The sequence below is a fragment of the Coptis chinensis genome, chromosome 8 (assembly GCF_015680905.1).
Source record: "Coptis chinensis isolate HL-2020 chromosome 8, ASM1568090v1, whole genome shotgun sequence".
In the NCBI taxonomy this organism is placed as follows: Eukaryota; Viridiplantae; Streptophyta; class Magnoliopsida; order Ranunculales; family Ranunculaceae; genus Coptis; species Coptis chinensis.
This window is the reverse complement of record NC_141463.1, coordinates 48,561,388-48,633,476: the sequence shown is the minus strand read 5'-3', so window position 1 is coordinate 48,633,476 and position 72,089 is coordinate 48,561,388. Positions and strand designations below refer to the sequence as shown.

Below are 72,089 nucleotides of genomic sequence, written 5' to 3'. Positions count from 1 at the left end.
CTAAAAGGCTGTTGTAGTAGTTTCCAGCAGAGAAACCCTTTTTGGACTTAAATAATTAAGTTTTGTAGCCCAAAACACAGCTCCAAAGCCCATGCACAAAGTTGTAAACCTAGACCTCTCCTATATAAAGAGGACTAAGGAAAAACTCTAACTCTCTCACCCCATATTAATTAGAATAATTTAGATCTCTCCTCTCCTACCTATTGTCTCTTAACTTTTATCTTTAGTTAAAACCTTGTTTATGTTTTATTAGCCTAGCCACCATTAATTCAATTCAAGTTATTTTTAATAAAGTAGTTCTTTCATTATGTCTTCCTCTTATTATTATTCATTCCATGATAGTCTAATGATCCATAGCTAAACCTCCATTAGAGAGGTTTGATTGAAGCTTTGATGAAGACTTGATGTGTTAGTATAAATTAGTTATTTTTAAGAGTTTCAATTCTAGAGGGTAGTTCATTCACCATGAGAATGGGTTTCAACTTCTTCTCATGCTAATTATTTGTTAGTTAGAGATGCCATGAATAATTAGGGATAAAAATACCTAACCTTTATGTTGAACCTTGTGTGAAAACATAAAGATTAGAATTGCAACAAATCTATACTAGCATGTTAGGGATTAATCAAGGTGGATTTCAAATCTCCCTAATTCGTTCTTCATATTCACATCTTTATTTAATTGTCATAGTTCAATTTAGAATACACCAATTCATAGTTTTCATCATATTAGTTATATTTAGAATAATTACTCTCAAGTTGTTGAATTGTTAATCACTAGTAGAATTAGTTATGTTCTAAGCAATTAGGAGTGGAACGAATTCTGACTCCAGTTTTATTATATGATAATCGAGAGTAGAAATTTGATATGAAAGAGTATAAATTATCGTTTACTTCTTCCTAGCATAATTAGTTAAGTAGGAGTAAATGATTGTTAATATTAGATTTATCAAATGGCTTCGCTACCATCTTAGTTGTGTTTAGAATTAAATTCTCTTAGTTTTCAATTCTATAATAGCCTAATTCACCCACCCACCCTTTGGTTCGAATCTAACTGTGTGTTCTGTTTCTTGAAAAAATAGAATTTTGCTCCTTGAAGTCTACTGGAAATTTTCAAAGTTGTAACTCAGAGCGCGCCCGCACCCTTCCTTCTAGTAAGCTAATTTCATATTTTCTTTCTAATTTTCAGGTCTAGCCCATTAAGAAACCGTGCGCAGGTCTGTTTCTAAAAAAATTTGACAGAGCGCACCTGCGCCCCTTTGAAAAAAGCTTGATATAAACAGGTTAGTTACATGTCCTCTTTTTGTTGGGAATTCTTGTTTCTTCAGTGTTCCAAGCATCCACAGGACAAGTAGGTCATATTAAAGACGTTATTCATAGGCATAGCAAGGAGGCATCCAGGTTCTCCTTCCTTCACTCCTTGTTTCTTATGTCAGAGGAGTTTTAATTCTAGTATATCAAATTATTTTTTGACTGCTATTCTGTTTCTTTCATATTGGACTTAGCCTTGCATGAGATTAGGGTTTGGTAAGAGAAAACCATATAATGTTATCTATCGTAAACGTCAATGCACACGCCTATCTAGAATATCACATACTACACTTGCATCAATGGCTGAAGAAGCTGAGACTCCTCTCTCTAATTTTTACAAAGCCCTAAATGATGGCCCTAAGTCATGCATCGTTTTTGCAGACCCATTGGGGGATTTTCAAATTCCCCCGAATATTTTTAATTTGTTACCCATTTTTCATGGTTTAGACCACGAAAAACCTTATCAGCATATGTGTAGGATAGAACAAGTTCTCACTACATTCCATCATCCTAACGTAGGTTCTGAACAAATTAAACTGAGGGTGTTTCCTTCCACCCTAGTCGATATGGCGGCGTCTTGGTTAACTGCCCAAACGGTTAATTTCATGGATTCATGGGCCAAACTTGTTCAATTATTCATGGAATAGTTTTACCCACCATTGAAGACAAATGAGATGATTCAAAAGATTTATTTCTTCCGCCAGAACCCTCATAAATCCTTTTCAGAGGCCTGGAACCGGTACCCCGATCTTTTTATAGAGTCCACATCATAACCTTGAGAAAGACATACTTGTTCGTGCCTTTTTCAAGGGGGTTTCACATCATCATAAGGAGGTTCTTGGTATAATGAATGGGGGTAGTTTCCTTAGTAAAGGAGCCTCATAGGCTTATAGGTTTTTAGAAGATCAATCCAAGCGTAATAATAACTGGGGGGGTAACAACATCCCCCGCACCGCTACTTCTTCTTCTTCCACAGCCAAGGCTGCCAGTATGTTTGAGGTTAAATCTAATCCCAGGCTTAGAACTCTAATTGAATCCCTCACAAAAAAGGTAGAGGCCATTTCTGTTCAAAATAAGCATACTCCTGTCATGAACATCAACTCTCTTCCATGTAATTTCTGTTTTAGTCTTGAGCATACCGAGTCCTTTTGTCCTCTCGTCTATGAACAACCACCCGCACAGCTGAATAATGTTTGCTTGTTAAATAGCATGCCTATTTCTAACGCACCTTGGAGGCGAAACTCCAACTTCAGTTGGCGAAATAATCAACCAGTAACACCTCTGAGGTTTAATAATCAAAATGTTAGGCCAACAAACAACTATAACCCAACTCCACCACGACAAGGACAAATATCAGGTAATTATAATAATTATTATAATAATAATAGAAGTATCATCCTGGTTAATAAAAACTATCACAACCCACTCGTTAATAATCAACGTGAGATAGTTCTTGTCACACCACCTGTGGCCACTACACATTCACAGCCAGATCGTTTTGATGGCTACAAGCAAGCTCAACAACAGATTCTACAATCCATACAACAGTTAACCCAAGATAAAGCCCAACCGAAAGGTGTGTTTCCAGGTCAAGCTATAACTAATCCTAAAACGCCAAACACAGCCTTTGAAGTAACCGGTAATACTAGTAACAAACATTTAAATGTAAGTGAGTTAAATGCCATCACCACTCTCCGTTCTGGCAGAGTGGTTGATAACACCGTCATTATGCCCATTGATACACCACCAGTGGTCATTGAAAATGAAAATTTACTAGATACCGATATAGAAACTGAAGATCTTACCCCTGCAGAGGTACCAATTAAACCACAACCCAAGAAAAAAAGGGCCAAGGTTAAAAATCCTGCTAAATATAGAGAGAAAACACTGTTTCCCCAGAGACTAGCCATGATAAACAAGGATACAAATTTTGATGAGATTAGGGAAGTTTTTAAAAATCTAATGATAAACCTACCTTTTCTTGAAGCTATTAAAAAATTACCACAACATGCTAAGTTTCTAAAATAGTTGTGCACTACTAGGCAGAAAACAAACATTCCAAAAGATGCCTTCTTAATTGAACAGTTTCCCACTCTATTTGAACATAATGGAATAGTTAAGTACAAGGACCCTGGTCGTCCTACTGTACAATGCACCTTAGGGGATACCCACATGACAACTGCTTTATTAGACCTAGGGGCAAATGTTAACTTATTCCCTTATTATCTATATAAACAAATAGGTCTACAAGATATGCAACCAACTAAAATGATATTGCAATTGGTTAACCGTTCTATTAAGTATCCTAAGGGTGTTGTTAAAAATGTGCTGGTCAAAGTTCAAGATTTTTACTACCCAGCCAACTTCGTTATCCTTGACACAGAAGTCACTAACGACTCTGTTCCTATCATCTTAGGGCATCCCTTTTGTGCAACTGCCAACGTGTTCATAAACTGCCGCGATGGTTCGATGTCCATGTCTTTTGGACACCTTTATGTTGAGGTAAATGTTTTCAAAATGATGCAACAGTTACCCGATATGACTATCGATGGAGAAGTTAGCATGATTAAGAGCTTAGCTCAAGATTATTTCAACAACACGTTTCCAAAAAATCGGATGATTCAATTCCTTTCGTTCGGAAGTTCCGACTTCGACGATGACTCCTACGTAGAGGAAGTCAACACCATTTCGAGTCTACACCTATCTTAGATCATTCTATAGCTCCATCTTCCGATTTTGAAGGCCTCTTACCTAAACAGGTCTTTACTACTCAAGATGAAGACCCTCCGGAAGCCTTTCTACCCATTCATCCCACCCCGGTCCTTAAACCTCTTCCTGCTGAGTTGAAATATATCCATCTTGATCCAGATGGTTGTCATTCGATGATCATATCTTCTCAGTTGTCTACTTATGAAGAGGCACATTTGATTAGGGTGATTAGGGAATATCGTTCTGTGATCGGTTGGTCCCTAGACGACATTAAGGGAATTGACCCTAGTGTATGCACACATCACATACATTTAGAGGATAATACGAAGACTTCATAGGAACCTCAGCGTCACTTAAACCCTACCATGAAAGAGGTGGTCAGGGAAGAAATTTTACGGTTACTTGATGCGGGTATCATATATCCCATCTCCGATAGCGAATGGGAAAGCCCCATTCACGTAGTTCCTAAGAAATCAGGGGTTACCATTGTGTGTAATGCTACTAGTGAATATGTTTCCACACAAGTTCCTATGAAATGGAGGATCTGTATTGACTACAGACGCTTAAACTCCATGACATGAAAGGATTACTTTTCTTTACCTTTTATAGATCAGATGCTCTAACGTCTAGCTGGTCATGCTTATTACTGTTTTTTAGATGGCTACTCTGGCTATTTTCAGATCATTATTGATCCTGACAACTAAGACAAAGCTATCTTCATATGTCTTTTCGGAACATATGCCTATAAACGAATGCCTTTTGGCCTTTGTAATGCTCCTGGTACCTTCCAGCGGTGTTTGCTTCATATCTTTAGTGACATGGTGGAGCGCTTTATAGAAGTTTTCATGGATGATTTTTCTATTTATGGAAATTCTTTCAATAACTGCCTGTCTAACCTGTCTAAGGTGTTGACACGGTGTGAGGAAAAGAATCTGGTTTTAAATTGGGAAAAATATTATTTTATGGTTAAAAGAGGAATAGTTCTAGGTCATATTGTATCTAGTGATGGCATAGAAGTAGATAAGGCCAAATTAGATAAAATAGCATCTCCACTTATACCACGGACTATCCATCACATTAGAGCCTTTTTAGGCCATGCAGGTTTCTATAGGCATTTTATTAAGGATTTTTCAAAATTAGCTAGGCCCTTAACTAATCTGCTTTTAAAAGATGCCATATTTGATTTCAATTATGACTGCAAACAGGCTTTTGAAACATTAAAAGCCGCTTTAATATTTGCACCGATTATACAGCCTCCCAATTGGTCAAAACCTTTCAAACTTTTGTGTGACGTTAGCGATTATGCTGTTGGTGCTGTGTTAGGCCAGAAACTAGATGATAAGTCCACCATTATTTATTATGCTAGTAAAACTTTAAATGATGCTCAAAGAAATTATACTACTATGGAAAAAGAAATTTTTAGCTGTGGTTTATGCTTTAGATAAGTTCCGTCCTTATTTGGTTGGTACAAAGACCTTAGTGTAGATTGACCATGCAACTCTTAGGTACCTTCTCACCAAGAAGGATGCTAAACAGGGATTAATTTGATGAATCCTTCTCCTGCAAGAGTTTACCTTAGAAATTAAAGATAAACGAGTGGTTGAAAATGTAGTTGTCGATCACTTATGTAGACTAACCAATGACAGTGATAGAAACTCTAAGTCCATACCTAATTTGTTTTCCTGATTGACACCTTTATTCTATTTTTTCTACATCTTGGTATGCCGACATTTTGAATTTTTTAGCTTATGATATTATTCCTGATGTTTAGTCAAAAAACGAACAAAAGATATTTTTGGCTAAATTTAAGCTATACTACTGGGATGAGCCCTACCTTTTTAAATATTGTGCGGATCAGATTATTCGTCATTATATCCCCCAGTGGGAATATAATGAGGTTTTATCCTTCTGCCATGACAAAGAGTGTGGTGGCCATTTTAGTGGTATGAAAACGGTAGCTAAAGTTCTTCAATGTGGTTTTTATTGGCCTACCATTTTTAAAGATGCCCAAGTATACTGCAGAACGTGTGTTTGTTTCCAAGAACTTGGGTGTATCACTAAACGTAATATGATGCCTTTAATTCCCATTATGGTAGTGGAATTTTTTTATGTATGGGGCATTGATTTCATGGGTCCTTTTCTAGTTTCCCACAGTTTTATTTATATTCTTGTTGTCGTGGACTACGTTTCCAAATGGATAGAAGCCATGGCTTGCTGTAGTAATGACCATACGACAGTTGTGTTTTTTGTTAAAGAATACATTTTCTCTCATTTTGGTATCCCTAAAGCCATCATCAGTGATGGCAGAACGCATTTTTGCAATAGAGTTGTTGTTTCTTTAGTTAAGAAATACAGAGTTACCCATAAGGTGGCAACTCCTTATCATCCGTAAACTTGTGACCAAGTAGAAGTATCTAATAGGAAAATTAAAAATATATTAGAAACGACAGTCAATCCTGATAGGAAAGATTGGTCTAAGCGTCTAACAGATGCCTTATGGGTGTGTTGGACAGCTTTTAAAACTCCTATAGGAATGTCTTGATAAAATGGTAATTCACTTTTCCTTCCTATGAATAATTATTTATGCTAGGAATAAGAAACGCTATTTTTTCTACGTTTAATCAAAGTTTCTACTCTCAATTATTGTTTAATAAACTTAGAGTAAAGATTTCGTTCCACTCCTAGTTGCTTAGAACGTGATAGTTTCACTAACTTAAACAATTCTACAATATCAATGAGAGCAATGTTTTTAATAATATTAATATGTGGGAATAACTAATTAAGATATTCTAAATTATTAGGGAATGTTGTTCGCGCTTATGCAGGTTGCTCGACAAGGAACTCAGTCATACATCAGGAAATTCAAGCCATTGCAGTTAGGCTTAAGCAAGCCCAAGAGATGGGTATAGAAAATCTGGAAGTCAACTTGGACTCTCTAGGAGCCATAAACATTTTGAAAGGGAGTGAGCTCTGCCCATGGTATTGTTCTAATATGGCTACCTGTATTAGAAGTATTACTCGCACATTTGTTAAATGCTCTTTTAGTCATATCTTTCGAGAAGGAAATCGGACAGCTGACTACCTTTCAAAAATGTATAGATCGCCAGAAGAAGGTGTTGTTTTATTTTCTCTTCCTCTAGATGAAAAGTTACACCATATCATAGAGGAAGATAGAATATGCACTATGTATCCCCGCTTTTCTTCTAATACAGGTTGAGGTCAGCCATAACCTCTAGATTATTAAAAAAAAAAAAAACTTTGAATCATGGGACTATCATGGACATAATAATAGAAAGAAGAAAACATAATGAAGAACTACTTTATTAAAGAAAACTTGAATTGAATTAATGGTGGCTAGGCTAATAAAACAATAACTAGGTTTTAAAACTAAAGAAGAAAACTAATTTATTATCTAATGGGTGTCTCTCTTAGAGTTGTGCCTTAGTCCTCTTTATATAGGAGAGGGCTAGGCTTACAATTTCATATATGGGCTTTGGAGCTATGTTTTGGGCCATTAAATCAAGCCCAAAACCTAATTACTTAAGTCCAAAAAGGGTTTCTCTGCTGAAAATTACTGCAACAACATTTTTGTCCACGTTTAATTCTCTGATTGGATCAAGGCCTAGACCAATAGAAAGCCCTTCCCGAGTCGGTCGTTTTGACATAAAGTAGGCCCAATTATGAGGTCTGAGTCCAAACATACGGCCTGCGGAAGCTCTGTTGACTTTTCTGCTCTTTTTCTGCCCGCGTTGACTTTGACTTTTCAGCTTTGACTGGGGTTCAAAAAAGTTTTTTCTCCTTGAAACTTAGGCTCTAACCATATAACTTCTTAGCAACCAACCTTTGCTCCTTTCTGTTGCAAAAGTGACCATATTTCTTCACATATTTAACTCCAGAACCTGAAATACACAAACGTACATAAACAGTACTAACTCTTCTTTATTATAAGCATAATTAGTCTAAATGTAATATTATTAAGGAGTTAAAACTATAGTTTTGGGCTCTTATCAAACCACCCCCAAACAACATTTTGTTTGTCCTCAAGCAAATAAGAGAAATTATAATAAGTGACAAAAAATGGAGTTCTAACTAATCTCGTTTCGCCGAGTGCGATTGCATTGACCATATGCAATAAAGCTTTAAACCACTAAGAATTCCCTAATGGACGAGTTATAGCCTCGTTAGAGTTTTCTAGAGAAGGTACTCATAAACTTCATCTATACTAGACCGAGTAAGGAATAAAATTACTGTTTCTTTATTTATTCTCATATATCTATACATCTCACTAGCAATGAATAAAGAATAATCAATTCGAAACCTAAGTTAATATGTGCATAATAATCAATCATCTATGGATAAACATATTTATAATGACCTATGCTATGGAATGCAATAACAAGTCCGTTTCTGAAACTTTGGAACAGCGTCCTTAAGTAGGTCCTCACAAATATGTCAAGACAAAAACACTCTGATTTTTCCACTCAAGTTCGCTCACTCTAGTGTGCAGTGGGCACACTTTTCCTTATGAACTCAATGACGTACAAGGAAGCCAAAGTCGATCAAACACAACTACCACATACTATCACACTAACCTATTCGTAATTGAGCTAGAGGTTTTTATTAGGTGTTGCGGGGATTAGGTGATGATTTAAGAAGGAATGAAATGGATATTCAAAAGGACAAGTCTGACATAATAGGGTCTTCAAAATATGTAACTAGAGAAAACCTTATTCTTACTTTTCTTCTACACTTTGTTTCCATCCTTAGCCATTTTTTTCTTTTTCTTTTGGCTTTTGACTCCTTTGATTCTGTTTTTTGTTTTGGAGTTCAAACTTTTTATTTTATTTATTTATTATTTTTTTTGTTTTTTTTTCTTTTCTTTGGATGAAAACTTTCTTTTCCTTTCTTATTTGAAACAACTAACAAATTCTTGGTTTTCCACATGTCTTTCTATTTTTTTTTTCTTCATTTCATCCTACTTCTTAGACTCATTCAAAAATGGGTAGGCTGATTTTTATTTTTATTGGGTTATTTAGGCTTTAGTCCAATTTTTTATGGGGTATTTAGGCTTTAGTCCTAAAATTATCGATTATTAGGTTTTAGTCCTACTTCCATCTTCAATTTTCTTAAATGACCAAAATACCCTTAGAGCATGTTTATCACATGACTTGAAATTGCATAAAAGTAGGACCAAAACCTAATTTATCCAATTACAGAGGGGTAAATCCTAAAAATGAGATTTGACTATGCAACACAATGTTGCTTTCATTGAGTCCTTTGAATTGGAGTGCTACATTCATAGGATTGAAATCCGTTTTGTCTTTGGAGACAATTGTTCATCAACCTTGAGCACCGAGAGGGAGCAAATTTGTCTTAATAAGGACATAGTGATTATCACTAGGATCAAATTTAATCATTGGTAAATTAAGTTAGTTTGTTGAACTAAAGGTTTGTTCATGACATATTTGTTGTATCAATTTGATTTTCCTGTTTACTCACCAATAAATATAATTTTATAATAAATTACATCTTCCATTCGATCATTGATAGTTTTCATCTTGATGAATTAGGTGAGCTAATGAGGGAAAATTCTTCTCACTCCCCCCATTTTGTTCAGATTATGAGTACGTGAGAGAAGACGAGTGGGTGGAGAATTCAATTTTTTTTTATTTTTTATTTTATTTTTTATTTTTTATTTTTTTTATTTCGTTTGGTTAGCCCTACTGGAGCACTAGTTTAATACAATAATGTAAATTTAGTTTTAATCATAACCATTTTAAAAGCGGGGTAATACTTGTAAAACCAACTCTGCGTAGTAGATTCTAGGCTCACTAAAACCATTTATAGGCTTGGGCTTTTCTTACCAGGAAGGTCTCTCTGTCTACGTGGCACTCTCTTTAGAGAAGAACCTCAATTCTAGCGGTAAATTCTTCACTATATATTTGTATTAAACACGCGACTCGTCAATATTTGTATTTTTATCCTATGAATGTAGCCCTCCAATTCAAAGGACTCAATTAACACAATATTGTGTTACATAGTTGTACGCACAAAAATGTGTACCTAGGTCTATGCAATTGATTTTAGAGTCGCCACTAACTTTATTAAGAAAAAGTTGAGTAAAACCTATGTGAAGGACTAGCCCTCGAAACTAGATGATTATTGGGTTCGGGAGTCAAGGTATGATGTGGGAAGGTGTTAGGCACCCACACTCGGCTGGTAAAAACCAGCCTTACTTCTATTGAGGTGTAAAGTTTTGAGATAGGCAAATGAAGAAAGCTTGAAAAATTAATCTACCAAGTTGGATGATCTTCACTAAATTATTTAAAAGCAAATGACTATATGCTATAGTAAAACTAAAAAAAACAAATAATCCTAATATGCAATACTAATTAAAATAAAAGATAAAAGAAAGATGTCACCTTGTTTGGAATGTTGCCTCATAATTGATTGTAGATTGATTGATTGTTAATAAATGATGATGATAAACTTGATTTGGAATTGACAACTATGATTTTTGGATTGAAACAGGTGATTTGAGAAAAAAACAACTTTTGGTGAAAAGAAGACTAAAGACGAAGAACACGAAAAACTTCATTAGAAAAACCTCGAAGTTGAAATTTTACCTTCAACTCCAGATTAAACTAAAGAAATTCTACTCTAGAATGACGAACTAGAAAAGAAAAAAAAAAGAACACTTACGAAAAGAAAACTACTAGGCTATTAGCTCTGAATAGCTAGGTCCAGATGATTAACTCCGAATTCCTAGCTCCAGGTGTTTTTTTGTGGGTGAATGAGACCCATAATTATAGCTTTTGGGGGTGGATTCAAATATGGTAATGAGTTTGATCCAATGGCTTGATATCTTTTTGGTTGCACCTCCTAAATCTGGCCCTTGATTCAAGAGGTGGGATAAGGGGTGCGATCTTGGCCCTTGGTTTTTGGATCTTTTAGATGGATTAGGGAAAACAAACAAACCCTAGACGTCCTCAATGAGCCCACAATCCATAGTTTCCAAACATGGCTCCAAAAAGGCATATTCTCTAGAATATTCTTGATTTTTGGGATCAAATCAAATCAAACAAATAAGGAAGGTTCTCTAGGTTTTTGGAGGCTTGATAATGGGCTAGAAAACCTAATGAAAAGGTCTAACTCGAGCTGGATCCAGAGCCCACAAGCACGGGTCCAAAAACCACAAAAAGGCCTATTTTGACCATATTTTCAATGTTGCAAATTTCCTTTGACCGGGTCAAAATTAGGAAAACTCTTCTTCACAAAAATTGTTAATTAATCTATTAGGAAGGCCCATGAACTCTTAAAAATACTCTTGGATCGAAATCTTACTCCAATAATGTATTGCACTGAACAGCGCGCACAACGGGCTGAAACGGGATAGGGCAAGATTAGGGTTTCTGAAATCTAAAAGGAACCTAGGCAAGCTTATACTCATTTCGAAGGATTTTTCAAGGGGAATTAAAATATGAAATAATCTCATCCAAAGAAAGAGTGAAAAAAATGAGATTTGGGCTCCAAAGGGTTACAGGGGTATTTGGTCATTTTCAGCTCAAAACACAGAAAGCAACGAAACTTCAGCCATAGCTAGAACATGATGGGGAGAGCCTAAAGACGCTAAAAGAAGATGAAAAGAAAGAAGTTTGATGTAGAAAAAAAGACTCTAGAAAGCAAATCACCTTATATGATCAAATTTAATTCAAGGCAAAATCGTGAATGAATTATGCATGGGGTGCAAAAATTGGGTGTCTACAATTGTCGAACAATTTAAAATTAAGACTTATAGAGAGAGAGAATGCACAAAAAAATAATGCAATGACTTTTCCCAAAATACATTTTTTTTTTAATGTTAGTTAAGAAAATATTAGAATTTAGTGCATGTCCGAATCTCATTTTTAGGATTTACCCCTCCTGTAATTGGGTAAATTAGATTTTGGTCCTACTTTTATGCAATTTCAAGTCACATGATAAACATGCTCTAAGGGTATTTTGGTCATTTAAGAAAATCGAAGATGGAAGTAGGACTAAAACCTAATAATCGATAATTTTAGGACTAAAGCCTAAATACCCCATAAAAAGTAGGACTAAAGCCTAAATAACCCATTTTTTTTATTTTGTTTCTTATAAAAGGGTCAAGAATTTGTGGTTTGTGAAAAGGCTAAAGAAAGGCTCAGAGGGGCGACTAGAGGAAAATAATTTCATATAGGTTTGAATTTCTGGCTATATCGATCCAAAAAATGCCTAAATTCTCAGTTAGGATATGATATAGTGATCAAGCAAGATGACGTGTGATTTCTCTATTCGGAATTTAATTCTCCCTTGTGTCATTACTCAGATATTTCACTCATAAGGCTTTTAGGCTATATTATCACAGGATTTGTAGAATAAGTACTCTAGCCTAGATTTCAGAAACTTACAACCAATATAAACATAGATGCTCATGCAATATATTTATGGAAAGATGAAATGACTATTACCTACATATTAGCCTAAATTTCTAAAAACTATTCTAATTTAAGAGCTAAAATGAAACTTCTAGACTATTATCATCAAAGAAAAAGAAACAATACTAATATTCCTAAGTACATAGTATAAATACTTTATATATATATATATACTAGAAAGCAAAGTGCATATTATACATAAGTATCCTAATAGGTGCCTTAAATTACGCATGTTTCTATGCCACCCCCAAACAAAAACATGCTTTGTCCTCAAAGTATAGAAATAAGAAGGATAGAAAATACCATTGAAACACGTGAAAATTTTAGAACACCTGCAAAACAAATTCAGAACATATTAATTTAGGTAAAGAAAAACATACGCAACTCTATATGAGTTTCACCCGTTATGACAATAACAAAAAATTTAAATTGCTTGGGACATAAATAGACACTAACAAAAAGTAAAACTTGCCTCATATCCAAAGATTTAAAAGCGTTGTCCTTGTTTCTTATAAAGAAGTGAGGTTCCTTTGCATCCTGCCAAGCCATGATAATTTGCCAGGCCTCAAGCCATTTATCATCAACTCGTGCTAACTTGTTAAGCGTTACTAGGTCTGATGGGGTGTAAGGGGCAACCCAATGAGGTTGTAGCCTCCACCCCGGCCAAGTCATAGCACGAAAAGAGCATATAATGCAATTAGTGGGTCGCATAATGTCAACCCCAACCCAATCCATGTAGCGGGTACAAAAATTAGGAAAGAAACATACCATGATGCGGCAAACCAAGACAGGGACGTATGCAATTGGTGGGTCGCATAATGTCAACCCCAACCCAATTTATACTATGGGCTCGTGCTAAACTAGACACTAAGGTCTGGAGAATGTCATATAGCATACGCCCCTCAACTAAAGCAAGGAAGACGTCACCAGCGGCGTTATTCACAAAAGGAAACCACCATTCCCCTATAATATTTAGCATGATAAAGACCATGATAGTGCCTACGTTAAGGGACATGCTACCAAGGGCTACGTTAAGATGCCCTTGGTCCTCTACACAAAAAATCCCCACCCCATAAGTCTCTTGGAAATACCCATATTTATAGAGGTATATATTATCAGACATATAGTCCCATGAGTTTTGGGGAGCAGACATAGCCATTCCAACAGCAAAGGCTACCAAAAACTTGCTGAAATCCATTGTCTTATCATTAATGGTGACGGAGAACACTTGTTCCCCATCTGGTCGATAAAAGAACTTACAATTATCATAGAAATAAGCAGTAAGTTCAGGATAATAACAGTCATCAGCACTTACCAGTAGAGTCTGTCATCTTGACTGCACAATCCTGTCGCGGAACCAGTATCCATAGGTGTCACTCTTGAGCAATTCTTCAAAGGACTACTCCATTATGATTTGAGGAGATTTCATAGCAAACAAATAGACTACTGAACTCCTGGAAGTGACTGCGGAAAACCCTAAAAAATAGAACTGGAGTTGTGTTGAAGTCTGGGTGAGGGAGCGCTCAGAATGGCCTATGGAAGAGGGTGTGCGCGCTGAATTCTGACAAAGGAAAATTCTGTGATCCAGGACTTTAGGCGCGGGCGCACTCTGTTATAAAGCAAAAGAAAGGGCGTGCGTGCTCCGAGTATTGTCTGTGGTATGAATTGAGAGGTGCGGTGTGAAGTCTAGAGCGAACCATATATTTATATAACCCAAGTTTCCTAATCTATGTTTCTCAAGTTGCCCAAATTGTTAAGGCAAGATGATGGAAAAAGAAAAATTTCTAAATCCAAAATAGAAACAGACGAGATGCAGAGTCCAAAATCAAACCGATAGCTTTTTGGCTGGAATTAATAATAGCAATCATCCAATTTCTAATCCTTGAGGTTGCACAAACCAAGGGTAGCTAATTCTTGTGACACTCTATCGGCATGATGCGCACACAAACGATAGTTATCAAGCAGGGCAGTAATGTTTTCGAATGGAAAATGTGGATATGATAACGATATTGCTAAACAAATAATGCCACCCCCAAACAAGTCAGAAGGGTGGGATCCATAAAAAAAACATAGCATACGCCGAAAATTAAACCAACTTTAAACTTAAATACTAATCAAACATATAATTTAGTATTAACTACTTAACTACAACTGGGAATAAAAAATAATACTAAAAATGAAAATATTTTTAAAAACAACAATACAACTAAAGAACTAGCCACGAGATGAGGAAGGGCCAGAGTCATCCGTCCTGCGTCGACGACACTCATACCTTCCAGAGTCAGCAGAAAAAGAACCATCATGAGGTGGCAGGCATCGTAGAACTTCTACTTGAAATGTGCGATGTTGCTCCATGAAAACATCCATGGCTTCCCAACGCTCATTATTACTCTGGACGAGAGTCTCCACGTTAGCCTTGAAGTTTGCTTGGCTATGGATAATAATACCTTGCCTAGTCTGAATAGCCTCACAGAGGTCACGCAGAGAATGTTGGCATGTATGAATAGTCTCATACTCGTTATGGAAAGTTTGCAGGCCACGATGAAGTAATGAAACGCAGGCTATATCTGTAGTAGCCCTTTCCAAAGAGTTTGTATCAAAACATGTTGTGTCTTCCTCATCCTCCTCATCCGATACCATTTCAGCACCCAAAACCTCAGGCAAATGCCAATCCATTTGAATACAATCTCGATAAATACGTGCATTTTCATGTAACTTCAACTTAACCTTACCAGTCTTCGGAACACATCCCCAGTACAACATAACCTTCATAATCAATGTAGGGAAGGCTGCGATAAATTTACCAACTGCTCTAATCTCATTTAACAAAAAGTCAAGGATACAAAACCCATACCTCGTTCCTGAAGGGTCTAGAGAATGTGCAGACAACTCAAATTGATGTCACTTATTTTCATGGTGGCAATAACATTCCTACCAACCTACTGAGCCACAACCATCTGGTCTCTTCTCAGAGACATCTTACGAACACAATGCGAACCAGGGTTGTAAAGTCCTTCCAATACAGTCTCCATCATCAAAGAACCGATTCCACCAAACTGAGATTCCTGCATTGTGACTACGATGTCTCTTTGCTCAATGCCAGTAATCTCAGACAATACTGCTATAGTCAATTCCTTCTGATAACCATTCACCTTTACAAAAATCCTACGACCATCAATCTCCCTATTCTTATAAAAATCAAACACCAAATCAGTGTGATTAAAATCATTCATAGAATACCACAACCCTTCCCACTTCCTAATACACATTTCGGTGCCTAAAAAAAGGTGAAAATTGTTGAGCGGTAAAAACTTGTTCCAGAAGAATCTTTAGGGGTTGAGGAGCTATTGAGTTTTGGATTTGGAAATTGTGGTGAATATAAGGTGGGGGATAGTGAATGAATCACTCGATCAAAATTTGAACTGGGTTTGTGTGGAGGATAGGGAGCGGGCACACTCAAGATTTTCTTTGGTTGGTGTTCTTGAGCGTGGAGGCGGAGAAGAAAGAAGAACGAGTGGGGTTTTTTTTTTTTTTTTTTTTTTTTTAGGGAGTCATGTGCGGGGCAAGTGACCACGTCGGGTTTAAATCGTTTGGGCCTAAGCCCAAAACAAATCCATAATACCCATCCTGTCCTATGCCTCGTAAAATTTAAAACTAAAATTCCCGATTAGTTAACGGTCTAATTTTTTCGAATGAGCTATGAAAACGATCAACAGAGAAAGTACAATCCAATGATCTATAAAAACACAAATCTAACCGAGGTTGACCTATAAGAAGATGGAAAATGCCTCAAAACGCGTGAATGACATAAGTTATATGATCAAAAGAAATCTAAATTCATAGATAGTGTCAGCTTGACTCAAAGTACGACTAAATGGCATAACCAACAAGAATAGTAAGTTGAACGATTAATAATGGAAAGACCAAACACCCCACCCCCAAACAAATTTTTGAAAACAAGGTTTTAAAAAATTTGTTTAAAAATATGGGTATTTTATAGTCAGATTTCCGAGACTTGCTAGATTACTATTTATCAGATTTTTAAATTTTTTAAATTTTTTATGAATATGGTTTAATATAAAGGAAAACAATAAAACAATAAGGACAAAATTCACTCCATAGAGAAATATGACTCAAAAACTGAGAAAACATGCAAGAGTGGAAAGCGTGAATTACATTAAACGTGGACTTAAGATCTGGTACTTAAAGCCACATACTCCAAAGGGAGGGCCCATTTACCTTCATGGTGCACTTACCAATATATGGAAAGGAGAGGAAGTACACCAAACATCAAAGGTCAGTCCTTATAAACAGGGTCCTGTAAAAGGACATCCTCCACATCGGGGGACCTTAACTCATGAAAATATTTTAAACGTTGGCCATTAACTTGAAATGTACTATTATCTTTGGGATTTACCAAGGTGATTGCCCCGTAAGGGGTGACTTCAGTAACTAGAAAAGGACCAGAACAACAGGTTTTTAATTTCCCTGGGAAAATATGCAAACGGGAGTTGTAAAGCAAAACTTTTTGACCAACTACAAACTCTTTATGCAAAATATGTTTATCATGAACATGTTTAATGTTAGCTTTATAATTCTTCGCGAGATCATAAGAATCATTATGGATTTCTTTAAGCTAATTTAATTGCAATTTACGCTTTACACCTACCTCATCAATATTTTAGTTCATGCTTTTTATAGCCCACATAGCACGGTGCTCCAATTCAACGGGCAAGTGACAAGGTTTTCCAAACACAAGTCTAAAGGGAGATATTCCTATAGGAGTTTTAAAAGCTGTCCGATACGCCCATAAAGCATCTGTTAGACACTTAGAACAATCTAACAGTGTGCCAATCTAACAGTGTGCTTTCACTTTTATGATGTATAATATATAGTGTGTTACAATAAATTTCTGTGGAAGATGTCAACTATATTTTTCTCAAAACCTCTCGTATATACTCTTTCTTCTTCTTAACACTTTGAGGACACAGTGTCCGACTGTTTGAGGTGGTGAGAACCTTTCGCAAAAATTAAGCATGCATAGTTGTATATAGTTTACTTTATGTCTAAATAAACGTATTTAGTTACAAATTCTCGTTTCCTTTTCTGTGATGAAAAATATTTAGAAATCTCACCCTAGCATCAGAATTAGGACTTGTTCTTAGAAACTTAATTTACTACGTATTCAATAGTTTTTACATCTTTTCATGAGCATTCATGCACTGACTATCATTAAATGTACACAGCAGTAAGTTTCTGGGACCCACGGTTAGACAACTTAGTTTCCATATCCTGTAAGAATCTAACCAAAAAGCCTCAAAATGTGTGATATGTGAGTAATGACACAAAGGAGTAGTTTTTCCGAATAGAGAAGTTCACATGTCTACTTACTTGATCACTACCCAAATCCTAGGCGAGAATTTAGGCCTTCTTGGATCGATATAGCCAACAGTTCGAACCTGTAAAAAAAAAATTACCACTAGTCGCCCTACTGAACCTTTCATTAACCCTTTCTATTTCACCGAAAATTCATTACCCATCTATTGACCATAAATAAATAAGCCTACCTAGATGATGAGTATGAGAAATAGGATGAAGTGCAGAAAAATGAAGAGAAAACCCTTGTCACAAACCAAAATTAGTTACCTGTTTCAGAAGAAAAGAAAAAGAAAAATAGAAATATGTTTCCAAAAATCAAAAGAAATATCAAAGTTAGAATTCCCCCCAAAAAATCAAATCAAAAGGGAATACAAAAGCTTGAAAAATCCAAGTATGGAAACCAATGTTAGAAGTAGGAAAGAAAAAGGATTTCTCTAGTATAAATATCTCAAAGACCTTATTCTCTTATACTTATCAATTTTTTTGAATTTTCTATTCCATTTTCTTCTACACTATCTCATAAGCCCCATAACACCTAATAAAGACCTCTAACTCAATTAGGAGTAGGATAGTGTGATAATAAGTAGTAGTTGTGACTTCTCGACCTCCGCTCCTCTGATTGTCATTGAGTATGTGAGGAAATGTGTGCCTACTGCACACTGGAGATAGCAAAAGTTGAGTGGAAAAATAAGAGAGAAATTGTATTTCGACACATACCTGTGAGAACCTACTTAAGGACGCTATCCAAAGGATCCAGAAACGGCCCTGCTCGTACATTTCATTATAAGATCACTGCATGCATGCTCATACGTAGATATTTTGATTATTGTATATATATTAACTTGAATTTCGAAAGAATTAAATTCTTGTTTCCCCCGCTAGTGAGATGTCTAGATACTTGAGATTATTTCAGGAAACAGGCCTTTGTTACTGAGTCGTTGTAGTATAAACGAAGTTTGTGAGTATCTTATCTGGAAAACTCTCACGAGGCTATAACTCGTCCACTAGGGAATTCCTAGTGGTTCAAGGCCTTGTTGCATACGGTCAATGCAACCGCATTATGCGAAAAGAGATTTAGCTTAGGACAACACATTTTTTACCACTTATCATTTTAATGTCTCTTCTTTGCTTGAGGACAAGCAAAGTGCTATTTGGGGGTGGTGTGATAAGCGCCCAAAATTGTAATATTAAACCTCGAGAGACATAGCATTTTGATCAATTATGTGTTTAATAATCATGTAATAATTATAATTTCGTACTTTTGCAGGTTTCCGCAGTTAACATAAATATAATGATAAAACATGCATCGAAGTATGAGAATACTGGAATATTTGAAGTTTCCCACTCAACCCCAGTGAAGCCCAACAAAGCCTGACTAGAGCCGAAGTTTCCAAAAGAACAAAACTAGTGCAGAACGGGTCCACATATAAAGAAGCAGCAAAATTCCGAAGCTCACATTTGATAAATCTAGATGCCGACGTTGGCTAACTGAACTGCCGAACAACCCGAGGCGACCAACAACTCTACGCAAAGACGAAAAGTTGTAAAACGCCAATATCGGTCTTCGCCATCGGACACACTAAGTGGACCTACTCATGGGCCCAAAGGCATGACGAGTCAAGATAGGCAGTGGCAAGTGATAGTCACAATTTTGTGCCACCTTGCGAGAAGGAAAAAAGACAATTATCAATTCAATGTTTGAATTGAATTGAGCAAAGGGAAAAATCAAAACACAAAAGGACAAAATATAAAATGAAAGTTTTGTTTACATAAAATGAATTCACTTGGAGACAAAACTTTGAATATCAAAGTTATTCAAAGTTTTGAACGTCTCAATTTGAGAAATGGCTAAAACTCAATTAAATCCTTCTCCAACCATCCAGCCTATATATATGAAGGGGGGGGGGGGTCTTAAGATATTCTCCTTCAGCAATTATGCTTTGGCTTATGCATTAGTTAGTTTTCATTCCAGCACTTACATTTCGTCCTTTTTATTCCAGTAACTTAAATACTATAAGTCATTTTCTTCTTAATAAAAGTTATTTCTTTTCAAGTTTAATTTTGTCATACATTTATTTATTTAATGTATACAAAGAAGTTTAATTATTCATTCAATGACCATGAGCTAATCCCCTTGGGGAGGGTTATGCTTTGCTTCGATGAAAATTCGATTGACTCTTTAATATTCTAGAATCACTACTTAGGAATTAGGTGTAGATTAGACATCCGGTCCCAAAATGATCGAGACCGCATAAATTTGAGTGCCGATGCTCGAGCGCCTCTCAAGAGACCCAAAATGTCTCAAGCTACGACTCTCTCAGTGTCGACAGACTCTCCAATTTGTCCAGCTGATGTAGAATCGAACCAGGAGCTGAAATAATATTCCAGAGATGAAATATTAGTTTAACTTCTTATGCTAGTGCGATGTGGCTCAGAGATGTTTGCATTTCACTAGGGATCAATATTCGACGTCGTCTCGAATTTGTCTATGAACTCGAGACGAATTAGAGCTGTAGTGATGTGGCAATATAAACTGTTAAAAAATGATTCTTGCATGAGCATGATTAACCCTCTCCCTGTTTCTCTATCTTTGTTTATTTACATCGAAATCACTGTTAGTAATTTACATTATTTACATTTCCATTAAATTAATTAAACCAACTAAAAAACCTAAAATCCTACTCACTAAAAGTTGTAATTCCAGTTGTGAACCTTGCCGAGCCCTAAGGTTTGGACGATCCTTTACTCAACCTATCCTACCAAACCCACGTGAGTAAGATAACTTGACTAAATGAACGACTATACAGACTTTGGACTTTGGTCTTCGTACTGTGGACTGCGGACTTAAGTAAAAGAATAAAAACCAAATAAATGTACATTTAGCGTTTTATCACTTATCATAAAAGTTGCATCTTAGCACCAAAAGGAGCATTAATCATGCTTATTATGAAGACCAGAAGCTACTATGGAAAAGTTCTGAAAAAAATCAAAGTCAACGGTCAAAAGTCAAAGCCCTCAAATCAGAAGACCAGAGATGGAGGCCCTTATCTCTAAATATGACTTTCTCTTTAAACCTACCTTGGTCATGAAGAAACCAAAAAGCAAAAGCAAAAGTGAAATATGAGGTGTCTAATTTATAATGGATAAGGGCACAAGAGTCTACCTTTCTTCTTCACATCTCCCTCACTCAAACTCTAAATAATTTAGGATGAACCTCACTTCTAAAAACAAACTCTTTTGAAGTTACTACCACTATCTAAAACTTCATCCCGCCATATCATTTGAGTGGTACACTCAAACATTATCGGCATCTCATTGTAGTGTACACGCAAGCGGTCCTCCACTATCGTTTTAGAGTTAGCTCTCGGGTTTTTCCACGGAACGGTTTGAGCCTGCCGTTTGAGTGTACGAACACTCAAATGATATATACAAGTCGTTTTAGAACACACGAAAGGGGTTTGAGAGTTGGCTCTTGGGTTTTTCCATGGAACTATCTGAGCATGTCATTTGTGTGCAGACGCAAGCGATACCACTGGGTCGTTTGGGGCCTCTATTAGGAAACATACATGGGTAGTTTGGGCTAAAATAATTAAGAAGTTCCAAACCAAGGAAATCCCTGATTAACCAAGTATTTGCCCGATTAACCAATGAAAATTGGTTATATAAACACAAATTACACTTTTCTTATACATAAACACCAAACACTTTTCTTATAATACAAATCATTAATCGACCATAATTGTACAATAATTGATCATTTATTTAAACAATGATCTGCAAAATTGAATCAACAATGATAAATGATTAACACACTCCAATTGAATTAGAAAAATTGAAATATGATTTAAAAAATTGGGTTAAGTTACTACAATATATAAAATTTGGGTTAAGTTATTACACACCCAATTCAAATAATTTGTTTTATATCTAAACTTGTTATTTTCCATTTACTTTTTTCAATTATGAATCATAAACTAGTTTGGGGTTTGGGGTATGGGGTTTAGGGTTAGGGTTTAGGGTTTACAAATTGTGTACCAACATAAAAAGTTTTAATTTCAAACATATTTCACTCAATTATTAAAAATATATCAAAATTTCAAACATCTTTACATTGAATACTCAAGTTTCTCATTTACTCCTTACTCCTCTTTTCATACTCAATAAAATACTCAAGTTTCTCCTTTACTCCTTACTATTTTCATACTCAATCAAAATCCTAAATGGAACACGAATTGAAGATGAAGAAGAAGCATTTGAGGTAATGTTTGAAGTGTAACAACAAATTAGAGAAGGAGAAATGAGAAAAAATGTTGAAGGTGAAAAACAACCAATAGAAAGTGAAGAAGTGGCAAAAAATGTTAAAGGTCAAGAAGTTGTAATAGAAAATTAAGAAATAGAAGATGCGACTAGTTGAGCAAATAAGATGCTGAGAAATCGTCAAAGATGAAGACAACCAAATCTAAATAATGAGGTAACCAAATTATAACTACAATTTACAAACACATTAGAATGAATACAAAACACTTGATTGATTGAATGAATTAATCTATAAGAGAGCATTGATTAGAATGAATGCAAAACACTTGATTGATTGAATGAATGAATGCAAAACACTTGATTGATTGCAAGTACAATTTGGTATCAATAATATTTAGAATCCAAGCCCAAACGACACCGCTAGGTCGTTTGGGGACTCTATTAGCTGACAGCTAGGTCGTTTGGATCCTCCATTGAATGACATATGTTGGTTTAGGGACCATATTGGCCGATATACATGGATCGTTTGGGAACTCTATGGGCCGACATTACTGGGTCGTTTGGACTAAATTTAATGAGAATGTCAATTTTTTTTGTTTGGTGACTTTGAAATCCCTCATTATATAAATTATTTTAGACTCTTGTTTTATTCTATATGTAGGGTCCTTTGCCTCGATCCGAGAACCGATCCTCTGCAAACTCGAATGACGTGGATAATTGTCAACCAATTTTAAGTGATACAATAGAAATATTTACTATGGAAGAGATATGATGGAGTAGGCATTGATTTCATTTGTTTTGATTTTCTAAATGAAATTTTATTAGTGTATTAATAATAGTTGCTTTTTTTTGTTTAGGTCTTTCATTTTACGTTTAGGTCTTTCATACTGCGAGGCAATTGTTTAGGCAACCACTAGAGGAAAATAAGTTAATGTGGTTGTGGTAATTGAAAATTTGGAGTATGCTAAGGGAAACCGAGTAGCAAGGTTGAATTTGGCTTGCGAGTACTCGGGTATGTATCGGTCACACAAGGAGGAAGGTGAAAGGAGGGTTAATAAGAGAAATTCAGGAAGCAATAAATCGGGATGTCCATTTAAGTTAAAAGGTGTTTTTCAACGTGGCACTGTCGATAGTTGGAAAATAGAAGTTAGAAATGGTATTCACAACCATATATTGGCGAAGACCCTTAAAGGACATGCATTTGCTACTCGTTTGACCATTCCAAAGTTTGAGTACTTGTCAAAGATGAGTAAGTGTGGAATAAAATCTAAACAAATTTTGGATTCCATCAGGAATAGGTATCATGAAAACATATCTAGTATATCCCAAGTCTATACTCCAAGGCAGAAAGTGAGGAGAATGGATATGAACAGTCTCACGGAATTGCAGAGATTGCATAAGTTGTTAGCAAAAGAAGATTATTTTGAGGAGTTGAGAGATGATGAGAATACCGAAGAGATAACGGGATTGTTATGGGCCCATCTAGAAGGTATTAAGTTGGCTCAGACTTTTCCAACTATTTTCATGTTAGACGCCACCTACAAAACTAATAGGTATCGGTAGCCTCTCATATAGATTGTTAGGGTGAGTTTAACATGGAAGTCTTTCACCGTGTGTCAAGTGCTGCTTCAATCCGAAACAACAGTCGACTATGAGTGGGCCCTACATCAGTTTAGTGGCTTGCTTGGTGACAAAAGCCCATCCATGATCGTGTCCGATAGGGACTTGGCCCCGATGAGTCTTCCGGCCGATAAAGTTTTCCCCTAACGCACACAAGCATCTTTGTAGATGGCATATCGCTATGTACGTGCTTTCAAAATGTTACTATATTTTTCCAAGCACAAAACTTGTAGAAAAGTCCCAATAATTCTTGTGGAACACTAGAGTCAAATCGAAAATAGAGGTTATTTTCCAGAGTAGATGGGATGCTTTAGAAAAATATTATAGGGTTGAGTACTCCAATTTTGTTAGTTATTTGCGAGAAATATGGTTTCCTCACAAGGATCGATTCGTATGTTGTTGGACTGACCAACACATTCACTTTGGGAGTACAATGACCAATAGAGTTGAAGGGTCTCATGCTCAGGTGAAATGTGTACTAGGAAATACAAACTGTCACGATTTTTTGAGTATATTTAGCTTAATCCACCCGATTCTAGAGATCCAGATGTCCGAGATTAGAGCTACCTTTTAGAATAGTATGATTATAACTTAGCACCACCACCAGATTATGTTATTTCGTGAACTCAGAGGCCTTGTCTCACGCAAATGTTTGGACTTGCTTTCTGAAGAAATAGATACCCGTGTAAAACATGTTAAAGATGGAGAGATCAGGTGTTGGTGCTATTTGTGCACAATCCATGGGCTGCCATGTGATCACAAATTAATTGAGTTTGAATAGCAAGAGCAGTCCATCCCTTTGACTACTATCGACCCCTTTTGGAAAACATTGTCTGCTTCTCCCAATGTGTCAGTAGGTGTTGATCCCGATGTTAGACTTTCGATGGACTTGTTCATGAAAAGGTTTGCAATGGTTTCTGAAGAAAAGCAGAGGGTTATGATTAGGAAGCTTATGGAGATTGCCGTACATAAAGTACATGTCTAGTACCGCCTCGTGAGGAAGTAAAAATCAAAGGTCGGCTGAAAGGTAGCTGCAAGAGAAAGCTTCCAACTGGAGGGTCTCGTCACAACAAAACACTACATCCACCCAAAACATCCACACCACACAAAGAGAAAAGGCTTCTCCAAAAACACCAAAAACAACCACACTAAGAAATAAGGTTTCTCCTAAAATGACCACACCATGAAATATGAAAGATTGGGTAGACTTTGGAAAGACGAGTCAAAGTTAATTTGAGTGAGATTCACCATAAATTTTTTAAAGGTTGGATGAATGGGAGTTAAGAACGAGAAAAGGTAGATTTCTTTAGCCTTTAAGACTTGTTTTTGTTAACTCTAGTTGTACTGAAAAACATTGGAAAGAAACAACTTTAAATGATTGAAAAAAACTTGAAAAAAACTTGTTGATTGAATAAGTGAAAACACAAACTTGAAATAAATAACTTGATTGAAATGAAGAACAAAAAGTAAATCAACTTGAATGTAAATGACTTAAAAAAATAAAATCCTACACTACTCCTACATGACACTAGAATAAGTCTAGGTGCATTCTCTCATCTTATTTTTGAGTTTTTATACCCCTACTTTTACAAAAGTTTGATTTGTCTTCTCTCTCTACAATTAAGACACCTCACCAAGGTTACTTTATGCGTTATTTCCTTTTTGCTTTTTGCTTTTGCTTTTTCATTTCTTCTTGATCAAGCCAGGTTTAGAGAAAGCCTTCTTCTTTATCAAGGCCATCCATCTTTGGTCTTCTGAGTTAAGGATTTGACTTTCAGCTCTTTGGTTTTGAGTCCTTGACCTTTAACCTTTGACTTTGACTTTGACCTTTTTAACACTTTTTTATAGCAGCTTCGATTCTTCATAATAAGCGTAAATAAGGCTCATTTTGGTGCTAAGATGTAGCTTTTATGATAAGTAGTCTGAATTGCTCTGTAACCTGAAAAAAGGCAATAAAAGCTATGAGTTGTCTTTTCATTATGCGTAAGAAGGGCTGTAATGCAGTAATGTAAGGGTAATAAAATGCACATTTGGGAGTAGATCACCATCCCCAAATAGCATTTTGCTTGTCCTCAAGCAAAAATAAGAGAAAAAATTAAGATCACAAATGAGTGATTTATTATTATTATGCTAATCTCGTTTCGCAGAGTGCGATTGCATTAACCATATGCAACAAGGCGTTAAATCACTAGGAATTCCCTAGTGGATTAGCTTTAAGCCTAGTGAAAGTTTTCCAGAGAAGGTACCTACAAACTTCTTCTATTTAGTACAAAGGGTCTTGTCTCCTTATTTATTCTTAGAAGTCTATACATCTCATTAGCAGGGAATAAGGATCAGCTCTTTTGAACTTAGAATAACATTTGTAGAGTAATTTAATCATCTAAAGATAAATGCACAAAACATGAGCGATGAAATGCAAAAGCAGAGTCGTTTCCGAAACTTTTAGAGAGCGTCCTTAAGGTTGGTTCTCACAGGGATGTGTTAAAACACAAACTCTCTGATAGATTCACTCAAATTTCGTTCTCTCAAATGCAGCGGGCATTTATATTCCTCACATACACGAATGACTTCCAAAGGAAATCGGGGTCGATTGATCACGCTTGCCACTTACTATCATACCATTATATTCCTAATTGAGCTAGATGTCTTTTATTAGGAGTTATAGGGCTAGGGTGATGGTTTAGAAAGAAAAACAGAATTCTAATAAGTTAAGAAATTGGGTCTTCAAGATATCCATAACTAGAGAAGAACCTCATTTTGTTTTTTGCTTCCGAATTTTGATTCATTCTTTAGCCCTTTGGCTTTGTGACTCTATATGATTTTAAACTTTTGGAGTTCTAACTTTGCTTTTGTTTCTGATGTCATCTCCTTTTGATTTTGAACTTTTTGGAGATTCGATTTTTGACTCCTTTAATTTTTTTTCTTGGAGTTTTAGTTTTTTATGGGTCTTTTTTTTCTTCTCTTTCTTTTCTTTTCGAAGCAACTAACTGATCTGTTTTTGTACAAGGTCTTCTCTTCTCTTTTTCTAATATCCATCTAATTCTCAACTCGTCAGCTTGGTAAACTTTTTATTGTGTATTGTAGTGGGTCAAGGATTTGTGGTGAAGAATAAAAAGGCTTTTAGAATGTGGTGAAGGCTTAAGAGGGGTAACTAGAGGAAACTATCTTTTTGGGATTTTTAACATTTATTTGCCTATATCGATCCAAAAATGGCCTAAATTCTCTCCTAAGATATGGCGTGGTGATCAAGCAAGTGGGCGTGTGAGGACGCATTTATTTGTAGCTCTCCATTCTCTCTCACGAGTATCATACAATATGTATCTGACTTGATGTTATCAAAATCATATCGAGTTGATTTTTTCCTTGAGTAGCCTAGTGCAGCCTCTTAATTTGGTTGTTTCGTCATGTTGTCTCCTATGATAAGTTTTAGGGTATCATTTTAATATAATGTACAATTTTGTTATTTCCTATAGGTAAAACGACCACTGCAAAGTACCATCAATTCTATAAATTTAGAAATCCTTCACTATCCCATTCATCAAGGTATTCTTCTATCTCTTTATTTTGATTATTTTTTATTTGACTTTAATTTTGTAATTTGTTTTAACTTGATCCGTCCAAGTAACTTCACATGCAATTTACAATTAGGTGAACTATTCTTATACTGAAAAACATTTCAATCATGTCATACATAGGATGAGAACATTCGTCATTAATAACACTTAAAGAATTGTAAGGAAACAACTGGTGGTGGTGCTTCTTTAGATAATGTTGAATTGCCTTGCATCTATTGTGCTGATTTTTTTAAGGGTTGTTTCCGACTATAGCCCTGCATTCAGATTATTCCTTACATGCATCTATTTTGCTAATTTGATTGGACATGTCCATTCATTTTGCTTAGCTACAAAGTTTAGGGAAGTCATATGGAGGGTTGCTGTTTGAATTAGAACTCTGATTAGTTTGGGTCACTAACACTTGAGTAGTTAAATTTCATCTCAAAATGGCCCAAGGAACAAATCTAAATACATGTCCTTTTGTTGGACACATTGTTCAAAGGAAAATAATTCTTCTTGCTATTTTGATTTTTGTCTGCGTTGACATTGAGGACGTCTTTTGGGTTAGTCAGCAAATCCATTCTTTTAGTTGTTTCTTGTGAGCTTTATGAAATTTGAAGTTGAGTAGTACACTCAACTTTATTAGCATTTAATTTTTATTACCATCTTGGTCGAAATATAGGTTCAACAACATAGTTTCTAAAATACCATAAAAACATCTACTAGCTTCTAAGATACAATAGAAACATTTGCTCACCTTTGAAGTACTATTTTCATTAGACACGTCTCCCCACCCTTGTCCACATTGGAACTCACTTCATAATCTGCCTCGGACACCACAAAAATGTTTTGATCAGACTATTGGTATCACTCTTTTGTTTGTTGAATCTAATTCAACATCTTGTTTTTATGAATCTAACCTCAACAAATTTTACTTATTATTATGTATGGATCATTTTTATTTTCTTAATTTCATTTCGGTGTCATTGGGCTAGTTGCAGGTGTCAATGACTTTCATAATTGCTAGAGGGAAAACGATTTAAGAAATCAAATGTTTCGTTTGAGAGCTATTAGGACTTATTTTATCTGTGTATTTTGTTTACAAAAGATTTAATGAATTTACTAGTTGTTGTTATACTCTTGGATTTCATCTCATTCTCATTGTTAAATAAAATGTAATTAGAGTTGAGACTTGCGACTTATTAATGAATTATGGAATATGTTTGGTTTAAGTGTTTTTTTTTCTTTCTTTTCTTTTTTTCAAAAGTTTAGAGGTTATGGCAAACCTCAACCTGTATTAGAATAATCCCTTAAGTACATAATTCTTTTCCTATCTTCCTCCACTATGTTATGTAGATTAAGATCAAGGGGTGGGAGAAAGGAAATATCAAGATCATCCAGTGATCTGTACAACTTTGAAAGGTAGTCAGCTGCCTGATTACCCTCTTTGTAAATATGCTTAAAACTGAATTTAACAAAGTGTCTCCTGAGGGATGAAATATCAAGATCATCCAGTTTCTTTTCTTTCTTGCTATTATACTACAGTGTATGTCTAATGGGGTGGACATGTTGTGTAATATATGTGGAAGGTATGGTAGAAGCAGGTGTAGGTAGCCCAGGAACAATATGATTGGGACCAAAACTTTAATTTCTTTTTTTTTAAATGCTTCCAGATTTAGTAACGGTTATATCCGTTGGTAATGAATATCAAACTAAATTTGTCAAACGCTACTAATACATTGGAACACTTTATATCTGTTACTGAAATTAATTTCAATAACACTTAACAACTATTAGTAAATTATGTAATGGATAATAAGCGTTACTAATTTCCGTCACTATTCATTTGTCACACAATTGTGTCAACGCAAGATAACTGTTATTAATATTTTTTGTAACGGATGTATATCCATTACAAATCGACTATTATGGTGTAGTGTTATCTTGTTTATCTTTTTTTTTTCTTAGATTTGTTTATCTTGTTTATATCTATATATATATTTATTTAGATCTTATTAATTGCATTGTTATTGATATGAATGCCACTATTCTAATTAAATTTTGATTTAATGAAGACTTGTACTTGTCCATTATTGCAATAGGGTATATATGTTGGAATATGAGCTCAGTCATCTATTAAGCTTAGTATAGTTTATGATTTTGTAATTTTAGTTGCAAGGAAGAAAGATTGTTATTGTAGGCTAGTTATATAGCTAGAGAATTTTGCATTTTTTACTTTATTTATTTTTCGGTTAATTGTCTGTAAGAACTTGATTAGTTATGCTCGGTGTTGTGCAGGTAACTTCCATAAAAGTTATCCAAAATAAGCAAACTGGTCAATCAGAAGGTTATGGATTTGTCGAATTTTATTCACACGCAGTTGTTGAGAAAATTCTTCAGAAATAGCGGGGCCCCTATGCTTAGCAGTGAACAACCTTTCTGCCTAAACTAGGCATCAAATAGCATGGGTGATAAGCATTCAGATGTTGGTACTGATCGTTCTATCTTTGTAGGAGATCTTGCAGATGTTAGTGATACATTATTGCAAGAAACCTTTGCCAGTAAATATTCTTCTGTCAAAGGGGCAAAAGTTTTATTGACGCAACCACTGGCCGTTCAAAGGGTTATGGATTCGTGAGATTTGGTGATGATAATGAGAGGTCACAAGCAATGAGCGAGATGAATGGACAATATTGTTCTAGTAGGCAGATGCACATTGAAAATATGGTGATATTACAAATCGACTATTATTATGTAGTACAAATCGAAATCTTGTAAATGTATTCCTCAGTTTTATTAACTACTTCGTTTCTTCCATCAACACCAAATTGAAGAAGAACAAGCAATTACCCATACTGCACCGCCCCCACCAAAACTTCTTCTTCATCTTCTTCTATAACTGCAGTACTGCCGCTCCATTCTCATCCACAAATATTGATTCGGTATGCTGTCTCTCTCTCTCTCTTGTTCATTTATCCTTGAATAATTTTCAGGTTGATTGGATTTTAGGTTACAACCCCTAATTAAAACCCCAATTTCAAAAACCTTAATTTCTTTGGATTAGTGGTTCTCATAAATTGATTTTGGATTTTGCAATTTACTGATTTGGGGGTCTTATGTAGGGTTCGGGCATCACCCAATGTGGAGGCTTCGCAGAACAGTGGCAAGGTTTAATCATATTGATTCATTTGAAACGACTAATTTGTTGCTTTGGAAATAAGGAAAATCAAATTTCGTACGTACATGCATCTTATTTATGCTTCTATGGTCTAGTTATCTTCTTTTTGATTCCTAATCTTCAACGAACCAGAGAAAAAAATATTGACTAGTGTAGAAGACAAGTAAGCATTCTTTTGTCCTTTTCTCTGTGTCCCTCCTCATAAATTGAGGCTCGAGTATGATTTTTTTTTCATTGTTTCAATGCTGTTTGTGTTGGTAATATTTTATATTTAAGGAAAATATATTTTTTTTCATCAAGATGGTTGTTAAGACTTATTTCTTCTATCTGATCAATTTGGAAAAGCCCTTACTCACATCAGTGTGCTCTTATTCTATATATAAATATATCTCAGAGTATGAAGCTTTGCACAATGTGTTATAAAAAATTGTGAAGCTTGCACAAAAGTCCTTGGCGTGTTATACAAAAATTCAATTTGATAATTCACAGTACAATTTTAATTTGTTGTTTCAGATTCGTCTATTATGGGAATGCATTTGACCATTAGGATGAACTCACTTGGATTTGTATTGACAAGCTTTGCTCCTTAGCCCTGTACCCAATTCCAAAAACTTGGATTTCTTTTTCTTTTTTGTTCAGGAGCAAAACGGTGCCTCATACACTAAGCATCAAGTGGCTGTAACATAAAATACAATAACCAAGCTTAAAAACTTCAAAGTTGTACCAAGTAGTGAACTTGTTAGACACTAAACATATAATTTAGTGGGATGAGTTTCAGCACGTTGTCTTAAACGGTTTTTTCTTTTATAGATTTCTTTTAAACGACTAAAATAAGGCGTTCACTCTTTGTGTTTTTATACATCAAGTTCTTGGAACTGTTTAACTTAAATCAGGTGAATTTTTTGCAGGGGACGTGATCATATTGAAAAAAAGATGTCAATGGGGTCAATATGAGCATTGGTATGGTATTATGTGCTCATTTTTTAATTTGTATTTTTGTTTGAATTATAAAAATTGACACTAACTGCAAGTTTTGATGCTCTTTGGAACTCTTGTATTCAGGTCTTGGAATTCTCACTTGCTACCCTGTGCAAAGCTATTGCTATTTGGTATGTACAAATGGGATAATATTTTTGACCTTGTACGTGCAAAGCCTTTACTTATGTGTTTTTTACTCATAAGTTCTGACACCCTACCCCACCCCACCCCCACACCCCCCCCCAACCTACACAGATACACACGTAAATTTGCATTATAACTTAACTCGATGTATTCCACTTAATGAAGACAAAAGAGATAGCTAAAGAAAATCCAGCTTTCTATTCCATTTCTTTATATATTGAATTTACATAGCATATGTTTATAATAAGTTTGAAAAGTGGAAGTGTTACCTTATCTCTTTAAGGAGATTATTAATTACATATGTAGATGTGCGTGCAGTTTTTCTATATCATCTCATTTTGAACTGTACATTGCAGCTTGTGCAGTTAAATCGCTACTCGGTCACTACTCGCTTGAAGAGCGAGTAGCGAGTAAGTGTAATCGGTCGGGGATTAATCGGATGATTTTTCATAACACTATATTTCTTTACAAATAATTATTAAATATATTTAACATTGAAATACCAACATAATGAAGCCAATTAAGAACCCAATCAATCAATAAACAATTAAAACACTCAATCAACTAAAATAAATATGATTAAAGTGTCGAACTTTATAGAATCGGGGGTTGGTCAAATTGGCGAAATGTCGAGTTCAATGTTTAACATTGAAATAGTTAACACAATTGACCTTGCCTCTTTTTGTGTATGTAGATGGTGTATGGTCGTTGAACAAAACAGAAGCGTATCAAAACCTAATTATCCCTCAATAAGTAAAGGATAAGTAAGGTATCGTTCCACTTTTAAGTATATGTTATGTGAAGGACAGGACTGGAAAGGGGGTTTGAGGGATTAAAAAAATATTATTATATATTTTAGATTCTAATGCTAAACTAAACTAAACTAAACTATTGAGAATTTATAAGAAAGAGAATTCAAGATATTAGAATCCACCAATACTTTTGATTCAATGACCTTTTGCTTCATGGTTGTTCTCACAAGTAGACTACAATTAGCCAATCGAGCGACTGCCGATGCCCTCTTGGACAAAACATCGTTAACGAATAACTCTACTTAAGGTTGTTCCTATGTTCATCCTACTAGTATCTTCTTTCCTTTTATGTGAGTTTGGGCAGCTATTCAATGAATCACCATCTAAGGCAAACACAAGGAATACTTCCCTTACTCTAAAACACTACACAACTAGGAGAAAAGTAGAGAATAATAGTATAATATTCAATTATAATAAATAAAATCCTATTATAGCATGATATTCGATTGCAATAAATAAAAGCATGTCACTAGCAAATATTCAATTGCAATAAATAAAACCCTAAACTAGCATGATATTCGATTGCAATAAATAAAAACATTAATCTATACTTCCATCCCCTAGTCTGGGCAATGGAACTAATAACTAAAACCATAAAGAACTAACCTGATTGAATAACACCATGAACCAGAAGAATCATTAAACCTTAAGCACCGACTTCATCTTCTCCTTTGAAGGAGAAGATTAACCTTCCATAAAGAAGGAAGAACACGAAGAACGAGAAGAAGAAGAGTCGAAGAACATAAGACTAGAAAGACTAATTTATTAAGACTCAGCTAGTTAAAACTGATCTTTTATTATTAATCTCTCTCTTTTCAGTTCGAGACAAGAGTATAAGTGAATTGGCAAATTACATGAGGCACTTAGGTCATCTATTTATAGAGGTTACAATGAGCTCTAGAAGCATTCCAAAACGTCATTTGTTTCCTAAAACAAATAGACTTCTTTCATAGTCCAACTTTGTCTCCAAAACTGAGAAGAAATTGGCTACAATGTTGACCCATGCGTCTCAGACGCGATTATTGCATCTGGATGCTCGATCCATGCGTCCCAGACGTGTAAGCCTATTTTGTCTTTTCTGCTCTATCCTACTATGCTTGAATGCTTGAATGCAATTAAACTAATATGTAACTATTCTAAATTATACTAATATGCAAAACTACTTTCCTTCAACTGGGTTGGGCTTTGCAGCTAGTATCTCGCCCGTTATCTAAAGCTGTCTCTTCTAGGGTTATGGTGAATCACTTGGATTGCTTAAGTACCACCTCACCCACGCGATAGTCCGTTTGTCAAGATTCAGACAAGAAACACTAGAGTTTGATGTTTCGCTGTGTTGGCTTACAACTTTAATTGTTGAAAAGGTCCTAAATGCAATTATACTAGAAAGCAATAAAACTAAACTGCGATTCAACTATACTAAGAAAGAAATAAAACTAAACTACGATGCAACTATACTAAGAATGAAATAAAAAGAATAAAGATTCAACTAACCTAGATGGTAGATCTTGTCTTCGAGATGTCCTTCAAGCCTCTCTCTTTCTCAAAAGGATGGATGATGCGGCTAAAATTACCTCAAGATCCAAAATTCTAATCTTGAAAGAAAACGTTAAACATAAACAACTTAACCCGGCAGCGGCGCCATTTGACCTTGCCTATTTTTTTTGTGTTATGTGAGATGGTATATGGATAATGTAGATAGATGATGGTTGTTGAACAAAATAGAAGCGTATCAAAACCTAATTATCCCTTAATAAGTAAAGGATGAGTAGGGTATCGTTCCACTTTTAAGTGTATGTTTATATGAAGGACAGGACTGGAAAGGGGGTTTGAGGGATTAAAAACTATTATTATATATATTATAGATTCTAATGCTAAACTAAACTATTGAGAATTTATAAAAGAGGGACTTCAAAAGATTAGAATCCACCAATACTTTTGATTCAATGACCTTTTGCTTCATGGTTGTTCTCACAAGTAGACTATAATTAGGCAATCGAGCGACTGCCGATGCCCTCTTGGACAAAACATCATTAACAAATAACTCTACTTAAGGTTGTTCCCATGTTCATGTTACTAGTATCTTCTTTCCTTTTATGTGAGCTTGGGCTGCTATTCAATGAATCACCATCTAAGGCAAACACAAGGAATATTTCCCTTACTGTAAAACACTACACAACTAGGAGAAAAGTAGAGAATAATAGTATAATATTCAATTATAATAAATAAAACCCTATTCTAGCAATATATTCAATTGCAATAAATAAAATCACGTCACTAGCAAATATTCAATTGCAATAAATAAAACCCTAAACTAGCATGATATTCGATTGCAATAAATAAAAACCTTAATCTATACTTCCATCCCTTGGTGTGCACAATGGAACTAATAACTAAAAACATAAAGAACTAACCTGATTGAAGAACACCATGAACCAGAAGAATCAATAAACCTTAAGCACCGACTTCATCTTCTCCCTTGAAAGAGAAGATTAGCCTTCCATAAAGAAGGAAGAACATGAAGAACGAGAAGAAGAAGAGTCGAAGAACATAAGACTAGAAAGACTAATTTATTAAGACTCATCTAGTTAAAACCGATCTTTTATTATTAATCTCTCTCTGCCTCAAGTTTTAGAGACAAGAGTATAAGTGAATTGGCAAATTACATGAGGCATTTAAGTCCTCTATTTATAGAGGTTACAATGAGCTCTAGAAGCATTCCAAACTGTCATTTGTTTCCTAATACAAATAGACTTCTTTCAGAGTCCAACTTTGTTTCCAAAACTGAGAAGAAATTGGTTACAGTGTTGATCCATGCGTCTGGACCACTATTCATGCATCTCAGACGAGATTAATGCGTCTTGACACTCGATCCATTCGTCTCAAACGCGTAAGCCTATTTTGTCTCTTCTGCTCTATCCTTCTATCCTCTTCTGCAGGCTTTGGTCCAAGCAACGAATCCTTTGGCCTTGGGCTTCCAAATAGGCTTTAAAATAGGTCCAAGTTGCATCTTTAATAGCTTCAATTTTTTGGCCTTCTCCATGATTGTCCACGGGCTTCCTATGTGATCCTTAATGCTCCGAATTGCTCCGTTTTACCTATTTTTCTCTAATATTCCACAAAACTCTCTCTTTCACCTGTAGAATCATAAAACATAACTTACAAACACTATTAGTCCACTAAGATGGCTAAACAAGAGGCATAGTCAAGGGTTAAATAACACTTTTTGAGCACTTATCAACAATTACTCAGCTAATCGGGCCTAATTGGCCGAGTACTCGGGGATTTTTTGAGCCCGATTGTGATCGAGGATTAAATTGTTAGTCAGGTCGGCTAAGTAACGAGTAGCGAGTACTCGGGGAGTACTCAACAATTTAATAGCCCAGATTGCAGCAAATAAATTTTGAGTCACTGAATTCGTGAATCCAAAAGACCATGACAAACCGATAGAACAGGTTCCATAAGGTGAGTGGATTGATTAGTTAATTAGTTGCATACTTGCTGCGCCATCCTAGCTTTCCATAAGGTGATCCTGGTAGTGGTTGGAAATACTCTCTTTAGCATCTAGTCTTGCTGCTATGAGTGTTTAGCAATTCCATTGAGTTAGTGTTATCACTTTGCTGAAGTTTTTTTTTTTTTTTTTTCGTCATTTTCTTTGATTGAATGTACGAATTGAATGCATATTTTAGTCGCTCGTGATGAAGTGCATGATAGACTTGATCATCTTATTGTTTTTGTCAACTTTTATTTTTTACAGGTTACATTTGGACAAGGTTCGATGAATGAAAGTCAAACCATGCAAACCGTTCTTGTTTAGACATACTTTGTGGATATTTTTGGTTAAATGTATGTATGTATCTATGTAAAATTTTGAAATGGTTAAATGTAATGGATTATGTTTGTGTTAATGGATCACGTTGTAGTGGAGTTTGCGTTGTTGTAGTGGAGTTTGATCGTATACATGCTAAATGATTTATGCAATTTTCAGGGCATAAAATTATTTTTATAAATATTTTTTTTTCCAGAAAATGTATATTTTTATGACGACTTTTGCAATCACAAACTGAACAGGTTTCTTGACAGTTTTTACTTAAAATTATGACGGTTGTACTAAATCTAATGACACTTACAATGTAACAGTCAATATTTTTTCACCTATTATGACGTTTTTAAACCCTATTGTTGACATAAAATCTTTGAACTACATAACGGCTTTACGAAAACCGTCGTAAGTTTAATGACGGTTTTTGTAAATTTTTATGACGGGCTCTATAATGATGGTTTTTTTTTTAATGAAAAAAACGTCATTAAACTAGTTTCATGATGGCTTTTACCTGTCATTATAAGTCTTTTTTTAGTAGTGAGTATGGTATTTCACATCTTTGATGATTGTCATTTTGCATTAATCGTTACAATCCAAGCGAGATGAAATTAACTTGTCAAATGAACATGGACATACTTTCTTTAAAATGGTCAATTGTTGGTGTTAGGGAATATGGATTAAGCTTGTTGTTTGGGATAATGCATCTTCATGAACCTTGCAAGTGAGACATATTATTAAGTTCTTAAATAGGTTTAGCCAATCCAGTGACATTTATCTCTTAGGTGAAAGCCCTAGATCAATGATTGGAAGTACATAAGTACGTACATACTCAATGATTAGTAGCTCAAAGAACTTCTGAAGTGCTGAGCATTGTTGTGCTTGGAAATGGCAACTACGAATACAACCATGCTTGATCTAGAAATTGGATCTCTAAGAGACATGATATGCATGGCACTTCTAGGCACTGCCAGAGACTGTGAGAGGGTGTATGTGTCTATTTGATATATTTAAGTTCAACCTAAAGCTAAGGTCGGTATTCACAACATCACCATATATGAGTTCTTGATTTCCTTTTAGTACTTCTTGGACATTGATAAGGAATCGTCTCGCACTGGGAGTTGTTTCTTTGCTGTTACTAATGATTTTTATTTCCAACCGTCATACTCTTGATCCTTGCAAGTTTTTGCATAGAGAATTCGCCATTGGTATCAAAAACTTTATTTTGGTGGTTGCTGATTATAGTCTCCGTGATGGTTGTGTGTTGATTAGAGTTCCTTTTTGTAGCTCGTGAAGCTTCACTGTAGACCTCCAAATTTTTGGAAGCTGATCGTCAATGGACGGACTAGGTCCTGTTTACTAGTTCCCCAAACAGTTGGCAAAGATTGGATCAAGCGTCAAATTTGTTCCCTCGTTAAGTGAATCTCTATTTCGGTTCATTCCTTTTGGTGAAAATTACTATTTTTTTTTTGGTTCAAAGGGTTCTCATTTTTATTTTTTAATTTTTTTTACCCATAATTAATTATAAAATGAATCAACAAGTTGGAGCTCAAACTACTTAGCATTGTTACATTTTTTTGTAATGGGAAACAAACTGGCCCAGGAGGTTGAGCTGCAAATATTTAGGTCCTGTTTGGGCGCCACACAAAATAGATTGGGCATCCTCCAGCCCAAGCCCAAACACGCAAAGCCCAAAAGAAAGCCTTGTACACCCCCCCACCTAATCATGAAACCGGGAAAACCTTTTCCACCAGGTATCATCTCTATCGCCATCGCGAGTCTGAACCCAAAAAAAACAAAAAAAATTGAGTTTTCTCTCATCTGTCTAAAATTCAGTGAAGTATTCTCTCATCTCTCGCCAACACACCATTGTTAAGCTATTCTCATTGCGAGTTCTTCAATTGCTCTAAAATTCAAGTTTGTTCTTCTTAATTTTCAAGCTTGATTATATAGTGTGCTCTATTAATTACGTATTTGATCATTGTCATCGTAAGTGTCTTCACTTTGACAACTATATCATTTCTTGAAGTAGTTACACATTGCAATTCTGTTTAGAAATTTAAGATCATTGAAACAGATCGAGTTGTGATTCAATCAAGTGTGTGATGTTTATTATCCCCACATGGCCATCACCAACGCATAGGAAGTGGTTTTACTTTCTTTTATTATGTAATCACATATATGTGATGATCATGGTTTGTTGCTTTACAAGGTCTTTGAGAGAGAAAGGGACAAAAAAACAATGTAGAGATGAACAATTCATTTATTATGGTTGTTTAATTAGGCTTGTTTACATATATGTCTTCGAATCTTTTTTTATGAAGATATACTTGATCAGTTGTTGTCGTTACCTAAGGTTGATATCATATCCACCAGAAAGTTGTGCAATGTTAATGAGAAATTCAAGTTTGTCCATGAATTAAGAGATGAATGAACTGAAGCCGCGCACAAACATATATGTTGTCCATGAAATCAGAGAGGGTACCGTCATTAGAAAAACAGCCTGAGGGCACAATATTTACGGTGGGGATTTTCAATGAACATTGAGACAAGTGTTGATCTCTCGTCCCAATGCACTTATGCACGAACCCTACCCGAATAATAAACCTCAGGCATTTTTCTATCAGGGAGGTTACTCTTTCTGAGCCCTTTGTAGTGACAAAAATATTTATGTTGAACACATACCTCAAGGGGAAAAAAATGAAACTTCAGTTTAATTATACGTTATATGGTCGATTTCTCAGGTTCTCCAACATTAGTAAGGTCTTAAGAGTTAGGACTTAGGAGTGATGGGCCTTAAAAACATTTTTAAGGCAGAGAGATTATTCTTTCAATGTAATTGTATTGGTTGGGGAAGTTCAAGCAGTTCAGATAGGGGGAAGGGAGATAGATAAGATTGAAACTGACTTCACAAGGGGAGGAGTCAGATTAAAATAGATCTATGAACAATCAACAATGACAACCTTTATTTTTTTTTTGCTTTTTCTGAGAATTAGTTAAGGCCTGTACAAGCCATACTTATGATTAACAACCCTACAATGAAAGTAACACCACAACCTTAAAGCGTGCAATCATGACTTATGAAGCACATGCCATAAACTAGGATGGCTGAGTGTTTTTTCTAACTCCAAATGGCAGCAAAGTTAGGATTTTCCCCAAGTGCAAAGGCTGTAGAATGATTCTTTCGTAAGGTTGCTTTCATTTCAAATGACCCACCACAAAGGAAAAACAATTCATGGTCACCTTTGTATAGAGGGAAACAATTCATGGTCACCTATAATCAACATCACACCTTTGTATAGAGGGAAACAAATATAGAGGGAAAAAATTTAAGTTTTGTTTAGCCAATGCAGTTTCATTGTGATTAAATTGCACATGTTTGTGTACCTCGGTAAGTCCCTCACACACCAGTTTATTGACTCATATGCTTTTACTAAATAACATTTAGGTTTCATCTGATTTTAGTTTTAGAATGTCAAGAATGCAGTAATTTTGTTGGATAGTTTTAGAATCTTCAGTTACTTGATTTGTCGAGAAATTAGTTTTATGGAAGTATACCCGGTGCATTGTGATAGGGTTATATACTGAAAGCATTACTTTTGTATTAACTCTAATTCTTCATTTTTTGAATGAGAATCATATGTGCAAATGTTATGCATATTATATATGTTATTAGTTATATGTATGTGTCTAATACTTTATGTTGTAGATGATATGGTGTGAACACACAGAAGATCATATCATCAGGACCTTATAAAGTATAAGTAATCATTCACAACCTAGATGGATTTGGACAAACCATTGGTACGGTTGTAGTATAATCTGGTATTAGTCTATCTTGACTATAGGATTACACTAGTACACTTTGTGTGTATTGAACAGGACCAAGTGAGGTTGTTTCTCTTTATACTGACTATATAAGAGAACAAACACCTCTGTTATTATGGATGCTTGTTCTCTTAATCCGGATATAATAACGGACACTTACATGCATTGTACATTGCTTTAAATCATCAATGAGTGAGATTCATTTGTGAATCAACAAACTCGATGGATTGGGTAATTACATTATATGTAAGGTGTGCTATTGATTATAGAAGGAATCCGTGTCCCGCAAGAAGTCGGGTTAATGATGTCCCCTTGAGGAGCTCAAAAAGATTGTCATGTAAACCCTGCAGGTGGATTTATTCCGACATGACAATGAGGTTGAGTGGTACTACTCAAGGACATAAGAAGTTGATTAATGTAGTTGTCAGTAACTTGACTTAATCAACGGACATTTGATATCTTAAACACGGGGAGATCAACGAGCATATAATATGGAGCCCATAAACGTTGACATGTAATTTGGGATTAGGGCGGTAGTGCAGCAATGACTTTTAGTGGAATAAGCCATTTGTTGACGGACTTGGGCCGTGTGTTTTGGGCGAACATGGGAAGCCCAAGCCCGTCAGGAGGCCCAACCCTAATTTCTCCTCATGGTCCCTGTTGTATCCTATAAATAGAATCCTTCTTCTCTCTGGCCAAAATTAACCTATTCACTATTCACTGGATTAGAAAAAGAGGCAAGGAAAGATAGATCCAAAATTGGATCTAGCTTTGTGAGAAAGAAGGGGATTGGTATCTCGTTGCCCACACAACGTCCAATCTATTCTAAAGGAATACAACAAAAGATCAAGGGGCTGATTGTTGATTCGGATTCATAAAGCTTGGATACTTAGAGTTATCTAAACCGGATCGAAAAGGTATGTTTTCTATCCAAAACCGTGAACCCCATTGATTCCGCTACGCGTGGGTTCTCACGGTTTGTCAAAATATTTGTTCTGAAAATAACGGTTCCTACACATTGTTCAAGCATTGTTTTAAGACTAGGTTCATTTGTATTAAACATAGCAATTTATCTGGTTCGATTCCATTATCTATTGGAAATTGTTTGAATTTACTGATGTTTGATTTTGATTTTAATGATCTTAGTGGTGTACCAATTATGACATTTGTTTCATTATGAAGTAATCCTTGTTGGAATTTTTTGAAGTTTTGGAAGTTTGGATGTTTAGGAACTGTAATAGTTACTAATACTTGTTTTATTTTTCTTTGTAGCAATGGGCCCTCGATCAAAGAATGTGAAGAATGTAGCGAAAACTACATTCAAGGGTGTGAAGAAATTGTTTGGCGGCGGTTCCTCTAGTGGTGACACAGTTGGAAGAAAGAGACAAAGGGCAGAGGGCTTAATGACATCAACGCGTAGAGGGAACCACAAAGAAAAAGAGGTTCCTGAGGTTCCTGAAGTTGATTTATCGAGTGAAGATAGTGTAGATAGTGATAACAATATAGGTTTAGATGTAAATATGGACAAAGAGAAGATTATAGTGGAAGAGGAGAGTGAGGAGAGTGAGTAGGGTGAGGAGAGTGATGAGGAGGGTGAGGAGGAGGGTGAGGAGGATGAGCAGGATGATAATGTGGAAGAATTTGTGGTAGAAGTCGTACCATCAGTGGAAGAAGCACCTCTGGTATTAGATTTTGTAAGAAAATCCAATGATGATTTGGAGTTTAAAAGAGGTGAGTATGGGGGTGGCTCGTATGAGTCAGAGTTGTTGTATGACTATGTGGTGCGTGTCACTCGCAATGTTTGGGAGAGAAGGGTAATATTTTGTTTTTCTGTAGTACTTTGATTTTCTTTTACAAAATCTTTTGTTTCTGCTCATATATATCTAATGTGTGCTTGGTTGTTTCAGGAGGATCGCAGAGCGTTGAAGTGTGTTTCGCACTTGGCGAAGTTCTGTCAATGGGATTTCAAGAATGAATTTGAAAGGTCTCTGAGATTTTTCCAACAGTTGAGAAGGACTGGGTTGTTTGATCTCGTGGTAAGTTATCACGAGCATATGGATCCTCCATTGGTCTCTGCGTTTGTGGAGAGATGGCATCTGGAGACCAACACCTTCCATATGCCATTTGGGGAGATGACTGTGACTTTGGACGATGTTGTGCAAATCTGTAGAGTCACAGTTAGAGGAAGAGCGGTGCAAGGGGACAGTGAGTTGAACTTACAAGAATCGATAAATCTCCTACATCGTGCTCTGGGTCTCCCTATTGATTTGATTAAGGCGAAGATGGAAGCTAGCAAGTTCACTTCAAAAGTAAGGCTAGAATTCCTCCAAAAGCATTTTGCTAACAAGGTTCATGATAGCCCCATATGTGACGCTGCTGGGAAGGTGGTGGAGAAGGCCTCAAGTTTCTAGGAAGTCCAACGGGCTGTCAGAGCTGTTATCCTGTTTTTCTTTGGATGTGTTGTTTTTACTGACAAGTCTGGGACTGGAGTCCCTATATGTTATCTGAGGCCATTGTTGAAATTCAGTGAGATAGGAGAGTATGCATGGGGTTCAGCAGTTTTGACATTTTTGTATAGAGGTCTTGGGGCTACCACATATGCGAAGGTGAAAGGGGTTACAGGCTATATGACTCTTCTACAGGTAAAACTTTAGTATTTTAGAGATTATTTTTTTTAATATTAATTTTATTACTCTATCAATATGTTAACTATTTTTGTATATCTAGGTGTGGATCTATGAGTATTTTCCGGTACTCAGAGCAGTCCCAAACATGGACTATAACTTGTCTCAGCTGCGTGCTAATAGACACACAGTAGTTGCTCTACACTATTACGATACAATGCATGCATTGCAGTATTATCGAGCGATACTTGATGATATGAATTTTTTCAATGTAAGTACTTAAGTTTAAGTATTTAAGTTTGTTTATATTAATTTTTTTTAGTAATTGATCATTAGAGTTGTTAATGACACATTTGATTTTGTTTCAGGTTGATTGGCATCCCTACAATAATGTCAGAGATAGAAGCCCGATCGATGACATTGTATTTTTTGAGGGATTGCTATGTTTTTTCAACATTGTCGAGCTTTACGCTGTCGCAAGGGTGGTGTGTCAGTTGGGTCACGTGCAGCTTATACCCGTAGATCCTCCAACACCAAATTGGAGAACAAAAACTATGGCGACGCGGGTATGAGGTGAACTGGACCAATATTGGGCCACTTTACTAGGAGTCATGGCAGAATCACGTGATCCAACCCTGCAATCGATGATTTATCTAGTCTTATCCATGGGAGTGTCATCCAAACTACATGACTTGGTATGCGAGGAATTCTTACATTCGATTGGGGAACCCTGAGTGTCTTCCTATTCATCCCTCCTTGGAGACATTTCCTAACTGTTCACCGATTGTGAGTATTGTGATGTTTAATTGAGTTTCTCTAATTGTGATTTTTTGAATTTGATTGGTAACTTATCTTGATTTCCCTTTTTTTGACAGAACGACGTCATCGATGAAACTAGTCGCATGCTAGAGAGAGGTTTGCAATTGGCTGGGAATAATATTCCAGAGGAAGCAAGGTCCTCCTTCGAATAGGCATACAACTTGACTAGGTACAAATACAGTGGTGGGCGTTATATTCATGATTTGTTTCTTGTAAGGAATGGATGGATGTTTGATTTTGGAATTAATGACATTTGGAATTTGTTGTTATTTGATTTTAAATGAATGATGGATGTTTGGAATTTGTTGTTATTTGATTTTGAATGAATGATGGATGTTTGTGTTTGTTGTTAAGTGGAATTTGATCTTTGTGTGGTTGTATGGATATGAAAGGGTTGTAAAAACGAAATTAACTTTTAATTTTTTTTTGTCCAAACGACCCAGCCACATCGTTTGGTATAAAGGCTAAATGACCACTTTAGATTGTTTGGCCTTTATACTGAGAACAACCGCTTCAGATCGTTTGGCTTAAAGCTCAAACGACCCAGCCACATCGTTAGGTATAAAGGCCAAACGATCGCGTCAGATCGTTTGTCCTAAATCTTAAACGACCTAGTCACATCGTTTGGTATAAAGGTCAAATGACTTGACCATGTCATTTGGGGCAAAATCAAGTAAAATCAAATAAAATCAAATCAAATTACACTTATTTCAAATTACATCAAAATATCATATTGAGAACATACGAACATTATTTCCAAATCACTCGATTGCCGTCCGAATCAACTTAGTCGATCACTCGATTTCCAAATCAAATCAAATAAAACCCCTAACATTATTTCCAAATAACATAAAAATCAAATCAAATTATACTTGTTCCAAATTACACCAAAATAACATGTCAAAATGAATTTACAAATTACATCAAAATATCATATCGACAACATACAAATAACTTAGTCGATAACATGTACTGTTGGGTCTTCAACAGGCTCATTTTCCCATATTAGATTGGGAATGTTCAATACTATATATTGCAATTGCCTTGCTGTCAATGCCAAATTCCAACTTTCAATAATATCATATCGAGCTCTAAGCCATTGACGCATTACTGGAGGAACTGGACAATCTTCAACAAGTTCAACATTGACAAAATGATTTCCACCAACATCTGCGCTACCCAACACTTTTTTCACTCTCTCAGGATTTGCTTGGGTTCTCAGCAGCATGATAAAGAAGCACTGACGAGCTCCTAAATGCAGGAGGACAATATTAAATCTTAAAGCAAATAGGTATCCAGCAAAGGGCATGCTCATCCACTTATTTAAGGGTGTGTAACCTTCTTCATGTAGGATTTCCTTCATCACATAAACAACCTCACTTTTACTGTACAAAGTACAATAAAGGGGAAGGTTGTCAGTAAGCTCTTGGTACAAGTCCTTTCTCATCTTAGGCCATTCTTCTTGACTTCTTCCTAATGCAATGCAGAAAGCTCTATAACCGCAGTTGCCATTGCCAACAGGGTCATCAACTCTAACAATGTATTTATGCATTTCTTCAAGAATATCCAACTCGTAATCCTTAGGACCCCTCGTCTTTCCAAAGTCTAACCCATCTTTTACATTTCGTGGTGTGGCTGTTTTTGGTATTTTTGGAGAAGCCTTATTTTTTGGTGTGGTGTGGGTGTTTTGGGTTGGTATTTTTGGAGAAGGCTTCTTTCCTGGTGTGGTGTGGGTGTTTTGGGTGGGTGTAGTGTTGTGTTGTGACGAGACCCACTCCTCAATGTCACGTTAAGAATGTTCAAAATGAGATGGATCTTGCTTTGAAGAGTTCTCATCTCTAGTTGGAAGCTTTCTGCTGCAGCTACCTTTCAGCCAACCTTTAATTTGGTTTTTGCTTCCTCACGAGGCGATACTAGCCATGTACTTTCTAGTACGATAATCTCCATAAGCTTCCTAATCATAACCCTCTGCTCTTCTTCAGAAACTATTGCAAACCTTTTCATGAACAAGTCTATCGAAGGTATAACATCAGGACCAACACCCACTGACACATTAGGAGAAACAAACAATGTTTTCCAAAAGGGGTCGATAGCACTCAAAGGGATGGACCGCTCTTGCTCAGTCAAAGGGAGAAACACACAATGTTTTCTATGGCTCGTGCACAAATAGCACCAACACCTAATCTCTCCATCTTTAACACGCTTTACGCGGGTATCTATTTCTTCAAATAGCAAGTCCAAACACTTGCGTGAGACAAGGCCTCTTAGCTCACGAAACAAAGGAATCCGGTGGTGGTGCTGAGTTACAATTATACTCCTCTCGAAGGTAGTTCTAATCTTGGACATTTGGATCTCTAGAATCGGGTGGATGAAGCTAAACATACTCAAAAAATCATGACAATTTGCATTTCCTAATACACACTTCACCTGAGCATGATACCCTTCAACTCTATTGGTCGTTGTACTCCCAAAGTGAATGTGTTGGTTAGTCCAACAACATACGAATCGATCACTGTGAGGAAATTAACCAAGTCTCTCGCAAATAACTAACAAAATTGGAGTACTCAACCCTGTAATATTTTTCCAAAGCATCCCATCTACTGAAAATAACCTCTCGTCTTCGATTTGACTACGTTGTTCCACGAGAACTGGGCCTTCTCTACAAGTTCTGTAGTTGGAAAAATATCGTAACATTTTGAAAAGACGCACGTAGCGATATGCCATCTACATAGATGCTTGTGTGCGTTAGGGAAAACTTTGTCAGGGGCACTCATCAGGGCCAAGTCCCTGTCAGACACGATCACGGATGGGTTTATGTCACCAAGCAAGCCACTAAAATTATGTAGGGCCCACTCATAGTTGAATGTTATTTTAGACTGAAGCAGCACCTGACACACGGTGAAAGACTTCCATGTTGAACTCACCCCAACAAACTGTACGAAAGGCCACCGATACCTGTTAGTTTTGTAGGTAGCATCTAACATGAAAAATGTTGGAAAAGTCTGAGCCAACTTAACACCTTCTGGATGGGCCCATAACAACTCCGTTATCTCCTCGGTATTTTCATCATGTCTCAACTCCTCAAAATAATGTTCTTTTGCTAACAACTCACGCAATCTCTGCAATTGTGTGAGACCGTTCATATCCAATTTCCTCACCTTCTGCCTTGCAGTGTAAACTTGGGATATACTAGATATGTTTTCATGATACCTATTCTTGATGGAATCCAAAATTTGTTTAGGCTTTATTCCACACTTACTCATCTCTGACAAGTACTCGAACTCTGGAACGGTCAGACGAGTAGCAAATGCATGTCCCTCAAGGTTCGCCAATACATGGTTTTGAATACCATTTCTAACTTCTATTTTCCAACCATCGATAGTGCCACGTTGGAAAACACCTTTTAACTTAAATGGACATCCCAATTTCTTGGTTCCCGACCTTTTCTTATTAGCCCTCCCTTCGCCTTCCTTCTTGTGTGACCGATACACACCCGAGCACTCGCAAGCCAAATTCAATCTTGCTACTCGATTTCCCTTGGCACACTCTGACTTTTCAATGACCACAACAACATTAACTTGTTTTCCTCTACTGGTTGCCCAACCGATTGCCTCGCTACGTGTATGAAAGACCTAAACACATAAAAAACAACAACTATTATTAATACACTAATAAAATTACATTTAGAAAATTTAAAATGAAATCAATGCCTACTCTATCATACCTCTTCTGTAGTAAAAAATTATGTTGTATCACTTAAAATCAGTTGACAATCCACGTCATTCGAGTTTGCAGAGGATGGGTTCTTGGATAGAGGCAAAGAATCCTACATATAGAAGAATAAAACAAGAGTCTCAAACAATTTGCATTTAGGTTATGAGGGATTTCAAAGTCACAAAAAAAATGAACTTCTAACTAAATTTAGTCCAAACGATCCAGCCATGTAGTTCTATAGAGGGTCCAAACGACCCAGCCATGTAGTTCTATATAGGGTCCAAACGACCCAGCCATGTAGTTCCATACTGTCCCCAAACGACCTAGCCATGTTGTTCCATAGTGTCCCCTAAATGACCCAGCCATGTTGTTCCATAGTGTCCCCAAACAACCCAGCCATGTCGTTCCATAGTGTCCCCAAACGACCCAGCCATGTCGTTCCATAGTGTCCCCAAACAACCTAGCCATGTCGTTTGGGCTCGGGTTTTGCATTCATTCAAGTGTTTTGCATTCATTCATTCATTCAATCAATCAAGTGTTTTATATTCATTCTAATTAAGTGTTACCTCATTATTTAGGTTTGCACTTTGTCGTCGATGATTTCTCGGCATCTCATTTGCTCGACTAGTCACATCTTCTAATTCTTCACCTTCACCTTCAACATTTTGTGCCACTTCTTCTCCTTCTCTAATTTGTTGTTGCACATAAAATATTACCTCAAATGCTTCTTCTTCATCTTCATGTTCCATTTAGATAAACTTGAGTATATAGAGAAACTTGAGTATTCTATGTAAGGAGTAAGGATTTTGATGAAAAAATGAGTAAGGCAGAGTAAATGAGAAACTTGAGTATTCTATATAGAGATATTTGAAATTTTGATATATTTCGAATAATTGAGTAAAATATATTTGTAAACCCTAAACCCCAAACTAGTTTATTATTCACAATTGAAAAATAAAATAAAAAATAACAAGTTTAGATATAAAACAAATTATTATTTTAGATTTGGATAATTGAGTAAAATATGTTTGAAATTAAATTTTTTTTATGTCGGTACGAAATTTGTAAACCTTGAACCCTAGACCTTATACCCAAACCCCCAAACTAGTTTATGATTCAAAATTTGAAAAAGAAAATAAAAAATAACAAGTTTAGATATAAAATAAATTATTATTTCGAATAATTAAGTGAGATATGTTGGTACGAAATTTGTAAACCCTGAACCGTAAACCCTAAATCCTAAACCACAATCTCCAAACCCCCAAACTAGTTTATGATTCACAATTTAAAAATAAAATAAAAAATAACAAGTTTAGATATAAAACAAATTATTATTTTGAATAATTAAGTGAAATATGTTGGTACGAAATTTGTAAACCTTGAACCCTAAACCCTAAACCCCAAACCCCCAAACTAGTTTATGATTCACAATTTTAAAAATAAAATAAAAAATAACAAGTTTAGATATAAAACAAATTATTGTTTTGAATAATTAAGTGAAATATGTTGATACGAAATTTCTAAACCATGAACCCCAAACCCCAAACCCCAAACTAGTTTATGATTCACAATTAAAAAATAAAAAATAAAAATAACAAGTTTAGATATAAAACAAATTATTATTTTAGATTTTGGCATGCTTGAATACATTATTTTAGATTTTGGCATATTTGATTACATGTTTTAACTTGGTTATATAGATACTATGTCATAACAGATAAAGAGTGCAAAGTGCATGTAATTGTGTTGGTGTAACAAATTGTGTTGTTCCTAACCCAATTTTTTAAATCGGATTTCAATTTTCCTAATTCAATTGGGATGTGTTGATAATTGATCATTACTAATTCAATTTTGCAGATAATTGTTTAAATAAATTATTCTACACTTATGATCGATTAATTATTTGTATTATAAGAAAAATGTTCGGTGTTTATGTATAAGAAAAGTGTAATTGGTGTTTATGTAATCAATTTTTATTGGTTAATCGGGCTAATCATTGGTTAATCAGGAATTTCCTTGGTTGAGAACTTTTCAATTATTTTAGTCCAAACAACTTCACCATATCGCCTCATAGAAGCCCTAAACGACCTAGCCATACCACTTTCATGTGATACCAAATGATTAGCCAAATCTAAAATGCATACACAAACGATGTAGTCAAGCCGTTTGAGTGTACACTCAAACAATATGGTGGTACTGTTTGAGTGTATACTAAAACGACGTGGCCATATCGTTTGAGTATACACTAAACCGACTTGGACATACCGTTTGAGTGTATACTAAAATGACGTGGCCATATCGTTTGAATGTATACTCAAACGACTTGGCCATATCGTTTGAGCGTATACGAAAATGACGTGGCCATATTGTTTGAGTGTATATGCAAACTACATAGCGGGAAACTACATAGCGAGACCGGTTGAATTGGTTACTGGGCCTGGTTTTAGCGGGTTCGCTTTGATGACAAACTTGTAATATGACAAACTTTTTTTTTTTTTTTTGTTTTTGAGGGGTTGCCCAATCCAATTTGATGAGTGCCCGATTAAATCACCAATATTTATTGTAAAAAAGAAGCAAAGACTGTTTGGGAGATCAGCTCTGAAATGAACCACCCCAAGTGCAAGCTTAAAACACCTGTAACTTTGTAGTAAGATGCAATAAAAGTACCTAAATTCCTTATTTCCTATTTACATTGTACTTAGTATGGATAATCAATCGCTATTAGGTGGATATGGATCGAATGGAGGCTTTTCCCAAAATGGAGGGTCTGATGGTGATTCTACCAACACAACAGTGAGTTGTTAACCTCCTGTGTGGGCCACGGAGTAGTTTTATCTTTTGGTGTGTCATTTAATTAATTCAGGTTTTGTTATAGATTTTTGTTGGAGGGTTAGATCCTAGTTTAAATAATGAAGACCTCAGGCAGACATTTTCTCAGCACGGTGAGATTACGTCTGTGAAAATTCCGGGTGGAAAAGGATGTAGATTTGTACAGTTTGCAAACAGGTATGTCTCTTGATCCTAATCCACTTTCCGCCGGATGGGTAATCGTATTTTGGAAAAGGGATTGAACAAATTATGTTCCCATGAATGCCATCTTGCAGAAATAATGTCGAGGATGCGTTGCAAAAGCTTAATGCCACACTTATTGGCAAGCAAACTATTGTGACCTATCTTTCTCTCCTCCTCTCTTGTTCTATTTATAATCCCTCACCTCTCTCTTAGGCCCTCCACCTGTCCCTCCATCTCTCGGTCCATCGATTGCCGCATGGGGGATTCCCGTATGACCCTAGGGTTTTCCCCTTGCTTGTGTTGGGCACATGTCCCGATGGTACAACTCCAGGCCAGCTATCCCTTTAGTTCGTGATTTTCCACTGCCAATCCTTGGTTCTCGGCCTTCACGCTCGACTCCTATGTCCGTGGCCCTTCTAGAATGCTTCCCATCCCACCGTATGTCCTCTTTTTGGATCCATCATCCGCCGGAGCACCAGCCATCATAAATTGGGTCGCTACAATGCCCCCCCTCGAGTCTGCGAACCTCCTGGATGTTCGTGGATTCAAGAACTCATCTTTGCCCGCCTTTTCTCTTGGCTTCTATTTCATGCTTCATTATTATTCGTACATGTGTCCCATGCGTGCTTGGTTCGGACCGCCTCGTTTCCCGTTCCTCCATGTGTCGCGCATCCTCTGGTTCAACTGAGGGCTCCTTGGTTTCTGCTCCCCTTCTTTTACCTTTTTACCCCCTTTGCACTTCAAATTCCGCTCGCTCCCTCTCTCTTCCTCATTTATTTATCACTGTCCTCCTTCTTTCTCACCAGACGCCATTTTTGACTCCCTATTCTCTTTCTCCACTACCCCCTCTCCTCCTTGCATTCAGCCTTTCCCCCTTTTTAGATTTTTTCTCCCGCTTCATTTCTCCGTTCCTTGCTTGCTCAGACGCTCGTTCTTGCCATTAGATTGACACATCAGGTTGGTAGTCTTTCCTCTTCTCTTTTGCATTTCCTTTCGTGAATTGTTCATCTTCCTTAACTCTCTCCTTATCTCGGATTCCCAATTAGAGGGTTGGCTATGGCATACCAGACCTAACCTTCTCTTTTAAACTTCCACCGCCTCCCCCACGCTCCCGTTGACCTAACCTATAAGCGATTAGGGTTGGCTATGGCATACCAGACGATATCCTCCTTGAGCACGTGCCTGACGTGACTCACTTTCCCCATTTAGTTCCCCCCAGACCTAGATGTCTCGTGGCCACGGTTGGTCAAATTGTCTCTGGCTTGCGGCTGCCGCTGTCTCTACTAGATGTCGAAGTATGCAACCACTTCAACATTCCCCCTTGCCAGGGTATAGGAAATTTTTGGTGTATCATGTATGCCAGGAACCATTACAATCACCACCATGAGCCCCAAATAGTCCTCCGCAACATAATTTCTCAATACTATATACGTAAAAGCACCAAAGACGTGAGTGTGGGGTACCACTCCTTCTGTGTCCGTCCTGGTAAACAGTCCTTCGTCCTCAAAATCACCACCTCGAACAAAACTTGGCACCACTACCACCTGTATGTCTCCGGTAATTTCCTGTCCGTGGATATACCCTTTGAAGTGACTCTCAATCATCTTACTTTTCTGCCTCGCGGTGAGTTCGATTAACTACATCTCTTTCTTATGTCGATTGTGCTGCTGACTCACTTATTATTTTTATGTCTCTATTACACAGGTTGGAAGACCGACTCGAAATCCCGCTTTTATGCCAGCGTGACGTCCATGGTCTTTGAACAGATTCGCAACCTGGGGTCTTCTCAAGCTGAAGTTCTCAGCATAGATCCCTCCCACGAAACCCCCTTGTTGACAGACCCCGCTCTGCATACCTTGGGTAAATACTCTGCCTCGTTCTACCATCCACCGCCCCCCAAAGAACGAAAGCCTCAGCCTTCACCTCCTCCACCATCCGCATCCCATCCTCCCAAGAGTAAGCCTCACAGTCGCGGCTTCACTCGGAAAACAACCAAGTCACAGGCCCAGGCTCGTGCTCTAGCAGAGATAGTCAGAAACTCCACTGCCGCCCTTCCTTCTCAGTCTTGCCGATATACCCCCTCTTCCTTCCGCTCCCTTGCTGACTGGGAAGATCAATATATTCCTCCAAATTTCCCTCTTGTAGACTCCCACCTTCCCCCATGGATGTCACCAAGATTAGGTTATATGACAGTGACTCTGACGATGAAGTGACAGAGGTCCTCACCTCTCAAACTGTCCCGACCTCAGCTGGCCCCCACATGTCCACGGATCCATCATCCGAAGAGCCCCCACAAAAGTGCAGCAGATCCTCCCCTCCCGCAAGACCTTCCGCGGTGCCTCACCCAACTTTCCAGATGCAGCGCCCCTGCAAGGAAACAGCTCGGTCTCTCCGAGGGTCCGCAGCTCCAAAAATTTTCTGCCCCACCTTCAAGGTGCGCAGCCGTTCTGTCAATGTTGAGGACTCTGCTCTAGAGAATCCTGCTGTGGCCTCTGCTATGTCCTATGGTTCCTATCTCCCCCATGACCTGGCTTATGCAGATACTGGGACCTTTGAACAGCATCGCACCTCCCTCTATGCCGGCTGGTAGAAGCTATATCCCTCTTTCCCCACCTTCCACTCTCTGTTCTATCCATTGTTTTGATTGCTCCTTCGTTGCTAGGTGAGCTTGGACATGTCCTACATGATCTGCGACCTTTTCTCCTCCTTAAATACCGTGGAATCTTTAGAGAAGGAGGTTGGCGGTCCCAATGGACTGAGGGCCACCTGTGCCCGCCTCCAAGCTGATCTAACAGCCGCGAACATTGCCAAACTTTGAGCTCAGGATGAATTAAGGACTGCAGAAGCTTCACATCAGGACTTCATGGACGGAGTGAATGACCGCTTGAGCAAGCAGCGGGAAGCCCTTGTCCTCCAACATACCGAGAATACCACAGCCCTCCTTCTGCAACACACTCAAGACATGGAGTAGCTACGGATAAGCTTCAAAGCTCAAGTTGATAAGCGTATGGCCAAGAACCTCACTGACGAACAAGCACGCTTGATCAAAGAAGGCCGACTCCTCCCAGAAAAACCTCACTCTCCCATGTCAAAAGACCCTGTTGTCCCGATCCCAGTTGCCGCGGGACCAGACTATTTCTGACTCAGTTGATGTTGCTACTCTCAATCCGCTGCCAGAAGACCCTGTACGTGAGGCCACCTCTCCGGACCAAGCCTTGAGTGCTCTTGAACATTCAACCCTTCCTGAAGACCTACTACCGAACTTAGACTAGCCCCCATGTTGGCTATCTTGTCATTTTGCTAGTTGTTTTGTAACTAACTCACCCGACTATGTGTGCCGTTGTTATTTTTCCCTTGTGTACTTATTTTGTTTGGAATTGTTTTATTTCCCGCATTATATGTGTGGTCTCTTTGTTTTAATTATTGTTTTGCCTGAAGTGCTGCTATTCATCCATTTCCATCTCTACTCTCTCTCCACTTGTTGGTGTCCTCACTAGGGCCCTCTCTCTTCTTGCCCCCATGTGTGATCCAGTCCTCTCATCCGCGAATGTCTCATTCCACTTCGCAGGCACTCATAGACTATGAGGTCCATTGAGGCAGCACAACCTGCCGTAGACACGATTTGAACAGTTTGTCCTCGAAGGGCTCATCCCCCACGCGGCCTCTCTTTTGGAGTGGCTTCGCCATTCGCTAGGCCTCTCTCTTTGCCCCAAATGTAGCGTATGCCTTTCTTCTGTGGATGGCTCTCCCTGATCTGCGGCTCTAATTTGATGTGGACCTCTCATCCTTGAATATCTCTTTCTCCCAAACCGTGTTTAGTATGATTGCTGAATTTACGCATAAGGGTGAAATTTACTTCCCAAAAGTGCTATTGTATTATATATTTACAAACAACTCCAGTGTGTCGTTCTGGATTTTCATTACATTCAATCGTAGAATTTTTTTAACATTCTCACATTCCACGGCTTTTCTAGTTCTTTTCCTTCCGCTGTCAACAGCTTGTAAGTGCCAGCTCCACCTATGTCGACCACTGTATAGGGCCCCTCCTAGTTCGGGCACAGCTTTCCGTCGTTCTCTTTCTTGGTACTCTGTGTTACTCGTCGCAGCACGGGATCCCCTATTCTGAACTGTCGCAGCTTCACTTTCTTGTTATACCGTCTCTGAAGGCAATGGTGATTTGCGCCGCGTCTCTTCTCTCTTCTGCTAAAGTCATATCCGCTGCCAGTATGCTTTCATTTAGTCCCGTTTCCACCGCTCTTGTCCGCATTGTGGCTGCCACCATTTTCAAGGGGATCACGGCCTCGACTCCGTAAGCTAAAGAGAAGGGAGTTTCCTCGATTGACGTTCGAGGCGTTGTCCTATAGGCCCAGAGAACATGACTCAGCTCATCTGCTCACGCGCCTTTCTTATCCTCTAGGCTTTCTTTTGAGATTGTTCATAATGGTCTTGTTAGAAGATTTCGCTTGCCCGTTGCCTTCTGGATTGTATGGAGCTGAGAACCTTTGCTTCACCTTATACGCTTGTAAGAACGCCTGTACTTTGGATCCTGTGAACTAGGTTCCATTGTCCACAATGATAATATACGGCAACCCAAATCTATAGATGATATTCTCCCATAAGAATTTGATCACTTGTGCTTCCTTGACCTGTTGCAGGGATACTACCTCGATCCATTTGGTGAAATAGTCTGTGGCTGCTAACATGAATCTCTTTTTGCCGCTAGCCATGGGCAGCGGACCCACTATATACATTGCCCACATCGCGAAGGGCCACAGTCTAGACACACTATGTAGTGGTTCTGCTGGCGCAAAGATCATCTGAGCAAATCTCTGACATTTATCACACCACTTAGCATAGTTCACGGCATCCCTCTTCATGTGTGGCCAAAAGTAGCCCTGCGTTATCAATCTGTGCGCCGTTGTTCTACCCGCCGAATGACTTCCACAGTCTCCCCCATGTAACTCCGCCAGCACCTCTATGGCCAGCTTCGGCCCAAGACACTTCAACAGAAGCCCGTTAAAATTCTTTCAATACAACTCTCCTTCTATTAGTACGTACCTCCGAGAAGTCTGCTCCAATCTCTTTTTCTCCTTTTTATCTGTCACCACGTCTCCAGATAAAAAACTCTTGATGGGCTTAATCCAACCTCCCTCTTCCTCCTCGGCCTGACATATCTCCGCCCCTTCCTCCTCCACTTCCTCTATACTAGGTTTCTCCAAACGCTTGATTTTTATCACTGTCTCTTTGGACTCAGGAATTCCAGCGGCCACGTATGCTAAGGCATCGGCATGTTTGTTCTCGCCGCGACCCAGATGTACGAACTTGATCTTTGCAAACCTGGCGGCCCTCTTTTGCAATACTTTTAGATATTTTACCATCTGTGGGCATTGATAACCGTAAAAATAATAGAATCCTAAATATTAATGTTAACAACACTAATACGTAATCCTACCGTTCTTACGTTTAAATCAATTCTTCTTACTCTCAAAACATATTCATGCAATATAATGAGTAAGGATTCGTCCACTCTTAACTCTCTAGACTTAAATCAAATTCAACTAATCAAACCCAAAATGAACAATGGTGAGAGTAATGATTTGATGTGAAATTTCTATACTACCATTCCCAACACAAGAACAATAATAAGAACAAGACATAATTAAATTAAACTGAAATTAAAACTAATTTAGAACTAAGATTGTGAATAACTAATTATGAATTTAAGACAATTAAATCCAAATAAGAATTTAAGCAATAATCTAAATTGAAATGAAGAACTAATACTTTATTCTAAAAACTAAATATGATTCTAAACTAACTAATTGAATGAATGTAAAAAACTAGATCTAGATCTAAAAACTAATCTAGATCTATCTTTTTCTAACCCTAAACTCCATTAACATTAGCTTCCTAACCTAACTGCCATTAACAAAGAGTCAAGCTTTTGTTTTTATACTTTCAGATCCAAAAATCGTGCATGGGCTTGGAGCCATGTTTTGGGTCGGAAAATCGGGCCCAAAACCCAATTTCTTTAGTCCAAAATGGGCTCTTCAGCTGCAGTTGGCTTCGACAGATGTTTCGTCCACGTTTACTCCTCTGATTGGGCCAAGGCTTGGACCATTGGAAAGCTCTTTCAGAGTCGGTCGTTTTGACATAAGATACTCCCAATTCCGAGGTATGAGTCCAAAGATACGGCCTTCGGAAGTTCTGCTGACTTGTGCACTATTTCTGCCCGTGTTGACTTTTCAGCTTTTGACTGGGCTGTACAAAGGCTTTGTCTCCTTGAATCTTGGCCTTTATTCACATAACTCCTTAGCAACCAACCTTTTCTCCTTTATCTTGCTAAAGTGGCACATTTCTGCACATAATAGACTTTGAAGCCTGAAATACATAAAAACACGTAATCAGTATTAACTCTTAATTATTACTCACATAATTGGTCTAAAAGTATGATTGTTAAAGGGTTAAAACTACAGTTTTGGGCTCTTATCAAACCACCCCCAAACAGCATTTTGCTTGTCCTCAAGCAAAGATGAGAAATTAGAATAAGTGACAAAAAATGGAGTTCTATCTACTCTCGTTTCGCTGAGTGCGATTGCATTGACCATATGCAACAAGGCCTTAAACCACTAGGAATTCCCTGGTGGACGAGTTATAGCTTCGTGAGAGTTTTCCAGTGAAGGTACTCACAAACTTCATCTATACTATAACGACTAAGAAATAAAACTATTGTTTCCTCATTCATGTCTCAACTATCTATACATCTCACTAGCAATTGAATAAGAATAACCAAGTTAAAAACCTAAACTAATATATGCATAATAATCAATCATCTATGATACAAATATATATAGTATGAGTAATACTATGAAATGCCTAGCGTGTTCGTTTCTGAAAACTTCGAATAAGCGTCCTTAAGTAGGTCCTCACATAAATGTCAAGACAAAACCACTCGATTTTTCCGCTCAAGTTTATTTACTCCGATTGTGCGATGGGCACACTTTACCTTACAATCTCAATGACAAACAAGGAAGCTGGAGTCGATCAAACACATCTGCCACTTACTATCACACTAACCTATTCCTAATTAAGCTAGAGGTCTTTATTAGGTGTTGCGGGGATTAGGAGATGGTTTAAGAAGGAAGGAAATGGATATTCAAAAGGACAAGTCTGAGATAATAGAGTCTTCATATTATGTAACTTAGAGAAAACCTTGTTATTTTCTTTTGCTTCTATACTTTGTTTCCATCCTTAGCCATTTTTTTTTTCTTTGGCTTTTGACTCCCTTTTATTCTATTTTTGGAGTTTTTATTTTTTTCTATTTTTTCTTTTTCCTTGGATGGAAACTTCTTTTCTTTTCTCAAGCAACTAACTAATTTTTTTTGTTTTACAGAGGTTTTCTCTTCTTCTTTCTTCACTTATTATATTCTCAGACTTATTATAGATTGGGTAAGTTGAATTTTTTATTTTATTTTGTTTTTGTAACAGGGTAAAGGAATTGTGGTTTATGGAAGGCTAAAGAAAGGCTCGAGGGGCTTACTAGTGGAAAATAATTCATAGGTTTGAATTTTTTGGCTATATCGATCCAAAGAGGGCCTAAATTCTCGCTTAGGATATGGCATAGTGATCAAGCAAGTGGACGTGTGATTTCTCTATCCGGATTTTACTTCTCCCTCGTGTCATTTCTCAAATGTTTCTCATCATATAAGGCTTTAGGCTATATTCTCACAGGATTTGTAGAATAAGTACTCTAGCCTAGATTTCAGAAAACTTACTCGCTAACAATCATAGATACTCATGTAATATATTTATAGATAGATGCAAAGATTATTACCTACATATTAACCTAAGTTTCTAACAATTATTACTCGATGCAAAAGCTACGTTGAGACTTCTAGATTGTTAAGAGCATAGAGAAAGAAAACAATACCAATATTCCTAAGTGTATAGCATAAACTTATTTATTTATATTTTTGAAATTTTTAACTTGAAAACAAATGCATATTATACATATCTATATCCTAACAAATGCCTTAATTACAAGTGTTTCTATCCCCCCCCACAAGAAGCATGCTTTGTCCTCAAAGCATTTAAATAAAAAGGGTAGAAAAATACCATGGAAGCACGTGAAATTTTGGAACATCTGCAAAACAAGGTTAAAACATACTAATATAGGAAATAAAAAAACTGACGCAACTCTATAAGAGTTCCACCCATTATGGGGTTAACAGAATTAAATTGCTTGGGACATAAGCGCATTACACTAACCGAAACTAAAAACTTACCTCCACTCCAACGTTTTACTCGTTATCCTCCTCTTCTATAAAGAAGTGAGGTTCCTTCGCATCCTGCCATGCCATTATAATATGCCAAGCTTGCCACCATTTATCATCTACGGATGCTAACCTGTTAAGCGCCACTTGGTCGGATGGGGTGTAAGGTGCAACCTGATGAGGTTGTATCCTCCACCTTTGCCAAGTCATTGCACGGAAAGATCGGATAATACAATTTGTGGGTCTCACAATTTCGACCCCAACCCAATCCGTGAAATGGGCAACAAAAATAGGGAAGAAACATAGCATAATACGGCAAACTAAAACAGGCATAAGAAAATACTTATGCCTCATGCTATGGGCTCGTGCTAAACTAGACCTCAAGGTTCTGGGAAGGTCATGGCACATACGTCCCGTGGCTAAAGCAAGGAAGACGCTGCAAGTGGCATCATTCACAGAAGAAAAAACACCATTCCCCTAAAATGTTTAGCATGATCCAAAACATAACAGTTCCTATGTTCATGGACAGGCCACCAAAGGCGACGTTATATTCACCTTGGTCCTCGATACGGAAAATGCCTGCCCCATAAGCCTCATGCAAAAAGTCATAAGTGTAGACATGCATATTATCTACCCAATAGCATCAGAGAAGGTTGGATCTGGGAAGGAATTCTTTAAACAAGTAGCTTAGGGGGGCGGGTCTAGCGAGCTCTCGCTCTTTCCTATTCCCGCAGAAAAACTTCACTGATAAGTCTGACGGCTCTAGCTCGAAGATTTTTTTAGTCGAAAGTGAGAAATTAAAGGACGAATGACCTACTATTCCAACCCCGGCACTATAACTACTCTGAGTGATATAACTCTATATAAACTAACAACCATATAGTTCGTGCATTGATTGAAAGCGTCAAACAAGAGTGCAATCGTCGGGTTGGTAGATAAAAGGATCCTTATTCCTTAGTTAAAAAATAAGTTATGCCACCATGAAATCTTTCAATAAGGACCTTATTTCAATACAAGCTCTTTTCCTTCATCGCATACTTTGCAAAGGTTGGGCCTGCCATAGTAGATTGAATAGTTGGGTGGACAAACCATTTCTTTAGGGGTTCTTCTATCTGTCTATCTCAACTGGACTGTGCATGGACGGGCAACAACAACTACTCACTCCAAGAACAAATGCTAGCAAGAACCATAAGCGGTTCCCAGCCTACATGTGTGATCACCTCGCGAAACCAAGCACCATAAGTAGTGCTTTGAAACAAATCTTCGAAAGACTGTTCCGGTATTATTGTAGGAGATGTCATCTCAAAACTACGCTCTGGAACAGCTGCAAATCACTCGGGAACAACCCAAAAACAAAAAACTTTCGTGTTCACAAGGCGGTAGCTGGTGGTCTACTTAAGCTGGGAGGTTTTTGAGTTACAGATGTTTGGGTGAAGTTAAGCTCAAGTTGGGGGGTCGCACTCGAAAGTAAACTTTCTGAAATTGTCTAGGCGCAGTGCGTCGTAAGTAAATCTTGAAGCGAAGTTTAAGAGGAAAAAGAAGGGAAAGCTTGGAGTGAAAGGTGAGAGATGATGGTGGGGTGTAGTGTGGGTTGTGAGTGTAGAATGAAGGAAGTTTAAATAGGTTCTGAGCTTCCAAAACGAATCGGCAAGTTTCCAAATTGTTTAAGGCAATTTCCGGAAATAGAAAATTTCCAAACCCGAAAACGGAAACAAACCATATTTTTGATTTTATAACAAGCCTGGTATCTTTTATACTGGATTTAGAATAGTAACTTCTAAACTCTCTTAGATTTCATCCTACCACCACATCTAATCATAGGTATGCCAATTACGATAATATTCTCAACCTTCACTCCAAAACAAACTCTAAAATGGAGGATCTTCTACAAATCATGATAGAATAAATAATACCACCCCCAAACAATTCGGGAAGGTGGGATTACCAATAAAATCCATGCACAATTTGAAAAGAACAACATTATATTAAAATTGAAATTCAAACAACATTTAACTACCAAATTCAAAGTTAACTACAGAATTTAACAACGTAACATCCTATCTACTAAAAATAATAAAAACAACATCAAAACAACAAACAAGGAGAAATCTAGCTACTCTTAAAGGGGCGAGGTGGGGATAAGAATAGGAAGTTTAGTGATCAAGCATGGAAAAACCAAACACCCCACCCCAAACAAATTTTTGAAAACAGGGTTTGTAAAAATTTGTTTTAAAACGTGGTCTTTTTAAAGTCGATTCCCTAGACTTAAAGTGATATATATATGTATTTACATGCAGTTTCCCATATATCAATAATCTAAAAAGTTGTGGGTCTTTCCACAAATAATTAACATAGAATGCACCATCAAACAATTAAGCACCAAGATTTCCTATGGCGTAGCTTGGTGGAATGAGAGCAAAGCCTTATAGATCTAAAACCTAATCGAAAGCATACGGTTTCTTCTTTGTCCTCCTACGAAAGGGGATGCCAAGTAAATGAACGTGAGAAAATTGATGGTTGTGGAAGATCGTTAGGATGTGGATAATTTTGAGAAGGAAAAATGGAAAAAATGAAAAAGTGTCAGGTGGCTTGTCCTTGGGTGTTACTTCTTCACCAGTTGGTTTTATATAGTTATGAAGCATAGGAGAAACGCCAAGGTCAAGTACAAACTCAATGGTTCTTTGAAAAGGTAGAGGGCGAGGAACATTCGTGATGGAAGGTGAATGAGTGACATGAGGATGTGAGGTGGGTGAATGGTGTTCAACTAGTGTTCTTAGTTCTATATCATCAGAGGCCTTGAGATATGCAATACATTCCTCAATAGGTGGGTTAAGAAGAATCACTGGGATAGAGGGCGAAAAATTCTTCTTCCGTCATGGCGTAAAGAGATGAATGGATGTTAATAGGAGAGAACTCTCGAGGCGGCAAAGAAGGGTTGCAAAAGAGTCGAAGGAAATCCTCCTTCATGTTATCTACGTCTAGGGAGTAGAAATTGTGATCCTTGTCTTCTTCCATAAGAGGGGTATCTACTAGTGTGGGGACTAAAGTGTCAGCCGCACTAATGTGAGGTACAAAACTCTCAATGGACTTCACTTCCCCTTCTACAAGCAAACCTAGTTGTCCCTATTTTTGTCTAAACATGTTAACTTCTACAAAAAGATTTCCAAAAGAAAGAGTCATTGAGCCATCCCGACAATTGATTTGGGCATTGGCGTTTGCCAAGAAAGGACGCCCTAAGATGATGGGAATGGAATCATGAGCAACTTCTGTGTCAAAAATAACAAAGTTGGCAGGATAGTAAAAATCCTGAACTTTAACAAGAATATTTTCAACTACACCCTTGGGATACTTAATAGAACGATCGGCTAACTGCAAAGTCATTTTGGTTGGTTGAAGTTTTGTTAGACCTAGTTGTTTATATAAATAAAAAGGGAATAAGTTAACACTCGCCCCCAAGTCTAATAAAGCAGTTGTTATAAAGGTATCACCTAAGGTGCATTGTACAGTAGGACGACCAGGGTCCTTGTACTTAACAATTCCATTATGTTCAGATAAAGAGGGATATTGTTCAGTTAAGAATGCTTCGTGGGGTATGTTGGTTTTCTCTTCTTGGTGCACAACTCTTTTAGAAACTTAGCGTGTCCAGGTAGACTTTTTATAGCTTCTAGAAAAGGTAGGTTTATAGTCAAATTTTTAAACACTTCCCTAATCTCATCAAAATTCTCGTCCTTTTTAAACACAACTAGTCTTTGGGGATTTTGTGCTTTATCGCTATTTTTAGAAGAAGGGATAAAAGTATTATTAGTCTTTGCTTTATCTCTAGCCGTTTTCCATCTAGGTGTCCATATTGGAACCTCTACAGGTGTAGGGTCTTCACTTTCTATTATTGGGTCTTGTAATGTTTTCCCTTTTGGTTGTGGTTTAACTGGTACTTCTACAGTTGTAGGGTATTCAGTTTCTATTATAGTATTTGGTATGATATCATTTTTAGTTTGCAGGTAATCTTTAGGCATAGTCACTTGGTTATCAACTACTCGCCCTGAACGAAGGGTAGTGACTGCCTGTAGGTCCCCTTGGTTTATATTACCATTATAATAAATACTGTTTATTTCAAAGGCGGTGTTTGTTGACTTAGGATTAGGCACTGCTTGACTTGGAAACACGCCGGTTTGGTTATTATTTTGGTTAGAAGACATGTCAATAACCTTTTGGCACAAAGACTGCATCATTTGCATCGTTTGTTTCATCATATTAGAGTTTTGATCATGCTGATCTTTCATCAAGTTGGAGTTTTGTTGCATAATTTGATTTTGTTTCTCCAACAAGGTCACTACTACTTTGTCTGTAGATGGTTGTATTGGAATTAAAGCTTGTTGAGCGTTCATGTCTTGATGTTGATAGTTCTGGTCACCTAAGTTCCCTTGTCCTTGATGTTGAGTTAACTGGTTGAAGTGTGATGGTTGTGGTGGTGTTTGTGCATAGACAAGAGGACAATAGAAGTCGGAATGCTAAAGACTACAACAGACATTACAACGAGTAGAGTTAATGTTCATGACTGGAGTGGGTTGTTGTTGAACAGAGATGACATGTACCTTTTTAGTGAGGGCATCGATAAGAGTTTTAAGCTCGGGATCATATTTAACCTCAAGAGAAAAAGGAGAGGAGCGGGAGGAATCGTTACCTCCAAGGCTCCTTTACTAAGAAAACTAACCCCCTATCATGATATCTAGAACCTCCTTATGATAATGTGAAAGCCCTTAAAGAAAGCACGAATAAAGCGTGTCTTTTCGCAAGATTATGATCTTGGGCATTCAATGAGAAGATCGATGAAAACGATTCCGGCCTCCGAAAAGGATTCATGAGGATTATGGCGGAAGAAATGAATCTTTTGAATCATTTCATCTGTCTTTAGTGGTGGGTAAAATTGTTCCATGAACAATTGAACAAGTTGAGCCCATGAGTCTACAGAGTTTGGCGTTTGGGCAGTTAACCAAGACGCCGCCTTATCGGCTAAGGTGAAAGGGAATACCCTCAGTTTAATTTGTTCCGCACCAACCGTGGGATGGTGGAATGTTGTTAGGACTTGTTCAATCCTACGCGATGTAATGTGATAAGGTTTTTCATGGTCTAAACCATGAAAAGCGGGTAACAAATTAAAATATTTGGGGGATTCGAAATCCCCAATCGGGTCTGCTAGAACGATGCAAGATTTGGGGCTATCGCTCAAGGCTTTGTAGAAGTCAGAGAGAGGAGTCTCTCTTTCTTCAGCCATTATATCAGGTGGTGTGTGTCGAATAGTAGCTAGAGGTGTAATGGGTGGTATACTAGATAGACGTGTTTGTCGACGTTGTCATGTAATTACGTTAGTTGTTTTTCTTTGACCAGACCTTAATCTCATGCAAGACTAAGTCGAACTTAACTAAACATGCAACACTCCAAACAATTCTGATATACTAGTAGAAACCTTTAACTGGAGATGAGAGGTATGGAAGAAAGGAATACCTGATTGCGTCCTTGCTTCGCTTATGAATAGCATCTTGTTTACACGTGTTCAGTGTATATAACAAGTTAGAACACTGAAAAACTTGAAAAATCGAAGTTCGAAACAAAAATGTGGAAATCCGGCAAAAATCAGCTCAGGGCGCGGGTGCGCTCTCCTTGGGCGCAGGTACGCCTCAGGGTTTTGTGAATGTCCAGTGTAACTGAGCGTGGGTCGCACTTGGTTTGGGCGCGGGTCGCGCTCAGCTTCCAGTGTTTTGAGCGCAAGTGCGCTTGCTTAGGGCGTGGGTCGCGCTGAGGAATTTCAGATGTCCAGTGTTTAAGCGCGGGTTGCGCTCGGTTTGGGCGCGGGTCGCGCTTCAGGGTTTTCAAGTTTTAGGCCTTTTATCGTACTCCAAAAAATTTGAAATTTTTACAGTAATTTTCTAAGAGGTCTATCAAGTAGCCTGTAAAATTTCAGATCAATCGAAGCTATGAAAGTCCCTCTACTTCCCTGTAAAGTCTTCAAAACAGTTTTCGGACACAATACAAACAACAGAATGGTTATCCCATCAAAACAAAGCCAAAAATTTCCAAATTTTTACTGGAGACTCCTGACAGAGCCTACTTGTTTCTGTAAAAATTTTAGAGCAATTGGAGTTCTACAACCTCTCCTTATCGGCTGGTGTTCCAGATATTAAGTGTTTGCAACACTGCAGAAACACACTGAAAACACTCTACTATTTAGGAGGTCAAAACAAATAAAAAACTCGTCAAATTTTTACAAAAAACTCCTGACTTAGGATAGATACTCCTGTAAAAGTTATAGAATTTTTAGAACTGCCTAAGTAACCTTACTCGTCTGTTTTTCAAGAACATACAGTGTGAAAACTGAAATGCAGCACTGTAAAGATCGTATTTTTTTCACAAGGTAAAACAACTTTGAAAAATCTGAAAATATTCCAGTAAATCAAGAACACATTAAATATTATGTATGAAAATTTTCAAAATTTTCGAAAATTTAGAAATACCTTCACCGCAGTGTTTTGCTCTATGAATCCGTAGCCCCTATGCCTAAAACAGTGAACAGTTTTGAAAATTCAAGAAATAAGAATGAAAAATTAAAATGGTGGGTGGGTAGAGAATGGGGGATTGCCCCTTGGATTCAAGAAATTGAATTCTTGTCTAGAACGAGATTAAGATGGCAGTGGCGCCATTTGATAACCCGTAAAAATAATAAAATCCTAATATTAATGTTAACAACACTAATACGTAATCCTACCGTTCTTACATTTAAATCAATTCTTCTTACTCTCAAAACATATTCATGCAATATAATGAGTAAGGATTCGTCCACTCTTAACTCTCTAGACTTAAATCAAATTCAACTAATCAAACCCAAAATGAACAATGGTGAGAGTAATGATTTGATGTGAAATTTCTATACTACCATTCCCAACACAAGAACAATAATAAGAACAAGACATAATTAAATTAAACTGAAATTAAAACTAATTTAGAACTAAGATTGTGAATAACTAATTATGAATTTAAGACAATTAAATCCAAATAAGAATTTAAGCAATAATCTAAATTGAAATGAAGAACTAATACTTTATTCTAAAAACTAAATATGATTCTAAACTAACTAATTGAATGAATGTAAAAAACTAGATCTAGATCTAAAAACTAATCTAGATCTATCTTTTTCTAACCCTAAACTCCATTAACATTAGCTTCCTAACCTAACTGCCATTAACAAAGAGTCAAGGTTTTGTTTTTATACTTTCAGATCCAAAAATCGTGCATGGGCTTGGAGCCATGTTTTGGGCTGGAAAATCGGGCCCAAAACCCAATTTCTTTAGTCCAAAATGGGCTCTTCAGCTGCAGTTGGCTTCGACAGATGTTTCGTCCACTTTTACTCCTTTGATTGGGCCAAGGCTTGGACCATTTGAAAGCTCTTTCCGAGCCGGTCGTTTTGACATAAGATACTCCCAATTCCGAGGTATGAGTCCAAAGATACGGCCTTCGGAAGTTCTGCTGACTTGTGCACTATTTCTGCCCGTGTTGACTTTTCAGCTTTTGACCGGGCTTTACAAAGGCTTTGTCTCCTTGAATCTTGGCCTTTATTCACAGAACTCCTTAGCAACCAACCTTTTCTCCTTTATCTCGCTAAAGTGGCACATTTCTGCACATAATAGACTTTGAAGCCTGAAATACATAAAAACACGTAATCAGTATTAACCCTTAATTATTACTCACATAATTGGTCTAAAAGTATGATTGTTAAGGGGTTAAAACTACAGTTTTGGGCTCTTATCAGGCATCGTCGCGCAAACCCCCCATTTGCCTGGCACACTACTAGATTCGAGTCCGAATACACCGTCAGCTCTTTTATCCCCACATCCTCTACCATTCTCATACCCGCTATTACCGCCTCATACTCTGCCTCATTATTGGATGTCGTGAACCCTAACTTCATGGTTAACTCCATTCTGTCGTTCTCCGGCGTAACCAATACCACTTCTATCCCACTGCAAGCGTCTGTGGCTGACCCGTCGGCGAATACTCTCCACACATTTCTCCGGTTCTAGAGGTCTAACCAGTCCTGCTCAATGATTTTCTCCGGCTCCATGATCATCTCTTCTCCCCAGGTGGGATCCTCCGCTGGGAACTCTGCTAAGAATTCTGCCACCACCTGCGCCTTCTCCGCTGTCCTGATATGATATTGTATCTCGTAAGAACTCAACATTACTGCCCATTTCAGCATCCTCCCAGATTTTTCTGCTTTCAACGCTTGCTTTAAAGGCAGATTTGTCACTACCACTACTGAGTGTGCTTCAAAGTATGGTTTCAACTTCAAGGCAGAGAAAACCAATGCCAAGGCATACTTTTCAACTCTGCTATATCGGGTCTCGGCATCCAGTAATGTTTTACTTTGGAAGTATGATAACCTGATAAAATTGGTATATATATACTCCGAATAAATAATGATTATCAAATGGAAATAAAACTAAAACTTTATCGTATACTATTTATCAAAGATTTCTACTCTCGATACTATTGAAGTAGAATTAGAATAGAAGATTCGTTCCACTCCTAGTTCTTTAGCATTCAAGTTTCCTACGACTATCAGTCCTACCAAAGTCAATGAGAGTTTTACGAATTATACTACGATGCAATTTATACTAACAAGATACTGGGATTATAATGATTCAACTACGAAATGTTATGGAATAGTAAAGTTTGAATCTAGAATAAGAATTAAGGGGGAATTGAATCCACCTTGAATCCAACTTAAGAACTAGCATAGATTGTTGTAATCCAATTCTTACGTTGTTACGGTAAGAATTGGTCGTTCTAATCCCTAATTATACATGACATCTCTACCAATTCATAACTAGCATGTGAGGAAGTCCACCCATTCTCATGGCGAATCAACGACCTTCTAGAGTGGAATAGACTCTTACAACAATTCTACACTATACAATCAAGTTTTTATCAAGGTTTCATCAAACCTCTCTAATGGAGGTTTAGCCTTGATTCATCAAACTATCATTTCCATATGAATTAAAACTAGACATCATATAAAGATTCTAACTTTACTAATTTAACTAATCAATATATTCAAATCTAAATTAACAACTAAGAAATGAAATTGATAACTAAATAATTAAAACTAGATTATGATTAACTAATTAGCAATTGAAGACAACTAATTTATGAATTTAACAATACTAAAACTAAACAAGAATTGAATCAATAAACTAAATCGGAATTAAAGATGAATATTTTATTTTATAAAACTAAATAAGATTCTAAATTAATCATTTACTTGTTCTAACTAATCTATTGCAAAGTAAAAACTAAATCTAAAACAATAATTGAAAACTAATTAATTGAATAAATTCAAAACTAGATCTAGAACTAAGCTTTAATGGCTACTTTCTATCCTAAGCTCATTGATACTTAAGAGTTAAGTCTTGTGTGTGTAAATGGAGGAGACCAGATCCACATTTTCGTGCATGGGCTGAGGGTCCATGTTTTGGGCCGGAAAATCGAACTCATAGCCCAATTTCTTCAGTCCACATGGCCCTTTTCAGCTGGCTTTGACTTAAATAGGCTTTTCATCCACTTTTACTCCTTTGATTGGGTCAAGATTTATACCATTGGAAATACCTTTCCAAGCCGGTTGTTTTGACATAAGGTACGCCCAATTCCGAGGTCTGAGTCCAAAAATACGGTTTTCGAAAGTTCTGTTGACTTTTGTGTGTTGTTTCTGCCCGCGTTGACTCTGACTTTTCAGCTTCTGATCGGGCTTTACAAAGGCTTTTTCTCTTTGAATCTTGGCCTTTAATCATAGAACTTTTTAGCAACCAACCCTTGCTCCTTTATATCGCCAAAGTGGCACATTTCTACACATAATTGACTTCAATGCTTGGAATACATAAAAGCACGTAATTAGCATTAACTCTTATTTATTACTCGCATAATTGGTCTAAAAGTATTATTGTTAAGGGGTTAAAACTATAATTTTAGACTCTTATCAAACCACCCCCAAAAAATATTTTGCTTGTCCTCAAGCAAATATGAGAAATTAGCATAAGTGACTAAAAATGGAGTTCTAACTAATCTCGTTTCACCGAGTGCGATTGCATTGACCATATGCAACAAGGCCTTAAACCACTATGAATTCCCTAGTGGACGAGTTATAGCCTCGTGAGAGTTTTCCAGTGAAGGTACTCACAAACTTCATCTATGTCTCAATTATCTATACATCTCACTAGCAATGAATACAAAATAATCAAGTCGAAACCTAAGCTAATATATGCATAATAATCAATCATCTAGGAATAAACATATATACAATAAGTAATACTATGAGATGTACTAGCAGGTCTGTTTCTGAAACCTTAGATTAGCGTCCTTAAGTAGGTCCTCACATAAATGTCAAGACAAAAACCACTCTGATTTTTCCGCTCAAGTTTTGCTACTCCAGTGTGCAGTGGGCACACTTTACCTTACAATCTCAATGACACACAAGGAAGCTGGAGTCGATCAAACACATCTGCCACTTACTATCACACTAACCTATTCCTAATTAAGTTAGAGGTCTTTATCAGGTATTGCGGGGATTAGGAGATGGTTTAAGAAGGAAGAAAATGGATATTCAAAAAGGACAAGTCTGAGATAATAAAGTCTTCATATTATGTAACTAGAGAAAACCTTGTTATTTACTTTTGCTTCTGCACTTTGTTTTCATCCTTAGCCATATTTTTCTTTCTCTTTGGCTTTTGACTCCTTTGATTCTATTTTTTGAGTTCTAACTCTTTATTTTGTTTTATTTATTTATTTTTATTATTATTTTTTTATTTGGATGGAAACTTACTTTTCTCATCTGAAGCGACTAACAAATTCTTGATTTCAAAGGTTCTTCTCTTTTCTATTCTTCATCTCTATTCTCAGACTTATTCAAAAAATTGGGTAGGTTGATTTTTTTATTTTGTTTTGTTTTGTAACAGAGTAAAGGATTTGTGATTTATGAAAGGCTAAAGAAAAGCTCAGAGGGGGGACTAGCGGAAAATAATTCATAGGTTTGAATTTTTGGCTATATCGATCAAAAGAGGACCTAAATTCTCGCTTAGGATATGGTATAGTAATCAAGCAAGTGGACATGTGATTTCTCTATCCGGATTTTACTTCTCCCTTGTGTCATTTCTCAAATGTTCACTCATATAAGCCTTTAGGCTATATTCTCACAGGATTTGTAGAATAAGTACTCTAGCCTAGATTTTAGAAACTTACTGCCAACAATCATAGATACTCATGTAACATATTTATAGATAGATGCAAAGATTATTACCTACATATTAGCCTAAGTTTCTAAAAACTATTCTAATGCAAAAGCTACTAGAGACTTCTAGATTATTGAGAGCATAGAGAAAGAAAATAATACCAATATTCCTAAGTGTATACCATACTTTTTATTTATATTTTTAAAAGTTTTGAATTTTTTTAACTAGAAAACAAGTGCATATTATACATATATATATCCTAACAGATGCCTTAATTACACGTGTTTCTATGCCCCCCCCCCCCAAACAAGAAGCATGCTTTGTCCTCAAAGTATTTAAATAAATAGGGTAGAGAAATACCATGGAAACGCGTGAAATTCTGGAACATCTGCAAAACAAGGTTAAACATACTAATATAGAAAATAAAAACTGACGCAACTCTATAAGAGTTCCACCTGTAATAGGGTTAGTGAGAAATAAATTGCTTGGGACATAAGCAGACACTAACTGAAATAAAAACTAACATTTACTCCCGTTTAATCATTTTCCTCATCATCCTTAATAAAGAAATGAGGTTCCTTCGCATCTTGCCACGCCATGGTAATTTGCCAGGCTTCACGCCACTTATCGTCTATAGCTAACCTGTCAAGCGCCACTTAGTCGGATGGGGTGTAAGGCGCAACCTGATGAGGTTGTATCCTCCACCCGTGCCAAGTCATTGCACGAAACGATCGAATAATATAATTGGTGGGTCTCACAATGTCGACCACAACCCAATCCGTGAAACGGGCACAAAAAACAGGGAAGAAACATAGCATTATATGGCAAATTAAAACAGGCATAAGAAGGTACTCATGCCTCTTGCTATGGGCTCTGGCTAAAATAGACATTAGGGTTTGGGGAATATCATAGAGTGTATGTCCCCCTGCTAAAGCAAGGAAAATATCACAAGTTTCGTCATTCACAGAAGAATGACGCCATTCCCCTCTAATGTTTAGCATGATCCAAAACATAACAATGCCCAAGTTCATAGACAGGCTACCAAGGGAGACGTTATAATCCCCTTGGTTCTCTATCCTAAAGATTCCTGCCCCATAATACTCATGCAAATCATCATAGTTATACATGTACATATTATATACCAAATAGGCCCATGAGTCTTGTATTTCGACCGGCATAGCAATTCCAAGCACAAAGGCTAGCAAGAACCTGGAAATTTCTATTGGTTCATCCCTGATGGTGATGGAGAACACTTATTCTCCATCTGGTCTATCAAAAAACTTGCAATTATCATAAAAATAAGATGTAAGTGCGGGAGAATAAAATTCATCAGGACTTACCAATAGTGGCTCTCAGCCTGCTAGAATGATCACTTCGCGAAACCACGCACCATAGGTGTCACTTTGGAACAAGTCTTCAAAAGGATGTTCCAGTATGATACGAGGGAATGTCATCCCCAATAAACTTGCTGGAATAGCTGCAAAGGATCCTGGAACAACCCACAAAAAAAATCGGATTTTTTTTGTGCCTGATAAAAGATAAAATTGATAGTTTACCTACGGAATGAACGATGAAACTCAAAACGTAAGTAAACTAAAACTTTAACGTGTCTATATTTTATCAAAGATTCTACTCTCAATTCTATCGAAATAGAGTGGAGTAACAAATTCGTTCCACTCCTAGTTCTCTAGCATGGAATACTTTCGTAGTTAACTAATCGGTCTTAAGTCCACTGAGAGCTTTACGAAGGGTGTTATAATACGATACAATATGAAATTGATTATGTTGAATTTAAACTAAGAATGCTATGGAAATATGATTGTTTTTGAATCCAGATAAAGGATTAGAGGGGAATTGAATCCACCTCGAATCCAACTTAATAACCTAGCATAGATTCTTGTATCTCGATTCTTACGTTCTTACGGCAAGAATTTCGAGTTCTAATCCCTAGTGTTCATGGCATTTCTACCAAATACTAACTAGCATGTGAGGTCGTCCACCCATTCTCATGGCGAATCACGACCTTCTAGAGTGGAATAGAATCTACAACGCTTCTACACTATGCCACTAAGTTTTCATCAAAGCTTCATCAACCCCTCTAATGGAGGTTTTAACCTTGAGTCATCAACCCATTATTTCCCATTGAATTATAACTACACATCATATTAAAATTCTAACTTAACTAATTTAACTAACAATATTTCAATCTAAAACTATGAAATGATAATCAATAAGATCTATAAATTGAAATGACAAAAATCGAAAAAATAACTATTTTATTTATCTAATCAATCAAGAACAATGATTCAAGACTTAATCTAAAACAAAATTAAG

The 72,089-nt window shown here is 36.9% G+C and overlaps 1 pseudogene; it reads left to right on the top strand.

Moving 5' to 3' along the window:
- The first annotated feature begins 29,520 nt into the window (after positions 1-29,520).
- LOC147481764 (polyadenylate-binding protein RBP47-like) lies at positions 29,521-50,422 on the top strand (annotated as a pseudogene).
- Positions 50,423-72,089: the final 21,667 nt, after the last annotated feature.